The sequence below is a fragment of the Emys orbicularis genome, chromosome 6 (genome assembly GCF_028017835.1).
Source record: "Emys orbicularis isolate rEmyOrb1 chromosome 6, rEmyOrb1.hap1, whole genome shotgun sequence".
Taxonomy (NCBI): Eukaryota; Metazoa; Chordata; order Testudines; family Emydidae; genus Emys; species Emys orbicularis.
Window position 1 is genome coordinate 110,293,664 of NC_088688.1, and position 72,089 is coordinate 110,365,752.

A 72,089-nucleotide genomic window follows, 5' to 3' on the forward strand; every position below is an offset into this window, starting at 1 on the left:
GGAAAAAGATCTTGGCGTCATCGTGGATAGTTCTCTAAAGATGTCCACGCAGTGTGCAGAGGCGGTCAAAAAAGCAAACAGGATGTTAGGAATCATTAAAAAGGGGATAGAGAATAAGACTGAGAATATATTATTGCCCTTATATAAATCCATGGTTCGCCCACATCTCGAATACTGTGTACAGATGTGGTCTCCTCACCTCAAAAAAGATATTCTAGCACTAGAAAAGGTTCAGAAAAGAGCAACTAAAATGATTAAGGGTTTAGAGAGGGTCCCATATGAGGAAAGATTAAAGAGGCTAGGACTCTTCAGTTTGGAAAAGAGAAGACTAAGGGGGGACATGATAGAGGTATATAAAATCATGAGTGATGTTGAGAAAGTGGATAAGGAAAAGTTATTTACTTATTCCCATAATACAAGAACTAGGGGTCACCAAAAGAAATTAATAGGCAGCAGGTTTAAAACAAATAAAAGGAAGTTCTTCTTCACGCAGCGCACAGTCAACCTGTGGAACTCCTTACCTGAGGAGGTTGTGAAGGCTAGGACTATAACAATGTTTAAAAGGGGACTGGATAAATTCATGGTGGCTAAGTCCATAAATGGCTATTAGCCAGGATGGGTAAGAATGGTGTCCCTAGCCTCTGTTCGTCAGAGGATGGAGATGGATGGCAGGAGAGAGATCACTTGATCATTGCCTGTTAGGTTCACTCCCTCTGGGGCACCTGGCATTGGCCACTGTCGGTAGACAGATACTGGGCTAGATGGACCTTTGGTCTGACCCAGTACGGCCTTTCTTATGTTCTTATGTTCTTATGTTCAAATTGCACTACATTGTGTTTGAGTCTTGCCATGAGAGCTCTATCAGCTTCCACTGCATAGTTGCCCTAAAGCTTGAAGAGACCTTTTCTATTTTGGCCCCTGTTGCTTAGCTGTTTATTCTTTTAATACATCCATTGGCTTGTCTTATGCACAACGAATGCCCCCAACCCAGTGCCCAAATGTGCACAATGATCCATACTCCTCATAGCCAAACTAATCAGAACACACAGTGATAAGAATAGTTACACCCATGCACTGTTGAGGTAATTCAAAGGCTACGAGACTACACTACTGAGTCCTTCAGACTGACTTACTTTACATATAAATTAGTCTACAAATTCAGGCAATTTTTCAGTGTGTGAGGATAGTTACTCCATATCCTCTTGTGTTGTCTGGCTATGGATGTGTTCTATATTCATACCCTCAGCTAAGTTCCACCAGTTTGTGGGGCCCAGGTTAACTGTGAGTAAAATTATCTTTGGGAAGTCTCCTGTCGCTGGATGTTTGCCCATTTCTCAGGATTTTAAGTTATGTTTGTTTTGACCAGTTTGGACTTAATCTAACCCTTGGCTGGTGTAATTGTCTGCAAAGCCACAGATACTTGTCATTCCCTTGAATGAAAAGAAAAAGGCAAAAAAAAGCACCCTCTAGTAGTTCCTGTGCAGTAGCTAAATTGGTGTTAAATGTCATCCAGCATCCATCCACTGGCATTCCTGTCATCCTCTCTACAGGTATTCTGTTTTGGTGCTTATGTTCAAAGAGGCATGATTGTCCAATCAAGAGGCATGTAGCAGAAGTATGGCATTCTTGTTACTGAGGAGATAGTTCATTCGGAACTGACGACAGCCACATATAAACCATTGCTAGGTTGGCACCACTGTCTTATGCAAAATGGCACTTTACAAGCATCAGTTGTGCCATACTAGCAGATGGAATGAGTTTATAGGCTACATAACAATCAAATATTTGCCATTCTAGATGTTAACTGCTGAATTTCAGGCCAGGATCATTGAGATGACATATGTCCACCACTAATTTGAGGTTAGCTATTAAACATTACTGTCAGTAAGAGTTTATTTCACTTACAAATGCCTTCCCTTGCTAATGTATAGTAGTCTGGGTTTGGTGTGTTTGTGTCTTTGTTTGAGGCACTGTCATCTACTAGACAGAGCTGGGGTCTGGAGACCTGGAGTCTAGTCCCAGCTCTGGATATGACTTGCCGTGTAACTGTGGGCAATTTGCAACTTTTCTGTGCTTCAGTTCCCCATGTGTAAAATGGGGATACTTATAAAAAGGCTTGAGATTCCCTAGATGAAATGCATTGTAAGGGAGAATGCAAGGAAGGTGTGTGTGCGGGGGAGAGAGAGAATTAAAAACAAATAGCTAAATATTGGGAAAGGACCTAGATTTTGTTTAAAATCTTTAATAGTTTTCCTAGACATTCAAGTTAGACTAGTGCTTTCGTTCCTTTTTCCCCCGTTTTAACCTGACCAACATCTGAGGTGTTGTAGTATCCCCAAAGATTCTTCTGACTTTTTCCACATCTAATACCCCATTTCTTGAATAACCATTAAATAAGTTGACTCATCTCTACTTGGGGAAGGCTGGACATGCTGCTCCTGGATCTCATCTGTATGCCTCTTGTATATCCCATAAAGATTCTAGAGAGCATACAGAGAATGGCCCGCCTCTTACCCTCCACGTCTGAATATGAGTGAGCTGCTTCAATTGCCCTGGCATGCCTGCTGGTCCAGGAATGATTGACCAAGATATAGCTTTGAAATGTTTGTTTTATTTTAAAAGTTATTTGGGAGTTCATAGAGCTGACAGATTATATTTGCAACAGTAGGCAAGTATCACTAAAACCTATGAGCAACCCAAATGAGGGTTATCCCATCCTTTAGGTAAACCTCCATATATGTTGTGATGTTCTTTCATGAACCAAAGATAGCAAAATTGAAGTGAATGTGAAAACCTGAACTTTGAATTTCCTGCCTCTTGTGTAATGCAGTTTTCAACCTGAACATTTTATTAGTTTTTCCCCCCACCTACAGGTATCTGGAAATGATAAATAAATAACACTGAATGGTTTATTTCCAATTTTAAAGCCCAGAATTGGCTTACAACATTTTAAAAGTAGCCATCAAATCCCGGACTTGAACTCTGCATACCAGTGTCTAGCCTAGATAAAATATTTATGGTCAAGTTATAGGGAAGGGCAGTTTATCAGTTTTCAATCTGAATCTCCCCCAGTTTCTCTGAAGCTTATTAACACCAGAAGATCAGATCTAGGCACAACATAATTCTGGTGTTGTGGGTGCATACTGTATTTAAAAAAAAAAAAAAACCTTCAAGAACAGTTGTTCTTGTGGCATTTTCACTATAGCATATTTCCTTGATACATCATTGTAGGAGAAAGATAAACTAGCAGAGTATAGGAATAAGCAGAAGAGAATGGGGCAAGCAGAGACAGGATAGAAAAGACAGCAAAGGGTAAACAGACAGAAGGTAGCTGAGAGGTAAAAGGTGGGGGGGGGGAGAGATGAAAGCAGTGAAGGTTCTTAAACACAGACATACTGAAGAGCAAAACTTGAAAACTAAATTAAATCTGGTGAAAGAATGATAAACAATGAGTAAAAAGAGCTAAAAAAATTAATTTAGAAATAAGATGAGAGAGAAACCAAGTGGATGAAAAAAGATGATTGGGGGGGGGGGGGAAGTATAGTGATACACAATCCTAGGAAAGCCTGGAGGAAAGGGAAATGCCCAAGGAAATACTCTATAGCAATAGAAACAGAAGAGCTAGAAGCAGGCAATCAAAACAGTGAGATGATGGAGAATAAATGGGAGCCACAAGTTCAACAAAGGTTAGAAAAATAATTATTTAAAAACAAAAACATTTTTTCTTATATGCTTTATTGTCATTATCTCTAATGACTAACACAGACTCTAACTTCCTCGGTATTAGTCATAATTCTAGCCTATAGCTGGTCTAGGAAAGAAGGTTCCAAACTTAATTTATTGCAAGACAGAATCCAATAATCTCAAAAGACCTGAAGGAAAGTATGTAGGCTGGGAACTTTTCAGTGCTAATGGACACCATTCTAAAAAAGGCTGGAAATTGAGCACTGAGTCACACTGCTGCACACTGCAGAGGAAGAAGTGCGTCCATTCATGTTTGGGGAAGATCATCCATGTGATCAGGCTTATTGGGACCACAAGAAGCATATAAAACAGGTGGGCCTAATCCTCTGATGCAGGGTAGCCACTTCAGCTCTCAGATCTTAGTGTGAGCTCATCCTAACACTAGCTGAATTGGCCCAAGGAAGATCATGTCAGTGTAAGGGTGATTCAACTGTGATATAGAACCACAGTCCTGTTCCACGTAAGTTCCCTGTTGCCAGTGTAGCAAGGACAACGGGTTGTGGCTGGAGGACAATGAGCAAGGTCAGGATAAGCTTATCTTCAGCTGCATTTTGGTCCTCATACACTGATGCAGCTTGTTTATAGAATCACAGAAATATACATCTGGAAGGAACCTCTTGAGGTTATCAAGCCCCCTACGTTGAGGCAGGACCAAGTAAGCCTAAACCATCTGTGATGGATATTTGTCCAACCTCCTCCAGAGATGGGAATTCCACAACTTCCCTTGGAAGCATATTTCAGAGTTTAACTACCCCTCTAGTTAGACATGTCTTCCTTAATGTCTAACCTAAATCTCCCTTGCTGCAGATTAAGCCCCGTTACTTCTTGTCCTATTTTAAGTGGACATGGAGAACAATAGATCAGTTGTCTTTATAACAGTCCTTAACATATTTGAAGATTGTTATTGGGTCCCCCACCTCAGCCTTCTTTTCTCAAGACTAAACATGCCTTGTTTTTTACCGTTTCCTTAAAAGGTTTAGAAACCTGACCTATATCATTTTTGTGGCTCTTTGAATTATCTCCATTTTATCCACATCTTTCCTAAAGCATGGTGTCCAAAATGTGACACGGTACCCTGTTTCAGGCAGTGAAGAAAGTAATTAAGGGACAGCCACAGACAGCTGTCCCCAGTATACTCCAAGAACTTATTGGAAAATTATGGTAAATTGGAGCAGCCCTCAGACTTTTCTAATATACTGCAGAGCAACTGGCCTAGCACAGAGCAGCAACAGGTTTGGGGGAATACAAACGTTGGCTTTGTCACCTTTGCACACTACCCTCCCCATGAGGTACACACTGTACAGTTTAGGATATATCCCAGGATCTGGCCCAATATTCTTGAAATGATTGTGGAAATAATCATAGGTATACAATGTTTAAATTAAATCATTTGTTTTGATATTAAGATATTAATATCTTAAGAATATTTTATTCTTGGTATAAATACAGAATAATATAGGCTCTGGTTTCTACTGTGGGTGCTAAATAAATACACAATAGCATTCCAAGATGAACCAATAGTATACTATAATTGGCGGCGGGCCGGAGGGCGGGGGAGGAGGAGGAAACTAAGTGACAGTCACAGAGCAAAATTCCACAGGGCACATGAAGGTTTTAGAAAAATCCACAGTTGTGGCTTAATCCTGTCCAAAGAACATTATACTGTCACGTAGATATGGACAATAGCAAAGATGCATTTCCTTCTAGAGAACAGATTTTCTCTGATTTAATAAATTTGGAACAGCTTACACAGCTGAGCACAGATGAACCAGAATATGACAATTGTCTGATAAAAGTTGCCCTGAAACCAAAGGTTTATAATGAAAATGTTGAGTATGAAGGGACGGTCCCCGTTTAATTTCATAAAACAGCTATGTTTCAAAATCTGAGACCACATAATTTATTGATGAATAATATAAAACTTTAGTGTAGTTTATTACTAGTAATGAATTTATGTAAAATCATTGACAGACATTTAAGGAAAGAAGGTATACTATCAGGGGTATCATAAATCATTTGACACAAACTTAATACCAAATAATTTGTCTGTGGTTGATAATGTCAATTTCAGTTTGGTTTTTAAATTCAGTGTAATGAGGCATGTTTTAAGGGAGAAAGATGTACAGTATGTGCATTATTTAATACTCTATGAAAGACACTCAGCTCTTTTAAGAGCATTAGTTATTTTGCATGAAAAATACTTAATCAATACAGCACAAATATTAATTTTGTTACCATTTGATAGCTTTACATGTGTGTACGTTATAAAGGCTAAAGGAACTACAATGGTAGTTTATTAGAAGTAGAGATAGTACCTAATGACGCATCAGTACTAAAGCTAAAAATATTTGCATTTTTATCTGCATTGCAGTAATGCAAGTTTAATGATTTCCCCCGTTTCTTGGTGGTGGTTAATTTTAAATATTACATTTTCCCACATAGTTGTGTTGGGATATGTGCCATATGTTGTACTCTTTATTGGTCCAAGTTTTGATCGATCAAGTAGTGGCAGATTGACTCATGCCATTAGATAGAGGACAGTATTTTGATATGTAGCCAATCCACTGAAACAGCTTCTCGAAGAAAAATGTGTTTGAAGCAACCAGGGGAAACAGAAGCTACTTAGAAAAAAGAAAAAAAAAATCACTCTTTGTACTTAATGGTTGTCTGAGAGACAAATTGCCGGAAAACTTGCTGTCTGCCTAAAGGGAAAGGCTGTTTCCAAAATTTTAAACAGCATTGTCTGGATGTTACTATAAATGTTCCCTAAAACAGCAATATGAGCTTTTATCCTCTAAAGTTTAGTAGACCATTCTTTTGCAAAAACAATCTAAAAACCTAATGTTGCAGGTTAGTGATCTGAGAAACCACTGAAAGTATGCAGAAATATTTAAAAGGAGATACCGATTTCTTGCCAGCATGACATTAGAAAAATCTACTGAGATGTCTGCTTTCGCTGCCAAAAGGATTAAATTAATTTGGATTTGTCCTAAAATCCTTTCCAAGTCCTCTGTTAAAAATGGTAGAGTTGTGTACTAAATTAATAAGGAATAAGACATTTTCACAAAAGCATGTATGTTCTACATTGCATGCATTACCTCATGTTAATTTCCATTTTGATAGCAAGACTTCCAGGCACTGCTAGAAACAGCTTCAAAAAAGGTGTAAGTGCATACTGGGGTGACTCCATTTTGACAAATATACAGCTGACATTTAGCAGCCTGAAAAATATGCCTCTCTTCTTTATCCCTTCAGCTGCTTCCTGCTTTAACAGCTAACAAAAAAAGCTAGGGCACACACCAAACTTTTTCTCTTGCTACAAGAAAGTTTTAATTGAAAACAAGAGTGCCAGGCTGAATGTAGCTTCAACAGATTAGCAGTTAAATTAGAAAGGGCTTTTCGTTTAAGTTCCAGTGTTGATATGTCACTGCGCTCTGTCACTTTGAAAAGCGATAGTGCTTTGTTATCAGTGCTGAGCTCAGACAGCCTCCTGATGTAGAGTTAGACTGAAATAGAATGCCAGAGTGATGAAGGTACTGGTTTCATGCTCTTAGCTACTGGACATGGAGGAGAGATGCTGACACACTGTTCTGTTTAGACAAACAGGTTGATCATCTCCCAACGTCTGTTTTCCTGATATTAAAACGTATATAAAAAAAAAGAACTGATAGCCAAAAAAAAAAAAAAAAAAAAAAAAAAGGTTCACCCCAGTTCAGCTCAAGAAATGCAAAAGGATTCGGAGACGAGTGTAAGCATTTCTCATTAATAAATGTTTCCTTTTATGTTTGTTTATAATCCCTTTTTTTGCAGGAATATGTTTTGCAGGATTTAAATGCTTTGTGGCACTGATGTTATTGGGAGTTCTGTGTGTGCAGGATTGGATGGGCCCTACAGTGTTGTTGGGTTTTTTTAGATGCAAAGTGGGGGTCTTTGCATGTCTATCACAGCTTCAATAAGTGTGTGCTGACCCCACTTTATTATGTAAAGCCACATTCCATATACTTCAGTTTGTATTGTTCTATCAGGAAATGGTTTGGTCTCTTTTTGCCTGTGTTGTGCCTCAGGATGAGTGCCTCCTGAAATGGCCATCTTAGGTCACTTGACTTAGCAACTAGGCTGAATCAGGCAATTGTAGGGGGGCCCTGCAAAGCCATTCTATTGGAGTATGAGGTTCAGTTTGCAAATTTCTACCATACCACCCATTTGCTGTGTGCCTTCTTTAGTGTTCTCCAGCTGTGTGCTCCCCATTAGTTTTCTTACTAAGAGGAGAAATGTAATATGCTCCATTAACCACCACTGAGGGAAATCGTTTCCCTTACTCCATTCACTGTAACCCCTTATTTCCCTCCCATTTCTCTCTAGCCCCCCCTTCCTGCTCAATATACCTTACAAAGGTAAATTTAATGTTTTAAATTGACAAAACCCAATTCTATTTTTTCTTTAGATTTTTTTAGCCAACTCCCCAGTTCCCTTTAAGCCAATTTAAAGACAATATTTCTCAGATTTTATTTTATGTATTACAGTTAGGATAACTCATAAAAACCATAGCATTTGGAGAAAGAAACTCTGGTATGAAGAGGCAGAGAATATTCAGACATCCCACAGGCCAGGATCATGAGCATTTATTATTATAAAAGTTGTTATAATATGATTACCATCATACCCGCAGAACTGGTATGATAATCAGGCATCATCTGTGATATTTTGGCCTCATTTTTGGTTGGCTTCATTTTGCCATTGTTGGCTTAATAAATACCTATGTAGTAATGCAGCCTAATAATAATTTTTAGCACTCTCATTCATGGAGCTCAGTGCTTTTACAAAAGTGGGAGAGTATCATTATCCCTGTTTTACAGATAGAGAAACTGAGGCACGGGTGAAGTGACTTGTCCAAAGTCACACAACAGGCCAGTGATGATCTGGGAAATGAACCCAGGGTTTTCTGAGTCCCAGTCCCTTATCTAGTTTCCCTTATCTCATTTGATGGATTTTGTTGCCTCCTTTCCCATAAAAATGGATTCTCACTCGGTTCTCAGTTGCTTTATTAAAAAATTGATCTTGAATGAGTGGGGGTGAAGGGTTATTGATCACTTTGAATCTTTCCCTTTTTTTTTCTCTCTTGCTGTTAAAAGATTTTTAAAAAAATCATACTGAGGGCTACAGATTAAAATGCAAACTAAGCTATTAATTTTTTTTTTAAATGTTCCCAAAGTATGCACTAGTGTCATTGAAATTTGGCTCCTTATCACTGCAGCAAGTGTTATTTAGTAACCCAGCTAGGCCAGCAAACTTAGTGTGAAAAGGCATGGAAGGTGACGTTACCACAATGTCCTTTGTGGGTGGTAAGTGCAGAGTAATCATCTCTCAAGAGGAAAAGCTGCCAGAAGATACTTATGTTGGTTCTGGAAGAACTCACCCTAGGAACGTGAGTGACCTGATTGCTGGATATAGCTATATTGAAGGTCAATAGGGTTGTTATGGCCTCACATTTAAGAGACCTCTGAAGTAATATAAGTTGTTGATGTGTTTAATACTTGCATATTTTAATAGTTGGTTAATCATTGTGCCTTAATAAAACTGCAGCCTTTTCCCATAAATCTGTAGAGTTGTCATTCCATTATGACAATGTAAATGGCTTCCATCTGAGAAAATTATAAATCTTTTCCTTATAAAGAATGTTTTTCTTAATTATTAGGCATATGAACAATAAAAAGAAAAATCCAGTAGTCTGACAATTGTTTAATTATGCTCTGAAATTATAAAGCAGCTTTCCTTGGAAGATTTCAAAATGCTTCTATAACATTAATGAGTTAAGTCCCACAACAGCCCTGTGAGGTATCAGTTTTATTATTTTAAAGTGCTGTGCTCCCCTTTGTGGTACATGAAAGACTTTTTATTACACATCTTGAAAAAGGCGCTATGGCGGATTGTTTTACCCCCCTCAAATATCAGAACTGATCCATGTTATTTTGCTGCACTTAGGAAGAAAAGAAATTACAAGATTTTATGCATTACTTTGTCCCCCATAACTTGTAGAGATCGACTTCATAGTTGGGACTGTCAGAATAGTATTTACTACTAGTTAAATCTATAAAGAGAAACTAAGATGTATGGTTAAATTAACAGTTTACGTGAGCAATATTTCTATTTTCAATTTCACTGCCGGCTAAAACTATGGCTAAGGCTTACAGTAGTGTATTTCAGATTGTTTTAAATTTCCTTCATTTATTTGTACATTTCTATATTACTATAAAATAAAAATAGGATACAGGAAACGCAGGATGTAATTTTATGGACATGATTTAATTTCACTTCTTTGCCAAATTAACAGAAGTATACTTTGCATTTTTCACAGACACAACAATTTCACAGAACCCTGAGAATGAATCTTTTTTGAAACACATACACCCCCTCCAAAACAGAAATATAATTTGCCTTGCATGGATACCATCCAAACAGGTCCACAATGTATAGGTCTGGGATACAGGCGCTCACATTGTCAGTGAATGCAAGAAGACAGATAATGTCATTAATATTACAATGGGTTTACAAGTACTAGTGAACTAAAGGAAATTGAATCAGGTGTGACAAATTGTATTGAATTAAATCTAGTTTTATAAAAGTAATACTTCTATTTGGAGGTCGTTCCACACACTGTCAATCAGACAGAACATTTGTGAAGTAGCTACTGGATGAAAAATAAAAACAAAAGTGAGAGATGTTACAACACAACACAATTATAAACTGCACACAAGTTAATGATTAACATAAACACAGTATGAGGAGAAGCAAAAATATGCATCTGCAATAAAAACCATTTCATGTCATTGTTTGTTTTCATTCTGATTGAAAAAAAAAAAAACTATGAAGGATGCCAGGTGCTGTAACTGGAAAACATTTGCTTCTGTAGGAGAGAACTGCAAAAGAAAAAGAATACTTCATATTTTTGTAAAAAAATTCTTTTTAAAATGTTCCTCTCTGTGACTCCAGGCCCCTCAATACATTTTTGTGAAACTTTAAACCATTAAATTACAAAGATAAATAATATTTTCATCCACTCATCTGTACCTGTTGTACAAAATACACAAAACGTGCCTAGCTCCCAAAGTTTCTAAATGATTCATATTATTTTAATAATTCACTGTGAAAATGAGGTATGAATTTGAGAAGTAAAGAATGATTCACTGTAATGGAAACAGAGATACATAAATCTCTTGTAGTTGGACCTTGGCAAACCTTTGTGCCCATGCTGAGTCAGTGGGCCAAAGCAGAGGTGAAAAGTTCTGTACACGGGGATCTGATCAGAGCATTAGTTTGGAGAAGTCCCTCATTTAATTCCCCTATGTCTTGTTTTTGAAATAGTTTGTAGAAGTACAATAATAATGTGTGATGCAACATTTCTGATTACACTGGTCTACAATTTTTGAGAAGTCGTCTGCTTCAGAGATAAAATATGCTATTTATTATGTATTTTGATGTGCTGAATTCAAATATGACAAAACAACGGATTGGCTACTGTTTCTAAGATATTTAAGTTTTTACATTTTATGTCTATGTATATTGTGTAGATAGTAGAGTTTTAATCATAAATTGTAAACCTAGGTCTTTTCATGTGTTTATGGTTGCTTTACATGATAATATTTCACCTGTCCTGTTTATGTAACACTTTAAAAATCAGCAAAAGGGTTATCTAAATAAAATTTATTATGAAACAAAAGGCAAAAGACTATTCTGTACATAGTTTAGTCCTATTCAGTGTCTACTCGGTGCTTCTTGGCTTGTCTCTTGGATTCATTAAATGGAGCATCTCTTGTCACTGTCCAGCAATAGTCTGCAAGCATTGATGGGCCCCCTCTGCCCTGATAGCATTTCTCCATTGTTGCAATGTCCTGGTGAAATCGCTCGTCGTTCACTGCTCCGCAGTTCGGTGGAAAAAAATCTAGATGAGAGTGCAAAAAATTTATCTTTAGTGACATGTTGCAACCATGGCTTTTGTATGCCTTGAGGAGGTTTTCCACCAACAACCTGTAGTTGTCTGCCTTGTTGTTTCCGAGAATTTATTGCCACTAACTGGAAGGCTTTCCATGCCATCTTTTCCTTGCCACGCAGTGCATGGTCAAATGCATCATCTCGAAGAAGTTCACGAATCTGAGGACCAACAAAGACACCTTCCTTTATCTTAGCTTCACTTAACCTTGGAAATTTTCCACGGAGGTACTTGAAAGCTGCTTGTGTTTTGTCAATGGCCTTGACAAAGTTCTTCATCAGACCCAGCTTGATGTGTAAAGGTGGTAACAAAATCTTCCTTGATTCAACAAGTGGTGGATGCTGAACACTTTTCCTCCCAGGCTCCAATGACTGTCAGAGTGGCCAGTGTTTCTTGATGTAGTGGGAATCTCTTGCACGACTATCCCATTCGCAGAGAAAACAGCAGTACTTTGTGTATCCAGTCTGCAGACCAAGCAAGAGAGCAACAACCTTCAAATCGCCACAAAGCTGCCACTGATGTTGGTCATAGTTTATGCACCTCAAAAGTTGTTTCATGTTGTCATAGGTTTCCTTCATATGGACTTCATGACCAACTGGAATTGATGGCAAAACATTGCCATTATGCAGTAAAACAGCCTTAAGACTCGTCTTTGATGAATCAATGAACAGTCTCCACTCATCTGGATCGTGAACGATGTTGAGGGCTGCCATCATACCATCGATGTTGTTGCAGGCTACAAGATCACCTTTCATGAAGAAGAATGGGACAAGATCCTTTTGACGGTCACAGAACATGGAAACCCTAACATCACCTGCCAGGAGATTCCACTGCTGTAGTCTGGAGCCCAACAGCTCTGCCTTACTCTTGGGTAGTTCAAAATCCCTGACAAGGTCATTCAGTTCACCTTGTGTTATGAGGTGTGGTTCAGAGGAGGAGGATGGGAGAAAATGTGGGTCCTGTGACATTGATGGTTCAGGACCAGAAGTTTCATCCTCTTCCTCGTCTGACTCAAGTGAGAATGATTCTGGTGCATCAGGAACCGGCAGTCCTTCTCCGTGGGGTACTGGGCGTATAGCTGATGGAATGTTTGGATAATGCACAGTCCACTTTTTCTTCTTTGACACACCTTTCCCAACTGGAGGCACCATGCAGAAGTAACAATTGCTGGTATGATCTGTTGGCTCTCTCCAAATCATTGGCACTGCAAAAGGCATAGATTTCCTTTTCCTGTTCAACCACTGGTGAAGATTTGTTGCACAAGTGTTGCAGCATATGTGTGGGGCCCACCTCTTGTCCTGATCTCCAATTTTGCAGCCAAAATAAAGGTGATAGGCTTTCTTAACCATAGTGGTTATACTGCGCTTTTGTGATGCAAAAGTCACTTCCCCACAAACATAGCAGAAGTTATCTGCACTGTTCACACAAGTACGAGGCATCTCTGCTCACTTTGGCTAAACAGAAATGTGTCCCTTTGCAAAATCAAACACTGACAAATAAGAGAGCACGACACTGTATGATTTCTAGAGCTGATATAGGGCAATTTGTTCAGCAGAGTGATGTAAGCTTCGTTATGATTGCATCATCCATGACTTCTAGGAATAACATGATGCAATTCATATCATGTATGATGCAATACCAGCTTCAGATTCCATCATTCATTGTTTTGCCTAAAAAGCAAGTACTGTCCAAACCCAGTCATAGATTTAGTCATAGATCCAGTCAAAGATGTATTTTAGTCATTTCTGGTTTAAATTGAGATCCCTTCCCTTTATAACTCACGTATTCTCCGCCATTCCCAAGTCAAGGGTCGTATATACTGACCCAATAGCATATCTTGAAAACTAGAGCCAATCAACAATTTTAAGCATCATTTTCGTTCTCAGTGACCCAGAATTAGTAAAGTTTGACTACATTTATTTCAGAAGCATTTTGGCTGTAGAGCAGTGTTATCTTTTCAAGTGGCTCTCGAAAATAACAGATTCAAGGATGTAAATAAAAGTGCATCTCCAGAATTTTCAGACTGATCCAGAAATAGAACACAGCTTTAGGACATTGAGACCATATGTATAAGAAGCAGTGTATCTTTCAAATAGTTGTGGTTGTACACACAAACTTAACATAATACTTTTAACTCATCATTTGTGGCTGCTCTTGTTTTCTCATTTTGTTATAAAGGACCTGAGTTCAATAGGCAATGATTCTGGAATAGTGGAATCAGTACAAAGAAGTGTCTCAATTAGAATGTTACAAGGGGGAAAAGTGCACTTTCTAATAGATTTTATGTTCTTTGGGGGCAGGGACATTTTGTGTGCATGGTGCAAATCAAGCTCCAGAGACTCAAGTCATTCATCAATAAAATGAGGAACACCCAACTAGTGACCAGTCATGACAAGCTTGGGTTAAGTCATATGGCTTAAAGCCAAAAGGAACCACCCGATCATCTAGTCTAACCTCTTGTATATCACAGGCCACCGACACTACCCAGCACCTGCACACTGAACCTGACAACCAAAATTAGACGTAAGTGTTACAGCCCACAGGAGACTGACACATTATGCACCACAGGCAGAGAATAGGAGGGACTGAGGAACACCAGTGCCTGTGGCTTCCACAGTGGCAGGAAAATAATTGAGATATACCCAGCAAAAGCCCCCACACATGCACTACAGAAGAGGCTAAAACCCCCACAACATCGCTGTCAATCTGATCTGGGGGGAAATTCTTTCCTGACCCTATGTAGGGTGATCAGTTAGACCCAGATGTAAACAAGCACCAACCAGTGAAGTTCCTGAGAGAGAGAATGCTCAGTGCCATCTCAGAACCCTGGCCTCCCTGTCCAATGTCTCATCTCCAGCCATGGCTATCCCTGATGCTGATGAGGAAGGTGAACCCCCTCCCACCAAATAACATTAAGTGAATTTCCCAGCATCACAGAGGAACTCTGGAAGGGGCAGGGATAGAATCCAGTGCTGCAGGACAGCATTCAGCTATGTTGATCATGAGACCATCCTTTTGCTTCCTGCAATTCTCTGATTTATTCATTAAACACCTTCTAACTTCTGGAGCAAAAGAAGCAGGACTGCCACTGACAATTTCCTTTCCTGCACAACCCTGATTCTTCCCCAGAGCAGGTCCATCCTGTGCGCTGAATGAGGTGGGGGTCCTCTTGACAAAATAATATGTGATTGTGTAATGAAAAACTGTATCATAATGCATAAGCATGAGGGGCCAAATTATGGCTGCTCAGACAACCTTGATTCTTGCATTTCCTATCTTTTGAGTGCTTGAGTTTGCAAGTTTTGTAATATTATTTTAGTTAGGTTATTGTGTGTAACGTCTTAGGTTTTAAAAACATAAACATGGGGAAAAAAGTCAAATTCCATTATGTGGCAACATATAGACACCCACAGGATTTATCAGCAGGTTTGGAACCACTGCATAGACCACTGCCACTTGAGCTAATGGAGTCACTGAAACCAATAGTAGGTTATTATCCTGTATATGGACCAGCACTAGAAAGGGATGGGATGCTCATTTTGATAGGGGACGTGTGACGTTATTGATGTGGTCATTGTTGCAACCAGGGTCATATAGTTGCACCAGGTCTTGTACAGAGGAGGTCAAGTGGGGTGTCTATGGAAAGTTTGTAGTTTGTATTTTGCTGGTTATGATTATCCTGTCTGTATATGTATCATTTTTGTATTTGAAGTTATAAATATTGGCTGTGTACTTGTATCTCAATGTGTTTGATTCTAAGTAGCCTCAGTGAAGCATTTGGTCAGCTTCTTGAGAAAGGACTATTCTCAGTAAGTACCCAATCAAGAAACACTTAACTGACAATGGACTTTGGGAGATGCCACATCTGAGCTTTCCTGGGAATGTTCAAACTAACATGTAAACAATGGCGTCGGCCTGCAGAAAGCTGAATCATTCATAGACATGTGACTTGCCCAGGTGGCTACAAACTCCATCTTGTTGCTGTGACTTTGCACAGGAGAACAAAGGGGTTTCCTCCCACAAGAGAGAGAATATAAAAGGGCCTAGAAACCCCTCCATTTTGTCTTCAGCTGGCTTAAGAGATGACCTCTCCACCCCAAAGAGATGCCTGAAAGAAACTGGAACAAAGGAAGTAACTATGGGGATGTGAGTGATTGCTGGACCCAGACTAGAAGGAGTCTAGTCTGTGAAAGAAGCTTATTGAAACATCTCTGAGGGTGAGATTTACCTGCATTCAGTTTCCTACTGTATTAGGCTTAGACTTGCGTGTTTTTATTTTATTTTGCTTGGCAACTTACTTTGTTCTGTCTGTTATTACTTGGAACCACTTAAATCCTACTTTTTATATTTAATAAAATAACTTTTTGCTTATTAATTAACCCAGAGTAAGTAATCAAAACCTGGGGGAGCAAACAGCTGTGCATATCTCTCTATCAGTGTTATAGAGGGCAGACAGTTTGAGTTTACCCTGTATAAGCTTTATACAGAGTAAAACGGATTTATTTGGGGTTTGGATCCCATTGGGAACTGAGTATCTGGGTGTTGGAGACAGGAGCACTTCTTAAGCTGTTTTCAGTTAAGTCTGCAGCTTTTGGGGGATGTGGTTCAGACCTGGGTCTGTGTTTGCAGCAGGCTAGAATGTCTGGGTCAACAAGACAGGGAACTGAAGTACCAAGCTGTCAGGGAAAACGGGCTCAGAGGTAGTCTCAGCACATCATGTGAGAGTCCCAAGGGGGTCTCTCTGACCCAACCCCTCACAGGATGTAACTGTTTTTTGCCAATGGCAGAGAAACGGTGAGTCTTGAAAATTTTGGGTTCCATTCTGGCTCTTGAGAGAAGTATGCTTTGGTAGGTACAAGCTCTTCTTCTGCCTGCTCCCTGAAGGCTGGACTTCTCCATACCCTCCCTTTCCCAGAGCTGGATCCTTGTCCCAGTCCTGATCTCCTTAACTACTCAGCCCCAGTTCACCTCTTGCCCCCAACACATTTTGCTCTGTCTTCTTTTCCAGCCCATCCCAGTTACTTCCTCCCAGCTCCTTGTCTGAACTATGTTTCCCTTCCCTCTTGCTGGGTCCCAGTCCTAGTCCACTTTCCTGTGTTCCCAATCCTATTTCAATTCACCCCTCAACCCTTCTTTCTCTTTTTCCAGCCTGTCTGTGTTCTCCCCACATACCCCAGCTCCTTGTTTGATCTGCTTCTCCTCCCGCTACCCTCATTTGCCATCCCTACCCCCTGGTTCCTAGTCCCAGTCTCCTGGTCCAGCAAAACCCAGGCCAAATTTGCTCAAGAAAAGATACCTCCATGATTTACTGAAGGACGTGGTATGTTAGATGCTGCATCTATAAGACACTGACCACCAAACAATCGATATCGTGTTAAAACCTTAGGACAGTTGAACTTCCTTTATGTAATTTATTTTCTGAGCTGCTGTAGAATTTGTTCAATGAGCATAGGACAAAGGATGTTGCGTACGTATAGACTGTAACAGCATTGTTCACCGAGGTGAGGTTTTGGCAGAGCTGGAAACACTGGAGACACTGTCAGGTTGTGGAGGAGAGATATTGGCTGGAAGTGGCTGAGGCCAGGTGCCTCTTCATTCCTCATTACCTCCCTAACCTCTTTGACCATTGACTGGTGGCTGCCTCTTTACTCTTCTCCCTTTTCCTCATTCTGAATGGCACGAGGGGTAAAAAAAATTACATACTGCATCTATATTGCAAGCTCTTGTTCTGCCCAGCCCTACTACTATTTGGAAGCTAGGTGCTTAGCTCCCATTGGATGGTCGTGTGGAGCAGGACAGGGTGGTGCTATCAAATCAATTTCCAAAACCATAGTGTATTTCAGAGGTGCTGAGTATTCACTGCCACCACTAAAGTCAAAGGGGCTACTTTCGTGTTCAAATTTTAGCACCTGTTTAAATATTGTGCTGCACTGGGGCCAAAAGGCTCAGCACCTTGCATGAACAAGCCCAAAGTGAATGGAAATTGGAATTACTCAGCACCTACTGAAAATCAGGCCATATGGCTCAGCATGCACTATGCTACAAGGATGCTCATGGCTTACATGGACAAAGCTTTTCTAAGCTTCATAGAAACTCACAAATAGGGAATGTTGAATTCCAAAGGATTCTAAAGCACTATGGGTTACTTATTTTTAAAACTTACAGCATAATCATTAATTTAATATAATTAGTCAAGTAAGCCTGCTATACATTTAATATATAGGTACACGTAAGCCTCTTTGCAAGAATGGTATTGTAACTTAATTACAGTAAGATTTTTAAATACTGGAAATAGTCCATTAGATCTTCCTTTTTTTGGAAGTACAAAGAGAATACCATCAGATCTACATTCATTTATCATTCCCAATGTCCTGGTATATGACAAGAATTTTAAAATACATTTCTGAGGGTAATCCATCAATTCCTGAACTACTTATTAGATCATTGTAAAACTGCTACAGAAAATGTATGAAAAGATTAGCTTTTATATTTTAATATTCCTTTATCTGAGTTACAAGGTCCCTTTAGATTTCAAAGTAGATTTTTTTTGTTACAAAACCTAGTAATGTTCAGAAATAAATTGTCTACAAAATCTTCTAATTCATTTCCTTTAGGCAGGCAAAGAGTTGCAGTCATAGCTCTATTTCCTAAAATAAACATTTCAAAACATTAGAGCAATATCGTTGCAATCAAATTACTGAGCACTAAAATCACATCTTGTCCACGCCTGAAACACCTTTTTAATTTTTTTCAAAGAAATTGTTCAGATGAGGAAATAGTAGCTATTTGCTGCTGTTACTGAAAGTTGGTTGGGCTGTAATCTGAGCAAAAGTATATGGGGAGACTCTGATTCTCATCCCTTGTTTCTTTGGGCCTCTGTCTGTGTGGTTGGTATCTGATAGTATTTCTACTTTTCTCCCATTCCCACAGTTAGTTTACATTAGGAAACATGTATTTCTGTAAATGTGTCTCTTGCACTTCTGCAGTGCCAAATACCAGTATAACACACAATTAAGTTTTCCACAAACGATTATGATCCACTGAAAAACCACAGAAATTAGCTGCATTTCTGATGCTAAAATGTAGCAAAAGTTTATCCATGCAGTGACTGGAAATCAGTGCTGGAAAGCCATTCCCTCATTGAATAAAATACCTAAGAGCATATGTATCCTAGATTTGAGCTAGTGCAGTGAATTAGTAATACTCTTTGCCCATGTGAATTGCTGTGTTAGAGGATTAAAGGACTCTCAACCTCAAACCAACTAAAACTTTTTGATAAAAGTGTTAGAAAATTATTAGCAAATAAAGGATGAGGTTCACTTATTTTAATTCTCTCATTATCTGTCTTTGCAGTAAAGATGTTAGCATATAGTGCTATCTGTAGAACTTAATTTAGATACATATTTTGTAAACGCCTTAAAAAAATATTTCTTCTCCATTACATGAACAGGAAGTGCTTACATATTCAACAAATGAATCCTACAGTATATTTATATCTAATACTTCTCCAAGCAGCAACAACATACTCACCTCAGCAACAGGATGATGAAAACAAGGAGAGAGTAAAGTGGCTACACCTGCAGCAGAATTTAACGATGGTTAAAAGCAAAGAAAATGTACTCTCTTGCTTTAGAAGAAAAGATCCAACAATCCAGAGTTTTTCAAATAATTGGACAGCAGTAATTTTAAAAGTGGCTAAAGTTGAATGCCACAGTTATCACAAATATCTAAATTCTAGTTAATTTTTTTTTGTAAGCAACATCTCAGTTCTTGCAAACCATTAGTATTGGGAAATATTAGTCTTGCTAAGTTAGTCTTACCTTTGCTGCCAAGTCAGGATAGGATAAGGTCTTACCCATGTCTTGGCTATCTGATTGAAAATAATATTCATATTTTCTTTAGTCTGCAGCTATTAGCTGTAAATGAAAGCTTTTTATCTGTTATGAAATAATCAAGCCCAAGAGTAACTTCTCTTCTCACTGCGGGGGGGATGAAATGAGGCTGGAGGTGGAGATTTATACTCGCAATTCCCCACCCAGAGTGATGAGAACTCAACTTCACTGTATTATTTGTTTGAAAACTTGCCTGAGGTTCACAGGGAATGTAGTGATCCTGAAGATAAAATTCCCTTCTGCAACTCTCAGCAGCTCTTTCCAGACACCTCCAAAATCCAAACAGCTTTTGTACTCTATCCCTGCTTGTCAGTGTCTTTGATGCTGGGAATTTCCAACACATTCGGGTGCTGTAGTGATTTTAGAATCCTGAGCTGTTCTGCTGGAAAGGAGGGCAAGTATCACGGAAGATGGTTCACCAACAGTAAGGGTTCATTTTCTGTTAGCTTTTACCCTTCCTCATTCCCCAGTAACTAACATTGAACGGAGGGTTTCTTTTGTTTTCAAAATACTTATCTCTGCTGAATCTATTGTTACTTGATAGTGAGATTCAGAGCCTGACAGTGGTTGCTTAGCAACATAATCAGCAGTATTCACACTAGCACCTATGGATGCTGAACTTATCTGCATTCCCTATGTTCAGCTAACTCATGGATTTTTTTTTAATTCTTGTGGTTATGCAGTATTTGCTGAGATCTCTATTTCTTTTTATTTTCATTCATCCTTGTTAACAGATGATTTGTATCAGAGTCTAGCTTCTGATATTTCACTTTCAAAGCACTTGCGTATTTTCAACCTTTCATTTCAGGACTTTGGCAAAAGTTGGCTGTTTCAGAGCTGTTCCCACTCCCCCCCCACCCCAGAAATAAGCATACAGTTTTCCCTAGTGTGACTCAGATTACCAACATAGACATCAAAGAAAAGAAACATATGCTTTCTAGTGTGTATTTAGCAGAAGAGTAAAGGTGTGTGTATACCTTTAATATTATCCAAGACAATGGATGATCTTAGTGTGGATTGAAATCCCATATTCTTATCTGGTGGTGGTCATAACTTTAGATTAATTCCTTTTTTCATATGGGTTGATATAAGGCTAAAAAAAGAGTCCATTTTAAGCATCACTGGAGTTATTTGATTGGGCCCCCTGATATGGACGGCCAATAGTCTACTCTTCCCACCTGCCTCAATTTCTGTCATGCCCACTTGGGATGCTTGGCTCCCATGAAAGGCACAGGGTGGAGAGTAATGTGTGCTGAACTGTGTGTGTGTGTGTGTATGTATGTATGTCTGTATGGAGGGGAATTAGTGGTTCAGGGGAAAATTCTGATTCCTCAGGGATCTTGCTTATTTTCACCAGTGACCTCTGTCAGCAGAAGAGCCTGACATCACATGGCACAGAGCCCAAAGCACTAAACACCAAACTAGCATTTCAAACTGTCCTTGGAGAGTTGGGCTGTTATGACACAGGTGACCCCTGCAACTTCAGGTTTGACACTGTTGTCTGCACTGGCCCTGCCTCCCAGTGTTCAGAACTCTTTGTTGACATGATTCAGTCTACTACTTTGACCATGCACAAAGTTCACACCTAAGAAGTCAGTGCCAACCCACAGTTAACCAGAGTGGTAGGTGAGGTGCCACTTCTCCCCCTGTTTTTAGAAAAGGAAGTAATTGTGGTATCTCAGATAGCACTATGTGGTAACTATAGATCAGTGCTGAATACTCTGCAGTGACCTCCTTGTTACTTACTCCCCCAGCTCTCATTATGCTTTTGTATCCTTGGTCTTCTCTATTCCACACACTCTTTTAATGTTTGGTGTATCGTCTATCTGGTACTCCCTCTATTTTCTGCCTCCCTTCTGCAATAGAAAGTCTTTATTCCTTACCTCTCATCTGAAATCATTCTTTATCTTATGACTGACTCTATCATTTTGCACAGTGTGTATGAAGAATGCTTCTTGATATAGTCCTGAAACAAAAATTGTGGATCAAAGCCCAGATCTGGATCTGAATATTTAAAATTCCCTTATCTAAAGATCCAAAAACCTCTGATCTGAACAAGCTGAATATTTGGATGTCCAAAATCAAACTCATCTGTAGATGCTCAGATAGCATGACATCTGTGCTTCATGGCTTCCATTGGCACTGAAAGGTGTTAGTTTCACTAGAGCTAAATGAATACAGCAAAATATTTTTGTTGAATTGTAAGATAAAATACTTGGCCAATCATGTAATTTGTGCAACTTAATTTTTAGGCACAAATTTAAGTAGTAAAATTTCAAAGTTGTATGTTTGAGTACTCATGGAAATGTGAGATTTCTATATGCAAGTATTTGTGCTGGAAGTGTTTGCACTTTTGTCTGGTTCGAGAAGAATTAAAAATACCATGTGGCAGATTGTATCTGCCCACTTACAGCTAACCAACAAAGCTGGAATACTGAAAAGATCTATTCATGGTCAATTCATAGAGACTCTTTTTTTGTAAAGACCTATATTGTGGTGTTAATAATGCAAGACTTTAAGGAAATCATGATCTGTTTCCAAGACATAAAATGAAAAAGAGGCTAAATTTGTCTCAAAAATGATTTGATGCAAATAGTTTTGACCTTTAAATGTGTCATTTTATTCAATGGTCATCTTTCTCCTTTTACTCTGTCCCAGTAGTTGAAAGCACCTGAGGCTTTCAAACTGACCCCAAATATATACATCTGGTGAATCAAAACAAAGCATTTTCAGTGAAGGGTCCTTGACTGTGGAATTCACACAGACACACACACACACAGGTCAGACAAAGCCCAAGTGCACTAGCCTTCTGCACACGCTACAGCCGATCTCTTTATTCAAGATTTTATCTGAGTGAGTGCTTGGAGGGGTTGAGATTCTTTGCCTGAGAGATTTTGATTGTTGAGTCCATTTTCATTAATACATGTATGTAACCATGTCTTCATTTTATATATGAGTTTAGAGAGATTTAATGAGCACATTTTATAAAAACAGATATAGATATATACATTGTATTGTAACACATGGCAGCCAGCAGATTTTAATGATTGGAGGACCATTGGATATGGTTACAGTATAGCTGCCTTTCAAGAGAGGAAGAAAGAAGAACAGCAGCGAGGCATGAGCACTAGTGATTATGCTGTATTCAGTATATTTCCATCTCAATTGCGCGCACACAAAATGCTTCACTTTAGTCATTCTTGATAGCAGCAACATCATTTTTAGCTGTAATTAGTTTCTCTGCTGCACATGCAATATCTTCCTCAGAGTAATCTTCAGTTTCAGTAAATACAAAACAAGAGGGAGAAAACTATGTCCTAGGATGTCCAGGCGTAACTCCCACTGAAATCATGAGAAGCCCTGGATAACAAGCACCCCAGGGGAGAATTTCACGCTAATCATTTGTCACAAAATGCTATCTTTTGAAACCTAAACAGTTAAAGTGATTTATCCTGCTTATCCCAGGCACCCAAATTCCCATTGACTTTCATGGAAATGAAGGTGTGCAAGGCATGCAGGTTGAAAGGACATTTTGCCCCTTTGCGTGATTTAGAGATGAGTGGATCGATTTGAGTTAGAGGAGCCAGAGTTTAGCCTGTGAATTTCTTAGCCATGGGCCATCTATTTTTTTGTTTTGTTTTGTTTTTGAAGGGGAAGTGACAAAATAATGGCTGGGGCATTTGCAGCACAGTAGCTGCCAGCTCCTTGGGTTATTAATCCAGCCTTGTCCCCTTGGAGACCACACACACACACACACACCGTGGAAGTGGGGAAGGGAGTTGGGAGGCTTGCTTGATCTTCCTGCTTTTAGCTCAGTAAGTTATTGGTGGCTGGGTTTCCTTTCCCCAACTGGTCATACACTCCATGCCATTTTCACTCAAGCTGTGATTCTGTGTCTGATTGCAGAATGGAAGTGTGCAGGGAAAGAAAAGAAGCTGTGAGCATACAGGTTGCTGGGGAGATAGAATTCAGCCAACTACAGAGCAACAACAGTGCTTCATCTACGTCTGAAAGGGCAGGAGAGAAATTTGGGGGAACATAACTTGATGAGGGTTGGGGGAGAGAGCAACAAAGCAGAACCACAGTGTCATGGAGGCAGGTGGAAATGTGTGGGGGATCTTGAGGGAGACACAAGAAAATGTGGAGCAAGAGAGAAGCACAACAAGTGTTGAAGCACTGACCAAAGACTACTGCTGGGAGAAGGGTAGGAGAATCATGCCTACCAGTCTTTAGGCAGCTATCTGGAGGAGGACTTAGCAAGTGCTGGGGACTTCTTCCTTGGAGAAAGGAAAGTGTTGCTTCTGAGGCGTAACTTGTCTTCTCACAATATTTTTATGTAGTAATTTTGTAGTTTTTTTCAAATGTGAGGAATTGATTACATTCAGGGCAACCTCTTGGAATCCTGCTGATATTCCCCAGGATTGTAAGACCAGCACTGAGAAAGTCATCTGTGGAGGACCAAGGGAGAGACCTAGTCAAGAGAAATTCAGTGATGGCTTTTTAAATTGGAAAAGATTGAGATGAGGAATGGTGGGCCCAGAGGGACGGGGAATAGGAAGAGAAGAGTGACTGGGGACTTTTGAGTGAAAGGAGGAGAAAATGAGGGGAGTTAAGGGTGAGGAGAGGAAAGTGAGCACAGGAAAAGAGGGGGGAAATAAGGAAAGAGAGGAATTGAGGTATGTATACTGGGGAAAGAAAGGATTGCAAAGATAAAGGGGAAAAAAGACCCAGAAACTGACTATAAAGAGAGTGTTTAGGAAGGGAAAACTAGCATTGATACTAGGATAATTGTGGAATACAGTGGTACCCAGACAACTAGCCAGTTGCTTTCTTGTTTTGAACATCCCACCCACTAGGGCTGAGGGGAGTTGAGGGTCATGAGTTGCATTGCCAACTATTATATAGAAAGGATAGACAATTAAATTGAGCTGCAGAAGTGGGTTGTTTCATGCTTTCCAAAGTTAGTGGTGGTGGGTTGGTTATTTGGCTTTGGATTTTAGTTCAGGCCAATCTCTAGCCTTTTGTTTGTTAATGAAGCCTTTTGTTTGTTAATGAAGATTGTTTGTACCACTAAATTTCTGTTCTTTTATTGCTTGGTAAAATCCAATGCAATTTGTTTCCACTCTGAGCATTTTTTTCTGATTGCAATTATCTCTTTATTCTTATCTCTGACTACAGATCTCCACAGCAGTTGTGATTAGGAGATGGAGTCTGCTGCTCATTGATTCTGTTGATATGTGCATTGCTAGTTATTTGTGTACTTTATTTAAATTAAGTTAATTTTATATGTGGGGTTGAAACAGCTGTTGTAACGTTATGGTTGTTTTTGTTTTTTTCCTACAGATTTTTTTTAATGTGGTGTCACTTGTACCAAGCTTTCATCAGAGGCTTTAGCTTTCTTTTTCTTTTTTTCTAAAGTGTGGTCATTTGTGTGCTGTTTGGCTCTATGGGTTCTTGATCAGTATTGCATGAGGGATGACCTTCGTAACTAACATGAGTATACCTTATGAAAATTACGGATCATTCCCTCCCTAATGGAAATAAACCATAATGTGTTACTAAGCACATGATTAAAAATCTTTCTGGCTCTGTCTGTGTGTACAGGCGAGTCTCATATTACGCACATTTAACATGCGCAAATTCAGCTTTGCGCGGTCGGCAAAAACCAAAAAAAAGGAAAAAAATAACAATTTAAATACTATACCTGTAGTGCGGGCGATTCCGCCCGCCATTACACTCAATGTAATTTTGACTATACGCGATTTTCGCTTTACGCGCTGACAGCGGAACGTAACCCCAGCATAAGATGAGACTCGCCTGTATACGTTTTACATAGTGACTGTGTGCAGTGCTCTAGAATTACTTAAAGTAGCCACAGGGTATGTAGATATAATGTACGCACCCATACGATTAACTGTGCTGAGGTATCAATATTCTTAGAACCATTCCACAATGTGGCACAGAGATGAGTATATGCCTCTAAATAGACCCACATCTCTGCACATGCACCCTTGTGCCTTCCCCCCTCTCCAAATGAGACACCTCTTATTCCCCACTGAACGTTGGAACAATCCAGCTACCCCCTTCAATAGGCCAAGTGTCTCATGCTATTCAACCACCCGTCTCTGGCTACTGCCCCCACATCTCTTCAGTTAGTTTCTCTGTGCACTCTGTCCTCCAGCTTTATTCTTCTTGTTTCCCAGAGACCCCTTCTCATTCCTAACTTGTGAGAATATTGAGAGACTGGCAGCAGAGGGGGTTAGAGTGCTCTGGGAGCATAGGCCATAGGAAGATGCTGATAGGGAGTGGTGTTTTTTTGTTTTTGTTTTTGTTTTTCGCTTTAGAGATGCTACTCTCAGAGGCCTGGTAACTCTCCATCTTCTCTCCAAGTTGTCTTTCAAGCCTCTTCACTTGAAATTATCTAGTTTGGGAATATCAGTAACTATATTGTTCAGTGTTACATTTTCTGGATACTGCTCAGTGACTAGATTCGTTTTCTATAAAGTTGCTCAGTAGATACGAAAGAATCTGGGGGGTTTATTTTATATGTTAAACAAAGGTGCTAGAAGATTGTTTTCCCTTCTGAAGTTCTACTCAGCGATGGGCAAAAAGTTCTAGTATTTTGTGTATAATTGTAATATATTCCAGATAAAGGAATATATTTTAGAAGACGGTGTCTCTTAGCCTTGTGAAGGAACCTAAAAGTGTTAAAGGAGCATATACATTCCATTTATTATACTATGTAAGACACTTCCGCACTTATATTTTTCAGTATGTCACCCACTTTGTTTTATAGTTTGAGTGCCTTATTGAATTTTACGTTTGGCTGTATATCTTGAGACTTTAGCCATTTACTATATTGTTATGGAATGGGAAATAAATTGGACACATAGTATCTTGGTTTTCGTAGTTGGTCGGGTCATATGGTCTTCTACGAGTTAAGTGATTGCTAATTAGAGGCCATCATGAGATTTACTCTAGAGTAACAAATCTTCATCAGCAAGGATAGGTTTTTGTTTTGTTTGTTTTTTTAAATATAACTGTTTGCATCACCCTTAAAAATGAGGATATGCTAAGCCTGAATGAATGAAAACATGTTATTTCTAATCTTTACAGGCTACTTCTGATAATAACTGATACAATAACATCGTTCCTAACCCTTTGTTTAGACATTGTAGACTAATTATATTCCTAACAAAGGTTAGTAATTAGTAAACCAGAAAACAATTGTACCCTTTCCAATGTTTTGAGGTCAAAGTAAAATTCCGTTGTTAACAAAATGTGCTTATGCTAGTATTGATCTTAAGCAAAAGAGTAAAAAACAGTGAACTAGGCTGCTTTGATTAAATATGCAAAATGTGCAGGGAAAGTGCTTTATTTATTAGCGTTCATTTTTGAAGGGGATGCACATTTCACTTGTCGAAAAGAGAATGAATTTAATGTTTTTTCTTTAAACTCTGGGCACATGAACCAGAAAACAGTTTGTTCAAATGTGTTACAAACTAATAAAAAGTTGGTACAGTGTGAATGCTAAAATGCTCACTGGCCTTTAAGTTGGGTGTCAATCCACACCCTCTGAAAAAGCCTGGGTAAACAGCTGGGTTTAGCAATATGTCTTGAAAGTCAGTATCTGCTGAGACTCTCTTAAATTAAGATGTATTGCTATATTTTATGGTACTTGTTTTTTTTCCAATGTACATACACTGAAAAATAGAAATCACCAACTTTTCAATCATCTTTGATTTCTGCATTTACTCTGCATTTCTGCATTTACATATTCTTTAACATAAGAAAACTTGCAGGTTAATTCTGAAAAAGATGGTTTTTATATATTCAATAGCTAATCATGTAACCATTTTTTCCACTAGATAGTACCACACCCCGGGCTCTATTTGGTGTGGGAGTAGGTTTGGATGGGAGAGTGGCTATTTTAAGTTATCACCATGAAACTTACATTTGTCATATGGTTGAAGTGAAACCTCTACTTTTTTAAATGGGAAAAAAATTGTAAAGATGGAGAATTTAAAAAGAAAATATGTGCCTGGTAGGCTTTCACGTGATTACATGTGGGCAGGACTTGTTAGGTCTCATGTGTAACCCTGCAGGGATGGGAAATAACTGTTTTTACAGATGAAATATTTTCATGTATGGAAAGGACCTTAATGGCCTGGGACTGAGGTTTGCTCATTCTGGACTTCAGACAGAAGTAATTTTGGGGGTGCATAGGAAGGCGAAGTAAAAGGGGGCTCCAAAGTAGGGGAAGAGAGAAAATATTTGTTAGTTAAAACAAATTTCAGCTGTTGGAAGCTGCATAGGGCTTTGGAATGTTAGGATAAATTCTGGGAAGATGAATTAGTGGACAGGGTACAGGTAAGGCCATCAAAGGTTCATGACAAATAAATCTATCATTTGGCTCTGCATTTTATCATGTGGATTTAGTTTCCATAACTATGGTGTATGTGTGTGGCTCCCATCCCCCTCCCAACCGAATCCTTCCCCTGCCAATATTGGCAACCGTGGACAATACAAATAAGATAGCAAATATACAGCTATTGTGCCTGGAACAAAAAGAGTAAGTCCGAAAGCTGATCTGTTACTACTTATGTAGTGGAGCCTTGGAGAATGTCTTAAAAGGCTTAGACAAAGCTGTGCACAGCAATCATACTTATCTTTGTACTGCCAGAGGATTCTTAGGTCACATGCTGCCATGTTCCCATTTATTCTAATACTGTAATTACCATAGAAGTTGGATCATCTCTGGTAATTATGTGTGTGTGAAGCGTGCTTCAACAGCTCAGATAATGGGATTCACTACACACGGTCTACCCTGTATGGCTGCAGAAATTATGCTATTTTATGGAACGTCTAATACCAATGTCACTAGAATTACTTTGCTTAAATGGAGAATAACCTTCTGAGAACAATACATATGAAGGAAAAAGATAGTTTGTCAAAATGTCAATGCACTATATTAAAAAAAAACCTGTCATGGTACACTTTTTGAATTTTATAACTATATTTAATTTTAACTTTTATTCTTTGAATTCATTTTGAGAGAGAGGTGCTTTATCATGACAAATCAGGAATGATTTGAACATAAGAAATAACGGAAAAGTGAGTTGTTGACAGGCTTAATTGTTGTAACCTGTTAGAGAAATATTTTCCCGTTGCTTTCTAGCCAAAAGCTATACAAATAATTAATATTCAAAGAGCAGCACAACAATTGTTATTAATGTACAGTGCCCTCCTCGATATTTATTGCTGCAGTATCACTTGTGATTTGTATGAATCTGTTTTCATTGCAGTTTATTAGCAATCAACAATTAGAATTTGGCTCTAGTGTTTACAAACTATAATTCATTATCCTCTTATCTTTTATTTATGAGACAATGTCAAATGAAAGAAGCAAAATATTCATTGTTTTTGGTTGGAAGAGTTCTGCAGCAAATTAACATTGCCACCCAGCTGCAGTGCTCAGTGGTCTGTTGTGATTGCTGTGTGCGTCCGATCTCTCTCAATCCCATAGTAGATGAGAAGGTGGAGTCTTCACTACAGCAGTGGTGCCTGTCACTCTGGTAACTGCGATTTGAAAACCAGATTCTATTGAAGTCAATTGGGGTTTTGCTATTCATGTCAACGGAGCCAGGGTTTCACCCCTAGCGTTCACTGTGTTGATGTTTTTGGGAGACACCTGAGCAGTGAGTCAACAGGTGACACAGGGAACATAATTCCTATTAATAGGTCTCCTCGTGAATGAATTAATAATTTAAGTATATTAAAATATTTGTATCTGAATGTGCTGTGAAATGAGCTTGTGTAAGTCCAAGATCCTCCAATTGCAATGATTGCCATCTTAAACTAAAGCATGTTACTGAAAGGAAAATATTATATTCTACTTCTAGTGTCATTACAGATGTCACTGAAGAATGGCAATAATTACTTAGAAAATTAGCCATTTTACTCTTGGATCATGTTAAATCAGTACCTCCAAGTTCAAACTTAACCATCCAAAGCACTTAATCTGGTGCTTGTACAAAGATGTCATACATTTACCTTGAAAAGACTGGCTTTTTAGCACGGAAAAGACATTTTATGGCAATGCACTTTTAACCAATAGATGCTAAAATGAAATTGATTTTTTTCAGGTGATTCCTATTAGTTTCAGTAGGACAATTACATTATTGAAAAAAAAAAAAAAGCAATGGGTCTATGTAATACTGTTTCTATTGGTTCCTGGGGTACTGGCCCTCCAGTTCAAAGCAGAATAGAGCAGTAAGAACTCTGCTGAAGGATTCAAAAACAACTCCACTGGCAATTGCACTACAGTTAAAACATCTAAGTAGTTATCAGGAAGTCAGTGATAAATTGCAGGGTCACAATTCAAAAAACATTATTCTCTCAAAAGTCCTATGCTGTGTTAAGCCAGTTTATTGTGCTAAGCTAGTCTGTGCTATGTTGTAAATGAGACTGAGCCAGATTTTTCAGAACCAGGCAAAGAGAATTGCATTCATTTGCATTTCTCATTTGTGAATGCAGATATAGCAATTGTAGGCGCAATCTTGGTGATTGTGTATTTCTGCATCTGATGTGAATATCCTCTCCACTTATTTTTAAATACCATTTTGTAAGGTGATTTAATTAAGAAAAAATAGCTCAGCATGAATAAAGTTCTCTGGGCCATGATCATATCTATTTGAGATTTACCTAAGAGCCAAATCTTGTGATAGGCAAGAGGCAGCATAGGCAATGAATCTGGTGCAATTTCACTGCATGATGGTTCCAGCCACAGAAGTGGCAGGCAGGGTGCACCACCCCAAAGTGCAAGAGCAGATAGCTTGGGCAGGGCTCTGGCCAGTGGTTCTGTGACTACACAGACTTGGTGGCTAAAATCCTCCATAGGAGGGCAAAGCGGTTTTGCTGGTTCTCTGTGGCCTGTGGCTTAATTCTGCAGGATGCTGAACACTCCTGCCCTAATCCAGCAAAACTAGACACAAGCTTAACTTTAAGTATATGAATGTTCCTATTGTCTCTTAAGTGCTTTGCTGGATCTAGGATCAGAGTTCTCAGCACCTTGCAAGATCCATACTCTGGTAGGGATGATTTGTCTATCTTCCTCTAAATCCCCTGAAGAGAACAACCATGTAATGCTCATTTATTCGAGCTTTGCACAAAGTTCAGGCATTCAACCTAAGTGCCAGGTAGAGTTTAGATTTATAACCTGGATTGGAATTACAGGCTAGCTTTAGTTTATCTACCCAGATCTTTACAAATCATAGTCACCGATGCCTCCATTTGTTCACTTGGTCACTTATGTGAACACTAACTCTTGGCTCATTTGGGAATATACTACAATGAAAAATCTTACTTGGCCTCTTCTCTTTTGCTACCCTTATGTGGCAGCTCACTTTCCTTTTGAATGACAGTTTCTTCCAGAGCTGCTTTAAAAATTCTGTTCTTTAAATTAGTGCTAAAATGCTTTATGGAAGTACATGAGTACAGAGACTATGTGCAAAACAAACTAATTTACTTTGAATTCCTATCAATGTGCTTTTAAATATGAAAGTCTAGCCTGCTTTTGTAGAGATGCTGAGTTTTTCTTACACACATTGTGATTTGAAATGAATATTGAAAGCACCACATGAAAGTCTGTAATTGTTTTTCATTTACTGAGGCAGTGTGTGTTACACCGGCTTCATTCATTTGCAGATTCTGTCAATAGGGTGAGGCTAGGTTCATGGTTTGTGAATTATTTAGCTTTACTCATAATATTTGGTTTCAAAAGATTCATAAATATATTGATGGTGGCACAAGTGCTGTTAATAAAAAGGAATAAATGACAACTCTGTGCCATACTTTAACTTTCCTTGTACTCTTGAAAGCTGCTGTACATAAAATGTTCATCCCGAATATACTTTGGAGGGAGGGAATGTGATACTTACATATGAAAGTATTGTACATACAGACATGCATATGTATGATTCATCAGCTGAATAATATTTAAAGCTCAGTAGCCCAGTGGCTTTTATGACTCTAATATTTTTGCCTTCTGTTATCCTTGCTTTGATGGCTCTAATAATTTGTCTCCTCACATTAGAGTTGTTATTCTTTACTCAATGATGCCGCCCCTTGCAGGATATCAAAATTGTATATAACTGAGCTACAGTGTTTCAAGGTTGTTGGAATAAATATATGTTATGTTATGGACAGTTCTCAATTTTTAATAAGAGGTGCTGGGGCTCAAACAATTTTTTTACTTTCATGCCTGACATGGGAAGCCCAGAGGTGCCAGGGCTGTGAACTGCCAAGTCTAGATGTGCTGGGGCTCATCCCTGGCAAGCCCTAGCACAAATTAAGCACTGGCTATGGAACATATTCAATCAAGTTTTCTCAGGTTTTAAGAATACAGAATGTGGGAGCTGGGTAGTGTAGTGGATAAGATTATTCTTTCCAATTTCCAGATTAATCCTCTGGTACTGTGTGATTGTGATGGTTCTCAGGTTACCCAGGACTGTGAATCACCATGTACTCAAGGGTGGGGGAGACTTGCTTGTGCTTAACTGGTTGTCAGCTCACTGACACCATCAGCCTGTTAGCCATCCAAACACTCTTCTCTGGGCTGTGCCAGCCCTTTCTTTGCCATGCAGGTTAACAATTGGTGTACCCCAGTCCCTTTGAAGAGTAGTGTCCAACCCCTTCTCCTATGAATAGTCACAAAAATATCAGGTCTGCTATCCCCAAGAGAACAGAGTACATACCAGCTTGTATGATTCAACTCAGGATCAGCTTCTTGCTTAGTATCCCCACACTGAGATATTGTTGTTTTCACTATAAATATAAGTTTACTATCAAAGATTCAAGATGTGAGTAAGGATCATGGAAACAAAAGGGTCACATATAAAACAAAATCATAACATGCTTTCTAGAGACTTAACTGTTAGGTTAACCTCCTGTCTAATGAAGTTTATCTCACCAAAAGCCTTTTGCAGCATCTTCAACCAAGGCTGGTTGTGATCCCATTTTCATGAAAGTAAATGCTCTCTCCATATACTTCCTAGGTGTAGGATGATGGGTTATCTTCTTTGTTCCCCAACTATAGTCCAGCAAACCTTTTGAAGTTCATCTCAAGATAAAGTTATCTTCCCTTTGTTTCTCCTTATAACTGTTTTTCTTTTAAAATTCTTACCATATTTAATTTGTATTAAGGTGATAGGAGACCCATTCTGAATGGGGCAATACTTAATTTATGTTTCAACAAAGAGAGACAGACATCTTTTGTCTGACAGGAAACCAGTTTCTCCATCTCTTCTGAGATACAAAATCTAAGAACATATTTTCAGTATACACACATAATTCCTTAAATTCATTTCACAAGAATAACAATGGTCTATGTGACCCTGGCTTTCATTTAAGACATCACATGACATTTTGTGGTGAACCAGAATGTACATCCCAGAATTAGGATAATCTTGTAGCCCCGATGGTATTGAGAGGTTCTTGGGTAACAGTGATCTGAGTTCTTTAGATTCAAATCAGTCCCAACTGAATATACAACTACAACTCATAATGTACAAACTCAGAGAATTTGCTATCTCCCTTTTAGCAGTCTTCCTTTACAGGAGTTCCTAACTGAGCCAGAATTGAACAAGGTTTCTGTTAGAAGAAGGGAAGCAGTATTTGCTAATGGTTGCAGCAATGGTCTTGGGAACTTGACTCCTGGATTCTATGCCTGATTATGCTACTAACTTGGTCGTTGAGGTTGTGAAGGTCACTTCACTTCCCAATGCCTTATTTTACTTCTCTATAAAATGAATGTAATACTGCTTACAAACCTTATAAACCACAGTATTAAGAGGTGTAATGTTGCAATGCACTTTGTGCCTTTCAAAGGGTTCAGTCAAAGTACAAAGACAGTATCATAATCAAGTATTGTAAACTGAAGTTGTAGACATCAGGATGGTGGTTTAGATAAGTGAGTCTTTAGGTCTTGGAGAACGAATGATAGTACAGAAGCAATGTATAATGGTCCCAAACGGCTAATGTGTCTGTTGAAGTAGTCTATTAAATATTCAACCTCAGATTATTTGTAGTCATGAAATTGGATATGTTCCCACACAAGGTTGAGATAACATATGAATTCACACACAACATTGTAATCTCCTGTATTAGTATTTTATTTATGTGTATTATAATGGTGCCCAAAAATCCCAACCAAGACTAAGGCCTTGTGCTAGGTGCTGTACAAACACATGCGAGAAAGTCACTACCACAAAATGTGGGAGGGGAAACAGGCACAGAAGTGAAATGACTCAACCACAGTCAATCATCAGGTCAGTGTTAGAATCAGGATTAGAATCTATATCTCATAAATTGCAGCCCAGTGCCTGTCCACTGGTCCACTCTGCCTCTCAATTCATAGTTTTAACCCAGATGGCATTGTTCCTTTGCTAATATGCAAGTGTAACAGTCTCAAAACTCAGTTATGTCCATTACATTAGTCATGCTTTGTGTAAAACACATCACTGCTACAGTATATCACTGAGGTGAGTGATATATAATTTACCAAATCCATTGACTTTCCTGAGTTGTGCTCTTACAATAGACAGGTCTACTTGTAAGTCACCAAGCATTCTAAATAACTCTGGATTGTGTTTGTAATGTCATAAGGGCAACATGCTTGTCATATGGAATTACTAGTGACAGCTGATGGGGGACATAATGGGGTGAAATGATTAAAAGCACACCTGTGATCGTATTATCAATAAAAATTAAAATGGGCTGTCTCAACTGACTTTTTATGCTATCGTGGTCTGTGCACAATTTCTATGGTAATGAGGCATTTATGCAGCTTACTCTAGTTTTAGAGTTTTCCTTCTCCCATATATGTATATAAAATATAAAAATACCATACTTTTTTATAAAGACTGAAGTTGTGGATGATTGCATATGTGACACGTTTCTTACCAAAAAAGTGCATGTGTTGATTTTTTAAAATATCTATATTTATAGCTATATTATAAAGCCCATTACAAGTTCCACATATCAGCAATAGCAAACCATTCATTGCAAATTAGGCAGATTAACTATTTTGGGAGAGGAAAGCTAAACATCCTATCTGATGTCAACCATTTATCCCTTAACGTGATCAGAAAACCCTTCTCCACCATGAATTTTGAAAAGTTCATGTAATCTAAACATTTTCCTTCCCAGTAATTGTGGTGAATTAGCACCAGAAAAAAGTGAGTGTGAAAATCTGAAATATCAAACATTTTTTAAAAAAAGGTTTCCTTTTTCATTTTTATGTGCCACACTGGCATTTTTTTTCTCATTTTTCAAATTGGTTCCACCTGGGTTCATTTGATGTCTTCCCTCCTCCCACACCAATTCCCAAATCAGTGAGGTTTGGAATATGTACAATTAAAAAAAAAAAGGAAAACACTTTGTTCAAAGGGATGCAGTCCTGTAGCCTTAAAATGAGAATTTTTTGCCCTGCACAGTGAATTCCAGTCAATAAAATGGAGTTCCTATAAGTAGATACTCTTCCTTCAGGACAGGTGGAATATTAAGGCCTGAGGACTGTGTTGCAGAGCATTGGAGACAGTGTGGTTTAGTATTGAAGAGACAGGACTGGGAATCAGAACTTCGGGGTTCTCTCCTTGGCTCTTCCACGGATTGACTATTTGGCCTTGTGCAAGTCAGTTCAGCCTTCAGTGCCTCAGTTTACTTTGCGTACAATAATACTCATCTACTTCAAAGGGCTGTTGTGAAGATTAATTAGTACTTGTAAAGTGCTTTGGGATGCTCTTTAAAAGAATGATGCTCTGAGAGTGCAAAGTGTTGTATTACCATGGTCCCAGTCCTTTCTAGACACCACCCAATCCCTTTATTAGACTGCCCTTTTTAGATTCTTCCCGTTAACCTTTCTCTTTGCTTTTACAAATATCAAATAGTACTGTGGGGAAATGTGATGGCCTCTGAATATCTCAGTTTCATAAGAACGTAAACGCCATCTTACTATAAAAATAAATGATTTAACTTTAGATGCTTTATCTGTGCCAGCAGTCATTTGCTTGAACTGTGTATATAATCTCTAACACTGTAAAATTTCACAATATATGGTAGTTAGCAGTATACAAACTTTTAAAAGTTGAAGTGCACGTGTCATAATGGCAGTTAAAGCAATGAATGGAGCCTTATTTACCACCAACCCCCTTCCCCCATATTAAACCACTGACGGAGGACTGAAAGGAAAGTTATTGGCTAAAAAATCACAAAAAGTAATAACACTTTGCAAAATGATCCTTAAAACTGTATTAAATCACACTTCTCACAATTACTTTTTATTAAAACTCTTCAAGAACGTGGAATGATGGGTAGTATACTCTGAACTACACTGGCCTCATCAATTTTAGTAAAAAAATTATTAAACTTGCTTTACTGATGAAAATGTGCTCACTGTTGTTCATAGTCACAAATCCATCAATTTTCCCCAGCACATCTGGCTTGGCTTTAAGTGTCAAAATGTTTGACTCTTAGCCTGTATCTCTACATTTTCCACTACAAAAAAAGGGTCCTTTACCATCAATTAACACAAGTACTTCAGATACCGTTGCCTATTAATTATTGGCAAATGTTGCCTTTTTAATGGAAACCGCTGTGCTACTATAGACCTCACTATTATAAAGACCCTAAGCCAGTATTGTGAAGGCACAAGTGTGATTGGTGTGGTATATGAATCTTTTAAGATAGTCATCCTCATCCAGCCATTAATTAACATTCATTTATCTAAGGTTTATCACCATTTTAAAGTATATTTTTCAAAAATTGTAAAACCTCCTACAATTGCCCGACACTGTTCATCAGTTCCACCGCCACACTGCATTGGTTTGGCTTTGGAGAAGACAGTGCTGCTACTTTGACTGACAGAAAACTTTAACAATAGCATGATCCATTCCTTGCAGCACATTAATGACTTTAGGGTTATCGGTACAAAAATTAAAATGAATGTTTTATTTGTTTAGGCTCCTATAACTTGCAGCTTTCATGACCAAAGTTGGGTTTTTAAGGGAGGAGGTTAGGAGGAGAAGATTGAGAAATTGAAGTGGCCCATCTAATACTATAGATGAACATAACATATAGAATATATTATGAACTAGCATTTAGTGGGGAAGGGAAGACTTCTCTTTACAGGAACACATGACACACTTAGAATAATAGAATATTAGGGTTGGAAGAGTCCTCAGGAGGTCATCTAGTCCAATCCCCTGCTCAAATCAGGACCAACATCAACTAAATCATCCCAGCCAGGGCTTTGTTAAGCCAGGCCTTAAAAACCTCTAAGGAAGGAATGCCACCACCTCCCTAGGTAACCCATTCCAGTGCTTCACCCCCCTACTAGTGAAATAGTGTTTCCTAATATCCAACCTAGACCTCAAGACTGCAACTTGAGACCATTGCTTCTTGTTCTGTCATCTGCCACCACTGAGAACAGCCGAGCTCCATCCTCTATGGAACCCCCCTTCAGGTAGTTGAAGGCTGCTATCAAATCCCCCCCCCTACACTCTTCTCTTCTGCAGACTAAATAACCCCAGTTCCCTCAGCCTCTCCTCATAAGTCATGTGTCCCAGCCCCCTAATCATTTTCGATGCCCTCTGCTAGACTCTCTCCAATTTGTCCATATCCCTTCTGTAGTGGGTGGACCAAAACTGGACACAGTACTCCAGGTGTGGCCTCACCAGTGCCGAATAGCGGGGAATAATCACTTCCTTCTATCTGCTGGCAATGCTCCTACTAATACAGCCAAATATGCCGTTGGCCTTCTTGGCAACAAGGGTACACTGCTGACTCATATCCAGCTTCTCATCCACTGTAATATCCAGGTCCTTTTCTGCAGAACTGCTGCTTAGCCAGTCAGTCCCCAGCCTGTAGCGGTGCATGGGATTCTTCCTTTCTAAGTGCAGGACTCTGCACTTGTCCTTGTTGAACCTCATCAGATTTCTTTTGGCCCAATCGTCCAATGTGTCTTCAGATATCAAGAACCATGGCATCCGTTTTGCCTCCTATTCAAAGATGTAACCAATTAGTTATACGTTAAAAATATGTATTAGATTATTATACTTCTATTTAAATTTCTATACACTAGCCAGTTTGTGAGACTGTCTGTGCCCCAGAACTATGGGATGGAACAGTCAGAATGTATACAGTGTTTTCCTGTCAAACCATGTGCTATCACATACATATAAGCAGTCTTCTGTTATATGGAATGTCAGTTGCATTCAAGTCCCAATCCAGCAAAGCACTTACACAAGTTCATAGCTTCTTGTATGTGAGTAGCCCCGTTTACTTCATGGGTACTAATATACTTAAAATTATGCATGTGCTTAAGTTTTTTGAAGGATTGGGGCCAAAATTTGGGTGGATGTGGGTGAAGGAGACAATCAAGTGAAAATCATCTTTGATATTCAAAGGCTAGTTCAGCCCACTTAAACATAAAGTTATTTAACCCTTTTTTGTCTCTCAAAATATCTTAACAAAGATACGCACTATTGATTTTTTTAAACATCTATTTTCACAGCCAATAAAGGGTAGCTTTTATTTTTCTGGAGAGCTTCTATCATATTCCTCCTACTGTACTTAACTGTGGTTGAGCTCATCTAGTAGGTAAGAAGAAAGTGGTGCATTTTCTGTTTAAATGTGTTGCTATCTTTAGCAAGAGAAGTTTTTTTTTGTATGACTTAAACAGTTAAAATTCAGTGATCCCTAAAAACTCATACATACAATTTAGTATTATAGCATGCTACAAATCATCTGCTCAAATATCAGACTGCTCCATCCTCAATAGAATAATCTACTCTTCAGACAGTAAAGTGCATTTTTTTACCAGTTGGCTGAGGGGTTTGATTCATGAAACACACTTACAGACTGTATGCCAAAACTTCTTTAAGGCCTGGTCTACACTGGTGGGGAGGGATCAATCTAAGTTACGCAACTTCAGCTACATGAATAACGTAGCTGAAGTCGACATACTTAGATCAACTTACCGTGGTGCCTTCACTGCAGAAAATAGAGAGCGACCAGGCGGATTATTTTTGCTTCAGAATAGATTATAGGTGTCAGCTAATTGATTCATAGCTCACATGTGCCTAACTTGATATTGTTTGGCAGTAAGTCTAGAATTACGTTGTACTACTGATTGTAAATGTTGTTCTTCAGTAAAAGGTGGTTTATGTACTGTTGCTCAGCTTATCATTTCATTCTTTTTTGAGGGAGAAAATGTAAACACACTCTTGAGATGTTTCTTTGATGGCATTTTGTCTTAGTCTGACTACAGGTAAAAACGGACGGAGGCTGTGGTGTTGGTTTCTGCAGTTCTGTTTTTAACCCTCCACCATCTAGATTTCATCTTGTTCATTCAGTAAAAATCAGTAACCGCTTCTACCAGGCCAACTCTAACTGCTTTTCTCTGTCTTCATTCACACTGACTTGTCCCACAGTTTTCTGCACTATGGGTCACTCTTTCCACCTTAAACCCTATGCTCCCAGGCCTTCTAAAATTACTCTCCTGGTTTCCACTTTCCTATGTAAAAGAATATTCCATCAATTTATTTTTGGAGATGCCTCTTCTGCTCACATACCCTTTATTAGAGTCCCCCAGGACTTTCTCCTTGGTGCACACCTCTTCTCTCTCTGCACTGTCTCCTCACCTGTCTGAGGCTAGGTCTACACTGCAGCGGGGGTCCGACCTAAGATACGCAACTTCAGCTACGTGAATACCGTAGCTGAAGTTGTGTATTTTAGGTCGGCTTACCTAGCGGTGAGGACGCGGGAAAGTCGACCGCTGCCGCGCTGCCGCCGACTCCGCTGCCGCCTCCTGCCGAGGTGGATTTCCGGAGTCGACGGCAGAGCGATCAGGGATCGATTTTACCGCGTCTTCACTAGACGCGGTAAGTCGATCCCCGAAAAACCGATTGCTACCCGCCGGATCGGCGGGTAGTGAAGACAAAGCCTTAGTTAGTCCTATACTTTGAGTTATTATTTTTAGGCTGGTGACTCCCAAATATACCTTTGCATCCTTGACTTCTTATTAGCTGTACAGCCACACATCACCATCATTTCTGTGGTATCTCCTCCTGGAACTTACAGTAGCTTGAGGAACAATGAAAGCTAGTTATACCCCAAACTGAGCTATTTTAGTTCTCTGATCTCCCTTTCCTATTACTGTTGACAATTCCCCCAATTCTACCAGAAACATGAGATCACAACTTTGGAGTCACTTTTTACTCTCCTCTTACTTTCTATCCCCATATCCAGGTTCCTGCTAAATCCTGTACATTCTTTTCTATTCACCTCCCACTCCCAAAACACTGGGACCATGCCTTGGTTATCACTCCCTTCGCTTATTTATATAACTTCTTCATCTCTGTCCTCCCCACATTTGACCTCTTCCCCCGCAGTCTATCCCAAATGAAGAAGCTAAGGTTAACTTCCTTTCTTACCACTATGCCCATGTCTCTCTTCCTTCTTAAATTCCTGCACAAAGTTCAAAGTAGTCAAATGTAAGGCTTTGAGAAAACATTGCCCCAGGCTACATCTCTTTCCCCTATCTTCTGCTGACTGCTCCTTTTGTCTCTGTTGCCCTGGTCTTGTTTCATGCCTTTCCTTATGCTTGGAATAGCCTTCTAGTTACCTCTCTCCAACCCTTTCTTCAATAAACTTGTGGTCTGTGAAGCATTTCAGCTAAATATAGCTGATTTCACTCTGCATTTTGCTGATGTTCTGTATTGTACAGATTAATTTTTTTCCAATCATAAGCTTTGGGAGCAGGGACTCAGTTCTTCATTGGACATATTTTCAGAGCATTTTGTATATTTATGGCATTATATGATTTATAATATGCCCTTTTGTTTAAACTGTTAGAATGTACAGAGTTAAACTACTATTGTCATAATATTAAGGTTGTGACAAACGGGCAAACCTACAGTTATCCAATAGGAAATTCCAAATTTTGGCTTGAAATAAAGGGAGAATATAAGCTTATAACTAGAACATTTACCTTTCTCTTCCTAATGTTTCCTTACATGCAATATGATCTCTTATTCACTGTTTCATTTACTTACATTGTCACAGCCAGGTTCCCGAAACTGAGTTTTTCTTGTGTTTCTTTGACTTACACCTGCCCAAGTAGTTGTGGGAGAATCTATGTATCAGCTGGGGAAAATGGAGTAAAAGCAGTACCGCATGAATAGGCTCCAGGTAGCATCTACCTCAGTTTTGTCTCAGGCAGTCAGGATAATTCAGAAAGTTTTTAAATGTAAGAAGTTTTGCTTGCCTTTCAGTCTTGGTAGCAAGGTGAGAGTCAAATAGGTAGGGTGTCAAATTCTGCAAAGGATCTGTTGTGGAAAATTACCAAAAGAAGCAATGCACTGTCCACATCTCCTGGAGCCCATCATGGTTTGCAGGACTTGCCTAAATCTATTTTAGGACTCAGGCAAACGTCTATACCATTCATTGCCTATTTTATATTACATTTTCCTACCATTGCAAGCAGCTCCCAAACAAAATACATACATCTGCAATAACTGCTAAAGATCATGCAAATCTCAGATTGGACTATTCAGTCACATGAGACGTTGCAAACCATCTACATTATAGGCTGCAATTCTCACCATATCTTGCAGATGAAAGGATACCACCAACAAGGAGAATCAATTACATATCCTTCCATCTGCTAGTTTGAAGAGGGTAAAGTTCTAATGTAACAAGCTACAACATACAGCAGCTACCAACACTGTAGGGACACTTAAACTCTGCATTTCTGCTTTATAAAGTTTTATGATATTCCATTGTAAAGAAAAAGGCAACAGTGTTCATTTCTCTCATCAGCCTCCAAAATGGGAGAAAACATAGATGGTGCCTGAGGCAGAGAAGTTTTGATGGGTTATTTTTAAGGGGATAGGTAGTCGTTGCCTCTTTATTTTTATTGTTTTGCAGTGCCAGGACCTGTAGCACTTATCAGCCACTAATGATATCACTTCAATAACTGTTTTGTTAAACATAAATATTGTTGGGCAATAGCAGTTGCTGGAAATTGTATCATACTGCATATCTCCTTCATTTCAGACAAAACACAGTCAGAAAGATGCCATCTGTGTTTCCCTATTAGTCCATCAAGGAGTCAGGGATTTACACATGGGACAAAGTAGGTGGCACGGAGTGCTCTGGAGGTGGTGATGATATGATTACAGACCCATTCAATATGGGAAGGACATTGGCCCCCAAACTGCCATCACTGCTTTTGTAAAATTTTATGAAGAACCACCACTGTCTCTTACCAATCCTTGCTCAAAAATAGGAGGGAATGGTTCACCAGGTATGAGGTTTTTAAAAAAAACAAACTGTGGGTGGCACACAAGCACTTTTGGATTTATGGACTTACTATGAACAATTTGTGAAAGTCGAGGTGCCTCTTCAGTCATTCATGTAAGTAGTCATTCTGTGTAACTGTTCAGCTGTGTCACATGTTGTGGTTTTTGCTCTCTGATTGTATGACATAAACTTTGTAAGCAGGAATTTTTCCTCTTACTTAATTGGCCTCTCAGAGCTGGTAAGACAACTCCCACCTTTGCATGCTTTCTGTATGTGTATATATATCTCCTCAATATATGTTCCATTCTATGCATCCGAAGAAGTGGGCTGTAGCCCATGAAAACTTATGCTCAAATAAATTTGTTAGTCTCTAAGGTGCCACAAGTACTCCTGTTCTAGTTGGGAAACTGGCTCACTTGGGGAGGGAAGGGAAGATATTAAGCAGAAACAAGAGCTGAACAGGGTCAGAGAACATCCGGGCATTTTAAATCTTTACTTGTCCTGTTCTGCACAACAAAGTTATTTTTGGCTGTGTATGTGGACCACAGTTTTAAACTTAATTGGATTCATTTCTGAATGAGTAGAACTGAAAAACGTGAGACATTTATTTGCTACAGGACTTTACGTTCAATTACATTCATCTTGTCATATTTCCATTAAGTAATTGAGTGTATCCATCCATAGGGTGGTTCTGGACGCACTTCCGGCATGAATATGCTCATTCAGATACAAATAAGTGATTATTGCATAAATATTTGCATGTACAAAATTTCCTCCACAAACTTTTGTGCAAACAAAATCAGTTTCGCAATGACCATGGCAAAGGGAATAAATATATGAAGAAACTTGGTTGGACAGGCTGGATGTAGCAAACATATTGGCAAACCTATTTTCCTTCTGTTCAGTCAGTTCTTGTAGGTGTGTATATATGTATGATTATGCATACACAGTGTGTATGAAAAATATTTAATTTCCAATCAAAACAATGCCTTAAATGTATAAAATAATACAGAATAGTCACCTTGCTACCCCCTGCCTCCAGCATGAGGGAATCTTGGTTGTGGTAACTGGGTGTTAGCACTGTAACACCATCAGCCTTTCAGCCACTCAAGCCCTCTCCTCAGAGCTATGCCAGCCCTGTTTATGATTTGAAGGTTAACAGGAGGCACACCCCATTCTCCTTGAAGCATTTCCCTGTGATATTCAGCCCCTGACACTGGCTCCTCTCAGAAATCCCAGATCCTCTTTCTCCACAAGAGCTGTGTGCTCCAGTTTAACTTTGAACTATCATTCCTGTATAATGCACAACACTTGTAGTGAAAGAAAAGAAGGTTTATTTAGGAAAGAATAGTGATTCTACTAGAACCGAGAGTGTGATGGAAACAAATAGTTACAGTACAGAACAAAATCATAAAACCTGATGGAGGGCCAATAACAGTTACCTTTCCTATCTAATAACGTAGGTCTTCACCCCAAAGTTCACTCTATTGCAGAGCTGGCTGACTTCACAAGAATCAGGATCCAGTAATCCATGGAAAAATGCCTCCACTCAATAAGAGGCCTCCTCAGTGAATGGATCCAAAGTGCCTCTCCCCCTCTGTTATACTGAAGCATTTTTTTGTCTTTATTCATGGATAGGGCAATCCCCCATCTATTATAATGTTCCTTTATCTCCATGTGGTTGAATTGTTTGCAGTTGTCTCTATTGGTTTTCCATTGACTGTTTTGTGGTGGGACAACTGAGCCTTGCGTTACCTCGCTGGTTGACTAGGGACAGGTGGCAACTCCCTCCTGAATAATAATACTCCCTGGTGACTCCTTTTTAACCTTAATACCAGAAGGGTATAAACTTCACTATTGTTATATTATTCCTTAGATATTACCCCTATGCACATCAAGCCATGATTATGCATATTGATAAGTTGCACTCTTTCAATAGAGACCTTACATGTTACCCTTTATGGACAAATACCCTGTAAGCAATGTATTTGATGTAGTTAGTTTGTCGGATCTGAGTTTTTTGCACACAAAAAAACAACAACAACAACAACAAAAACCATAAGAGACCCTTTTCTAAGGGTCCGTTGTGTCACATGTACCCAAACTTTATTGCAGCTAGGTAGGAAACTTATGAGATTGGCATGCTATTGAAGCAGAATATGGTGCTCCTCATACCTTTTAAAAATACTCACAAGTAGCATGTAAATTCCAAATCTCAGGAGTTATATACTTTGCTTGTTGTCCATTACTTTATTTAAACTCTGTGTATAATTTTATGCACACTGTAACTCTGCTTATATAAAATGGACCCGTTTCTTTATTAATTGTGTATATGGAACCTGCAGTCTTATTGTGCAGAAAAAAATAGTGGGGGAGGGAGAGTGACTCAATTACACTGGTCTGTTAAGGATAAATAGTTCCCAATGGTACTTTTTTATATTTGCCCCCTAACTAAATTACAGTATCTTAAATTCATGACATTAAAAAAAAAATCTGCCTAAAGTCAGAGAAATTGGATATATGAGGATAGGGAATAGTAAAGAGAGGAAATAATAGGTATGCAATTTTTGGCTTGCAGTTTCTTTTTCTATTTTAATGCAATAGTTTTCTCATGGAAAGGATATGCATCCTTAAATAGGCAGTGCCCCCAAACTTACTGGTAACTGGCACAGATTTGTTTAAAATTAAAATATAGGACTGCACATAGCTCACCCAATAGCCTAATTGCCCTGTGGAACAATCACATGTTAAGGTGATCCTTAGTGTTATGGAATTGGATTACTATACTATCCATTTATATGGGTAGGGGGAATGGGGTTAAAAATGTTGCTTAGATCATAACTCAATGAGTCAGTTGTTTTTAACCTTATTCCTGTTTATCCACCTGATAATTTGACCGTAGAAAAAGGCCAACGCTGGAAAAGCAGAAATGCTACAGATAAAGGGATATCATTGTTGCCTACTGTTTGCCTTTAGTAAGTCTTTGTCTTGCCTTTATTGGGCTGAACTGTGATTCTCTTACTAAAGTTGAATAATACCTTACACTATGAGTGATCTCGCTGAAGTCAATGTGGTTACGAGTAGAGTAAAGCATTCCTTGGTGTAAATCAGAGTTCCACATTCTAGTCCCCCATAATTTCCTCTTTTTACAGGTATTATTTTCAAAGAATTAAAAGGAAAAAAATAGGGTAAGATTTTTAGTGCCTGTACATTAAAGACTCTAGCGGTTATTTTAAATAATATGCAATCTCATGTTAGAAATTAAAAAGAGGAAGGTAAATTGCAAAAAAAAAATTTATCCGCTTTCCATCCAAATTTTCTAAATTAATACTGGTCAAATTATCGGAATCAAATTCTATGAAAAATTCGCTAATTGTTTCCATCCATCTTAGAACCATAGAATCATATAAGAACAGGGTTGGAAGAGACCTCAGGAGGTCATCTAGTCCAACCCCCTGCTCAAAGCAGGATGCACTCCAACTAAATCATCCCAGCCAGGGCTTTGTCCAGCCAGGCCTTAAAAACCTCTAAGGATGGAGATTTTGTGTTTCCATACATCATAAAAATGTATGGCTGGAAGAGACCTTGAGAGCCCCCTGCACTAAGGTAGAACCAAATATAGCTAAACCATCCCTGACAGGTATTTGTCTAACCAGTTCTTAAAATCATCCAATGGCAGGGATTCCATGACCATTAGTTTTTCCAAATGTCTAATCTAAATTTTCCTTGCTGCAGAAGCTGATCCTTTGATAGACATAGTGAAACAATTCATCAACAGATATTAACATATTTGAAGACTGTCATCAGGGTCCCCCTTGGTGGTCTTTTCTCAAGACTAAACATGCCCAGCTTTTTTACCTTTCCTCATAGGTCAGGTTTGCAAAGCCTTTTATCCTTTTTATTGCTCTTATCTGGACATGCTCCAGTTTGTTCACATCTTTCTGAATGTTTGGTGCCCAGAACTGGACACAGCTGAGGCCTCTCTCAGTGCCAAGGAGAGCAGGACAATTACCTATTGTGTCTTGCATATGTCAGTTCCATTAATATACCCTAGAATGATGTTTGCCTTTTTCACAGCTGTTAACTAATACTCAATTTGTGATCCACTATAACTCCCAGATCTGTTTAAGCAGTACCATAGGTGCCAACTTACTCAGATCCGAGGGGTGCTTGACCACCACTCTGTCCAGACCCTGCCCTCACTCTACCCCAGGCCCTGCTTCTGCCCCACCTCTTCCTGTCCCACTCCATCCCTTCCCCCAAGCTCCCACCCCAGCCCTGCCTCTTCCTGCTCCCACTCTTCCTGCATGCCCCACTGAACAGCTGATCGTGGTGGGCGAAGGGGCTGGAAGGGAGGAGGAGGCGCTGATCTGTGAGGCTGCCAATGCATGCTGAACACCCACTATTTTTTTTCCACGGGTGCTCTAGCCCCCGGAGCATCCACGGAGTCAGCGCCTATGAGCAGTACTACAGCCAAGCCAGTTTTTCACAATTGGTAGTTTTGCATTCGATTTTTCCTTCCTAAGTGGAGTACTCTGCACTTATCTTTATGGAATTCCATCTTGCTGAATTCAGACCAGTTCTCCAATTTTTCAGTTTTTGAATTCTAATCCTGTTCTCCAAACTGCTAGACTATATAAGGGTTCAAAAAAGAACTAGATAAATTCATGGAGGATAGGTCCATCAATGGCTATGGGTGGGCTGGGATGATGTCCCTAGCCTCTGTTTGCCAGAAACGGGGAATGGGCAACAGGGAATAGATCACTTTGTAGAACCTGGTATTGGTCACTGTCGGAAGACAGGATATTGGGCTAAATGGACCTTTGGTCTGACCCAGTATGGCCGTTCTTATGTTTATAAGCATGCTCTCTACTCCATTATCCAGGTCATTAATAAAAATATTGAATATTGAATAGTACCACACCCACAACCCCCTCAGTGTGACAGCGAACCATTGATTAACTACTCTTTGAGTACAGTCTTTCAACCAATTGTGGACCTACCTTACTGTGGAGGTCAGGTTTCAGCCAGTGGAGCTAGTGATCTGATCTCTGGTCAGATCTGGTCAGTATATCTCTCAGGATTAGGAACACCCAAGTCCCAGGAGACAGTAGGGGGTAGCAGCTGTATTGGTGAAACTTGCTGTGGTAGCCAATATTTCTCCCCAAAGTTCTTCTTTAAAGATCCACAAATGGAGTGGTGGGGAGAAAAGCCCATCCCCCTCATTATTTTTTGTAACAGTTAGGCCTAGTTTCTGGCACACCAATTTTGGTTCACTAATTTCTGCCTCCACTCTTCACTTGTTTACCAGGCATGATCTTAACACAATACTTGAGTTATATCGGTAGGCCTTTTTGGTTGGACTAATTCAGTCTTTGTCTTCCTTTAGTACCTTTTCCCATCAACGGCTGTTATAGATTATTGTGAAATCTTATGAATTTACACTCACTTTTTACAGTTGAACTCACAAATATAGTAAGTTTTTAGGCCCAATTATCACAAGAAGCCCTAGCTCATTACTGCTATGCAGAAAGAATATAATTGACACCCTCTAGTAGGGCTTGTCTTCTTGTGCACCAGCTCAGATACTCTTCGGGATGGGTTTCCATTCCTTTCCATCACTTCAGGTAGGAGTTAAATCATCTTAGTGCCAGAATATATGCAATGAAACCCATGACTCACAAGACCTTGTCCATTCACACTTCTATACTCCATCCCTGTTATCTTCCCAACATTGCATTTTGGTATAAAACTTGTGAAACATCTCATATAGGAATACCTAGTGTCATGGTTTTATTTTATATCTACTTTGGTGATCTTTTCTTTAAAGCAGATCTGCTAAAATCGTGTATCCGTCAATACTAGAGAGCTTTTAGCTGACACCATGAAGACCACCTGCTGGAAAAGCCCATGGTTCTCTTTGCTGCTCAGTTGAATCTGAAACTATGCTTTAAGCAAACCTATAGAAAGCATGAGGATCTGTCAAGGGGCAGCAAAAGTATATGATGGATAACAGCATCTTGTAAAAAATAAGTAAATAAAAAACAATCAGACACAAGGTCACTCCAGCCTTTTAGTCTGTAAATAATCATGAGATTAGGCATGTTCGATAGTATTGTGATCTCAACATTTTGCACAGAACCCCTACCTAATTCAAAGAGTATAATATACCGAGCCTGAAGTACATAAATCAGAGAGACTAAGTTAGATGTAACAGGTCAAGATTTACAATCTGACCTCTGCATGAACAAAAACAAACAAACCCCTGAATGCCACTGTTATGCTGCTATATACAACACAAGCTATAAGCAGTCCTTTTCCCAGGCATCATTCTGGGAAGTTGTAATAAGGGTACTGTAATGGGGTGTGGTCCCCACACTGATCCTGAAGGGATTAAAGTAGGCCAGAAAGCCCAATTAGTTTTAGGCTGGAAACCAGGTGAAATTTAGGCTGAGAGGAAAGCCTAATTAAGGGAAGCTCACCTGTGCAGGAACAGGCAGGGCATGTATAAAACTAGGGAGCTAGTAGCAGAAAGGAGGGCTGCAGTGAGTCTCCCTGGGACAAGGGAGAGAAAGGGGTTTGGACCGAAGAGGAAGGGTTTGTCTAGCAGACCCAGGAGATGGGGGTTTAGCTAGGAGGATGGAGAATGCAATCCTGGGATGGCAAGGAGGAAATAGTCCAGGGGAGTGGGAAGGAAGGTTCATGGTAGTACAGACCTTAGCTGCTGGAGACAGGGCCGCTGAGGTGGAACCCAGTGTAGGGGGCGGGCCTGGGTCCCCCTATCAGCCACTGAATAAGTGGCACACTCTGGGCAGTGAGACTGAAGACTGTCCCGGACTGTTGGTTCTAGTCTCTGACGGTGTGGATTGTCCAGGGCAGTGGACTTATGGACCGTCTGGGATGGAAGGGAGCACATCCACAGTGCTCCAGAAGGGGAAGACTGTTCTGACTTGGCCTCAAGGCTAAGCCATGAAGACGAGACATGTACAGAAGGAGATGCTCCAACAGTTAATAGAGGGGCCCATTATATTTACATATTGCTCTACTGTACTGCTGTTGGGTGGTGATATAAGTACAATAGCCAAAAAACCAACAAGGTCTAGAGATAAAAATTGCATAAGGAGGTCATTAAGGACGGGGGGAGGGAAAAATACTTATTTGAAGTATGTAATTTTTAAGGCAAACATTGAAATACCGTATAAATGAAGTCCATCAAAATCCCTACCCATGGAAATATAGTATCATATCGCTTATGACAGAATTTGAGAAAAACACATGCAGAAGATGATGTATATAAAATGAGAAGTTAGGGATTCATATAAACACTTCCAGAAAGGCAGTTTGCTTCCCTGAGTGGCATGTGTAAAATGAATTGTTACCTCATATGCAGTAGCTTATTGATCTGTGGGGCATTCAGTATGTTGTCTTAACCAACATGGAGGGTGGGAGGGGGAAGTAGGTATATATAGGCAAGGGAAATGACAGCTACTTGCTTTTACTGAAATTGGATGGTAGGATAAAAAAGATAAATCCAGATCAAACATCTTCCCTCTCCCACCCTCCCCGTTTAGTCTTTTAGGTATTTTAGCATAAAGACTTGCATGTACATGGATATGAATACCCAAATGTAAGACAAATCAGTGCTGTACTTTCATATTCAAAATTAATATGCTGTGCTGGACTCTGCTCTGTGCAGTATGACATTGTCGGAGTACTTACAAATGTGCTAGGGACCGAACAGTTACTGAGTTAAACCAAGACAAGAATGATCTAAGACCATACATCAATCGCGCTCTCTTCCATTGTGTCTCATACTCTCACTCTCTCACATACTTCTTTTCCTCCCTTTCTTCAGAAATATGTATTCCCTTGTTGTAATCATTCTTGTGGATTATGATCCAGGCAGAGAACTGAAGCTCACATACACCTGCATAAGGAATGAAAGACAACTGAGAAAAACAGACTTTCATGCTGTCCTGGGGCTGGGATAGGGACTGCAGGAGAAGAGAGCCAGTGCGAGAGGGACATGGGGGCTCAGCCTGAATAGTGGTAGCTTCCATGGATCTCTAGAGATGTCATCTTTTTTTTTTTTTTTTTTTAAGGATCCAATCTCCTTGCTCCTTTCTTTCAGTGAGAGCAAATGATGAACTTGACTGCTAACTCCTGAGAGAATGTTGCTAAGGAAACTCTGGGGAGGAACCTCACAGTTTCCAAACAGAGGACAACAAAATTAATTTTAATTAAATTACAAACACAAGACTAGATTAAAAGAACATGAAGGCTGCACAGTCAATCACAAAAGTTAAGAAATGCTAGGTGTAAGGTTCTGAAATAAGAAGTTATCTCCAATGTCTTGCAAGAAAATGTTGGGTCATCTGTTCCCTGCTGTATAATGTTCCCAACAGATGTCTGGGTGGTTGTAGTCCCCCATCATCACCAAGATCAGTGTTTTGGATGATTTTATTAGTTTTTAAAAAAAAGCCTCATCCACCTCTTCTTCCTGGTTAGGTGGTCTATAGTAGACACCTCCCATAACATCACCCTTGTTTTTTACCCTTTTATCCTTACTCAGAGACTTTCAGCAGGTTTGCCTCCTACTTCTATCTCAACCTAGGGTTGCCAACTCTGACTGAAGCTATTCCGGGAGATTTTTTTCCCAACATGACATAATGTTGTTTTCTTTAAATATCCTATTAAAATCTCCCAGATTGCTTTCAATAGTCACTGGGAGATGGATGCCAAATCTGGTAGACTCCTGGCCAATCCGGGAGGATTGGTAACCCTATCTCAACCTCAGTGCAAGTGTATACATCTTTGCTATCCTAGAATACACCTCCTCCCTTTTCGTTCCTACCTGTCCTTCCTGAACAAGCTGTATCCTTCTATACCGATATTCCAGTCATGTGAATTATCCCACCAAGTTTCTGTGATGCCAATTATGTTGTAAATGTAATTATTCGCTAGTATATTCATTTTTTCCTGTTTATTCATGTGCAGTCTGGTCAGCACTAGAAGCTGAGACAGGTTTAAGCAGGCTCAGTGAAGATGGACTCCTCAGAGATTTCAGCTGCTGAAATAGAAGACATCTCTACTCAGAATGTGCAAAAGGTTGTTTTTCAGAGGTGAATAATTTAGCCAAATATGGGCAGATTTTCAGTGAGACAACAACAAGGCACATCCGTGATACACAGGCCATGTTCCTGCCAAATTTCAAGTCTCTGCTCCAAAGCATGGGGGCACTTAGAGCTTTTCAAAGAAAAGGTTGCCAGAATTTGTTGGGCAAAACAACATACTTTTCCCTGTTCTCTCTTTCGGAAACAGCTAAACTGTTTTGGCTGAAACTTTCCAAAACATTTCAACTGGAGACAAAAAACCCAGCATGTAAAATTTCAGGCAGAATGATAAAGCTTGGCCAAGTTTTATAAGCACTTGAAAACAAGGCCTCATAGAGGGTAAGTGCTGCCCATTCATAATAATATGTAGACAACTAGACTCTTCTGTAATTGTTGTTATAGAGCTGAGTAAAATATAGAATTTCTGTCCCAAAGGAAATTCCAACTTTTCAGCATCAGTTTTCATCCCAAAATGAGCCAGAATCTTGAAATTTCAAAACATCTCATGGAGCAGAGAGTCTGAACAAATTTGGTTCAGAAGTATATAAGTATTTCATTTTGACTTTTTTATTAAAAAGAAACATTTTTATATTCCCAAAATCACAATGTTTTGTTCCAGCTTGTTGAAATGATCCAGAGCATTTTGATTTAAATCATTTCAGTATTAAGACGTATTTTTATGGTGATGCTTTGCTTTATGCAAGTTGTAGTGCGGAAGCCTGATGCCCCCATTCTCCTATATGGGCCAGGCTTCCTGATCGGATGTATCTCCCATAATGAACTGTCATGACTCCCTTGATGCACCACGCTGCTTGGTCAGCATGAAATCAGCACATTGCATTATGATAAATGTAGTCCTATTAAGGTTGTCCTATACTTCCCATCATAAAACCTTGTTTTCAGGTGATCATAACTTTTGCCAAACTTGAATTGTTCTGGCTGAAATTTGCCTCAGGCTCGTAGGAAACAATGGGGCCCAGAATTACAACTTGCATAAGGCAATGTGCCATGATAGGAAAACGCAGTATATTGTTCGGTTGAACTGATATGAAAATATTCTAATTTGGATCCAGCTGCCCTGAAATGTTCAGGAAAAAAAAATCAGCAACATCAAGCTTTCCCACAGCATGGAAAATTTTGATTTTACAGAAACTGTGTTTTCCATTGGAAAATCATTCTGATGGAAAATTCCTAACCAGCTCTAATTATTACTCAATTTGCTTATTGTCCCATAGCCTGTATTTGGGGTTACTTTTGTTGGATGAGCACAATCTTGATTCTCTAATCCCATGTCTGATGTTTAGTGATGACTCAGTTCTTGTCCAGTTCCAGCTGGCTATGCATAATAGTAAAAGTTGCATAATGCCCCGACCAGACTCTGTCTGGGAAGCTCAGTCCTTGAAGGCACAGTCCTTAATACCAGAGAGTCTTTCTGATAATCTTAAACCCCTTTAGGCATACTAGCCTTAGGGCTTGTCTACACTGGCAATGCTAAAGCGCTGCCGCAGCAGTGCTTTAACACGGCTTGTGTGGTCGCGGCAGAGCGCTGGGAGAGAGTTTTCCCAGTGCTCTTTAAAAAAACACCTCCACAAGGGGCATGGCTCCCAGTGGTGGTGCACGGTCTACACTGGCGCTTTACAGCGCTGACACTTGCTGCGCTCAGGGGGGTGTTTTTTCACACACCCCTGAGCAAGAAAGTTGCAGTGCTGTAAATTGCCAGTGTAGACAAGCCCTAATCTTCACTATGCCTCTGTGAGGTTGGTAAGTGATGTTAGTGCCACAGATTGTCAGAGCGATTGGCTGAACAAAAAGTAGGACTGAGTGGAGTTGTAGGTTCTAAAGTTTGACATTTTTATTTTTGAATGCAGTTATTTTTTATGCATAATTCCACCATTTGTAAGTTCAACTTTCATGATAGAGATTGCACTACAGTACTTATATTAGGTGAATTGAAAAATACTATTTTTTATGTTTACAGTGCAAATATTTATAATAATAATAATAAATATAAAGTGAGCACTGTACACTTTGTATTCTGTGTTGAAATTGAAATCAATATATTTGAAAATGTGGAAGACATCCAAAAATATTTAAATAAATGGTATTCTATTATTGTTTAACAGTGCAATTAATCATCTGATTAATCGCAATTAATTTTTAATCACGTGATTAATCACAATTAATTTTTTTAAGCGCTTGACATACCTAATATTTACTCTTATCTAAATTTATACAATCACTTGTTTTTGTCCTAGTTTTGTTCTTCAATGATTGAACATCAAATTCCACTAAAGACCTCAAAATTAGCACAGTGATTCCCCCAAATATATGTACGTAAACTCCACTGTCCTTAATGAAACATACATAAAAATAATTACATGAAAAATAATCTGAATGAAAAAGCGGGGACAAATGGGCTACTCAACACCTTTTGGAAAAAAAAAAAAAAAAAAAAAAGCAAAAGGGCTGTAGCAGTAACTAGGACAAAACTATCACATCCATGCGCATGGAACCTTCTTCAGGGTTAAAGGAACACTATTGTCACACTGGAGCTGAGTCAGATACAGGAAGGGAGAGAGAGAGAGAGTCTGTATGTACAAAAGCCTTTTTAGAGACCGTTTATACAGAAATGTTTTTGCAGTACAGCAAACACTGAAATCCTTAAAGTTTAAAAAGAGTGTTCATTTAAAAAAAAAGCCTCTCCCAGCGCTTAAGAGGTAGCATCTGAAATGTATGCAGCTAGCAAATGCCCCGAGGGTCAGAAATGTTTAATTTATTCTTTATGGGTTCAGAATGAGATGTATCTTATTCCCATACCCCAAAATTATTTGTCAATATAAGCCTTTCAGTTCAATGAATTGTAATATTCAACTAAACAGAAGTCAGCGTTGTGCCTAAAATACACTTTGACAAGACTTTCTGTTAAATTGCTGAACTGAGTTAATTGGGACTGATACATAGGTCAAAATGAACTTGTCAATTATTTAAATGTTTCAGTGAAAAAAGGCTACATGTGGTAGGGGTTTCTATAAAATAGCTCGCCAATTTGAATGCAGTCGAGGTTAAAGTCATGTTGCAATTTATTATTTATGCTATAGATTGAGCTACAGTTGTTCATTTTACTGAATAAGAGTTCCTTTGTTGTTTTTTAAAGGAATGTGAGATTTACCCAAAAAACTGACAGACACCCTCAGGAAAACCAGCCTTGTTAACAAAGAGGTCACATATTTTCTTAAATATATGAAATTCTGAAAATGAAGCATTCATAAAGAATTGTCATGGCACCTTCTGTTTCATAATTTTCCAGCATAATTGTTATTTTAGTTCCATTTCAGGGCTGTAGAAGCCTTAGATGTGAACAAAAGCTTCTTATCTTTAATTTTAAAAACATTATATATGGTGCTTTGTACATTTGTTCTATATTATTGCATATACTCATCATAAACATTCAGCAACATTTCCGATTTTGAAGAAAGGAGTGTTTTCCCTTATTTTTCAATGTTAACAATCTTCAGAAGAATCCACTTTAGGCTACTCTGTTTACTTCCTCACTGAATTAAGATGTTGCTTTAAGGAAAGTAGTGAGCTAAATATATATCAGTAAAATGTTAGTTGCAATTAAAATATTTGACAAGTCACATCTATTTGGTGAGGAATCAGTTTATTCTAATTAGCTACCTAGTACAGTATAGCAGCATTTTTGTTGTTTAGTCTGACTTTGAGCATTTGCATTCATGAAAATGCTGAGCTAGTCAATATAGTAGTGTCATAATTACAGATACTGCTATAACTGAGAAAAGCACTATTTCCTTTGGATTCACTGCCAGCCTTCAGAATGTGCTAAATATGTTTGGTTTTCTCATTTCTTTTAAATGTGTTTTGTTCTCTTTTCCTTAATACATTTTGACATGATTTTCAAAGGGTCTTGCTTATAAGTATTGGTCTCTTTACTTTTATCTTAAACCCTTAATATGGTAGATCAGCCAAGGTGATTTAATCATTTCTTCTACACAGACTGATTCGATTGTAAAAGATCAAAAAGCCATAAGATCTGAGTGTTATCAGGGTACATGCAATCACTGACCATGCACAAGTGAAAGTAGGGCCACCTTTAGGGTGACTCAGAACAATTGGCCATTTGGGGACTCCAAATAAGCCAATATGCCCGGGTTTATTTATGTCCTTCAGAAGAGGTCATACATATTTCTTACTGCTTAACCATTCCAAAGGTGAGACAGTGTTTATGCCTTGTTTACAGTACATTTGTTCTGTTTAAAGCTTTGCACCCAGCAGACCGACTTAAGCTGGTATTTAAAACGTCAAGCTGCCAAGCTCCTGTTTCTTTGCATCAGCCATGTGAAGATATGATATGACTGAATCCATAGCTCTGTTCTTTGATTAGTCCCTCTCTCCAGCCCCTTGCCAGGTCTCCATCACTGGTTTCCTAGCCCCAAATTAGGTTGTGTTATATATGTTTAGGCATGATGGTTGGAAATAAGTAGTGGATGGAGTATATTTGTCTTGAAATTTCCTTTTTAATCTTTGTGTTGCTGTAGGGAAATATTCTTGAGCAATCCTACCTTTAACTTAACCACGTTTCCATATGGGAATGCACATACATATGTGTGTGTATGTGAGACATATAGAATAAATGACAATGTGTGATTTGAAGGGTTTCAGCCTAAATTTGGGATGGCCATGTTGCATGTGTGTCAAAGTAACAAGTGAATGTATGCCCTTCATCTTAAATTAGTGTCAATAAAATAGGGTTACCATATTTAAAAATTAAAAAAAGAGGACACTCCACGGGGCCCTGGCCCCGCCCCCACCCCAACTCCGCCCCTTCCCCTACCGGCCCCGCCCCAACTCCGCCCCCTCCCCTGAGCGCCTGCATTCCCCCTCCTCCCTCCCAGCCATGAAACAGCTGCCCGAGCGCTACCGGCTTCGGGCAGCCCCCAGACCTCCCAGGCTCCGGCGGCAGCTGCTGCGTGCTGCTCCCTGACTCCTCAGCTCTGTAAGAGCCATGCTGCCTGAGCGCTACCGGCTTCGGGCAGCCCCCATGCCTCAGGACCCTGCGCCCCCGGAGCGGAAGTGCCCGGCCGGCGGTGCAGGGTCTGGAGGCATGGGGGCCTGCCCAAAGCCGGTAGCGCTCGGGCAGCTCGGCTCTTAAACAGAGCCGAGGAGTCAGGGAGCACACCAGCCGCCGCTGGAGCCCGGGAGGGGAAGTGCCCGGCCGGCAGTGCAGGGTCCGGAGGCATGGGGGGCTGCCCGAAGCCGGTAGCGCTCAGGCAGCTCGGCTCTTAAACAGAGCTGAGGCGTCAGGGAGCACAGCAGCCGCCGGAGCCCGCTCTAAGGTAAGCCAGGGATGCCGGAAGCTGGGAGTATTTTTTCCCGGACATGTTCGGCTTTTTGGAAATTCCCCCCGGACGGGGGTTTGATTACCAAAAAGCCGGACATGTCCGGGACAAACCGGACGTATGGTAACCCTACAATAAAACCTTTAAAACCAGCCAGCTCCCCGCACCCCAAACTGCATAATGTATTGTGTAATACATTACGAGGAGGGAGGGGGAGTAATGTTTTAGTCCTGATACAAAATTAAAAATTATATAGTATTTCTCCACCAGTTGTGCTTTAGTTACCATGAGATTTGGTGGTAACTGAAGTTAAGGGGAAACCTGCCATTTAATTCAGTTATGCAGATTTGGGCTCCATGGGACCAACTGCATAGGGCTCTAGGCTGATCAGGCATCCTGATATTAGGAGCTTTTTCTTATATAGGCAACTATTACCCCCATGCTGATTTTTTACACTTGCTTTCTGGTCACCTTATAGAACTCTGAATGAGCTATAAGAATTTCTAAGAGAATCTATATAGCTTTATATACATAAAAATGGCAACTTTAAATCTGATCTTGCAGAACCTTGCTGGGTCACCTGGGATAGCTTAGGAATCTCCTATCCCTAGTGTGGAAAAGCTCCCGTTTCTAGCCCTGCAGATATTAGGCTTAAAAGTCAACACACACACATATATATATATATATATATACACACACACAAAACATCTTGAAAAAATTGCTACTGAGTCAGGGCTGAATCTTAACCATTTTGGATGTTAGACAGGAGTAATATTGGAAGATGAGGAAATGTTGCTGATAGGTTGATTTTTAAAATATGGTGGCTGTTTAAAGCTGATGAAATGTTTTAGTTTCCAAAGGGCAGAGACGTGCTGAATAAAGGGGAGGTGAAGCAGGCAGAAATGTGTGAAAAATTTCATTTATCACATGGTAGTAACTTTATGATTAATTGTTGAACCTTCATACATGTGGGTGTGTGTTACATTCAAAAATGGATTAAAAAGAACATTATTAGGGTTGCAAAGTTAAGCAATCAAAAGTTAGAAAATGACTGCATTAAAATTCTCTGGGCAACTTTAATTCGACCCCGTTGTACATATGTATTATGATATGGTCTTTAATTACATGATCACATACTACTTTTCATCAGACTCCTGCTTCATTCAGTGCACAGGACCGACTCTGTTCTCAGAATAAATCAAGGTTATATAGTAAAGAAAGCCACACTTGATAATTGGATTTTATCCCTGCCTCTGTCACAGAGTTCCTGTGTAATGCTGGGCAATTTGCTTAAATCATACTTTTCACAGACGGTCACTAAATGTCTGTTCCTCCCTTGTGCGGTACCCAACGTGAGACACCTGGGGTTTGATTTGCAGAATTGCTAAGCACTCCCTACTGTGACTAAGTTCAATGGGATCTCGGCTCTGAATCTATAAAGTGCTATAAAATGCCAAGTAGTCTGAAAAATCAAACCCTATATTTCTCAAAAAATGGCACAACAATTTTGGCTTTGTTTTTGTGCCTCAGTTGTCTATGAATAAAATGGGAATAATATGTCATCACCTGAGAGGGGAGTCCTGAAGATCAATTCATTGTTCATAAAAAAGAGTCATGAGCGCATCACAGAAACTCACATGGGGAAATTAATCATAGAATCCCAGGGTTGGAAGGGACCTCAGGAGGTCATCTAGTCCAACCCCCTGCTCAAAGCAGGACCAATTCCCAGACAGATGTTTGCCCCAGATGGCCTCCTCAAGGATTGAACTCTCAACCCTGGGTTTTGCCGGCCAATGCTCAAACCACTGAGCTATCCCTCCCCCAAATTCTGTATTTGTTACAGGGTTTGGATGATGTGCAGTAAACATCTGGGGCTACACTGAATGATGCAGATAAAAAGAAATCGTGAATAGCTGCTTATTCAATGAGCAGAGTCTATCTTGTGCATTGAAGCAGGGGTCCTGTTGAAAAAATAGTATGGGGTCATGTAATTGGAGACTGTTTCATAATGCATACACAGAGGTAACCTTAACTTGGGCATTTCCTCACTGTTGAGTGTTTAATTTTGCAACCTTAACATTCTTTTAATGTAGTTTTTTGTGTGTAAAATTGGTAATGTGTATATACAATAAAAAAAGAACCAGAGATAATGGTAGCTGGAAGCACAGATCTATTTCTGTGGTTAAAAACTTTTTAAAAAGCTAGGTAGAAATCCTGGCCTAATGGGTTTACTTTAATGGGGCAGGATTTCACCCCAGGTGTCTACTTCTCTTCTTTTGATTCACAGGTGTAACTACTGTTAATGTAGGAGTACCACTGAGAAGTGGCATATACATCATCCTAAGCATTCATTCAGCTGCCAATGTGACAAATTTCAGTGTTTTAAGGATTAAATTTAAACAAGTCACCTCCCTCTAGCACTGCCTGAGATCTCTATACTCGTTTCCATGTGTGTGCATAAATTCCTTTCACGTTAATGTGAGTTTCACATTCAGGAGAGAAGACAGACTCTTTGGTGTTTATTTTTAACCCCAGAGGCTGAGATCTCAGCTACCAGGTTATACGTGAAATATCAGTGCCATTAATAATATCGTTGCCTATCAGTGAGACAAAAGATGTTTCCATTGGCATCTTTTCTTTAAAGTAAGGTAAAATCCTAAAGTATTCACTTTATTATTGATAATCTGCTGAAATCTCTCCCAAATCTGATAGCATATGAAGTATAACAATGCAGACATTGAGGACACCAACAATTCTAAAGATGGCCCTTATCCGAAACAATACAATTACACACAAAATACTATTCTGTATATTCTTCACACTGTATTAATAGTATATTGCAAAACAACAACCTATTGCTGAGGCTGCTTAAGAGTTATTTTGCTACAATAGCTTGGCAACTGGAACGGGTTCAGTAAAGACCTACAAGAATGATTCAAGATTTGGATAACCTGTTGGACAGTGAGTGACTTAAGCTCAACCTATTTAGCTTTTCAAGAGAACAGTGAAGGTAATTAACCACTGGAGCAATTAACCATGGGATGTAGTAGATTCTCCATCACTTGAATTTTTTCAATGAAGACTGGATGTTTTTCTAAAAGAAATGCTCTAGCTCAACCAGAAGTTATGGGCCTGATGCAGGAATTTCTGGGTGAAATTGTATGATATGTAGGAAGTCAGATTAGATTACAATAATGGTATATTCTGGACTTAAATTCTATCAATTCATTTTCCATTACACAGAGTGTTTGATTTGCCATGTGTGATCTAGGGAACTAAATCTCTTAAGATGTTGCATGATAGGATTTTCAAGAGTGATTAACAGTGGCCTAGGTTTGTTCCCATTGAAGTCTCTGGTAAAACTCTGACTTCAATGGGAGCAGAGATAAGCCAATACTGGGTGCTTCTCAAATCCTACCATTATGATACCTTTAATGGATGGTTTAAAACAAGAACCTAGTTGACAGTATGTTACTTGTTTGATCGCCTTACAGTTAAAAGAACTTTGTATGTTGAAAAATCCTTTTCTTATAAAACAACTTACTGATCTAATGTTACCACTAGAGATAGCTGATTAGTAATGGGGGGGGGGGGGGGCGGGAAATCAGTCATAATGTAACTATACCAAAGTTTAATTAGTGTTTTTTCTTTCAAGGCATAATAACTCAGTCTTTTTAGACCAAAGCAATCCCCTTGGAATGATCGGGAGAGGAAATTGTTCAGAATACAGAATAAATCATGATCTGGTAGCACAAACATTTATTAAAAAGATGATGAAGGAAAATAGATTGTTAAATTATGTTATATGCTTAGAAGACTCAGGCCTTGTTGTTCTTTATCTGATGTGATAATTGTCCCTGGTAGCTGTGGGTCTGTTTCCATCAACAGCAAGTCCTTCAGAAAGTTTTGACTAGCCATAGGATAAATTTAGAATAAGTATGTTGGTTTCAACTGAACTTGTAAAAAGTAAAGGGGCATGGAAGGACTACATATATCATGGACTATTGGTGGGTGTGGGTGTGGGTGTATTTTCCCCCTGCAGCAAGTCTTTCATATCTAGATAACTAAACCAGTGAGTTCTAATATACTGAGGACTAAGGCCTGATCTACACTAAAAGGTTGGGTTGCCCCAGCTATGTCACTGGGAAGTGTGAAAAATCTACACCCCGAGTGACGTAGTTAAGCTGACCAAAACGCTGGTATAGATAGTACCAGGTCAATGGAAGAATTTTTCCATTGACCTAATTATCACCTCTAGGGAAGGTGGATTACCTATGTAGACAGGTGAACCCCTCCAATTGGTGTAGATAGTGCTTCAGTGTAGACACTACAGCAGTGCAGCTGTGCTGCTGTAATGTTTCAAGTATAGACAAGGTTGCGCGTTGTATACTTCTCTTGCTAGGTTTCTTTTAAAAGTTTATTTTAGATTCCTGATACAGACTTTGTTAGGGAAGATGGCTAAAAGAGATCTATACATCTTGTTTCCTAAGGGGCAAATGTACAGGCTGCAGAGGTGCTGGGATCTTACAGCATTTTACATATTAACGTGATTGGACAACAGGGGTGCATACAACAACTGATTATTTCTCTGAAACTCTATTTGTTTAGTTCTGAATGGAAGTCATGTTTTAGCAATTGAATTATTTAGTTCTTGAGCTACCTTGTTTGGGCTAGTTAGGTGTTTTTTTTTGTTTAAGTTTTAAGCAGTGTTAGGAATGTATTTTATTGAAGATGGGATAAAAATGTAAGCTGAAAACATCTTTACTTTTTTTTCCTGCTCCTGTTAAGCCTTAATTCAAGGGAGTGTGAAGGGAAAAACATTGAGGAAGGGTCCAGCTATGTGTGGGGTACATATGGCCAGATCTGAGGTGTTTTTGTTGTTGTTGTTTTTAGTCCATTGCAGTTCATCTTTAATGTTGTTTCACTGCAGATGCTATCTATTACTATGATTGTAGAATACTGAATTGCATACTGTGAAATAATTCTAATGACATTTGTCATGGTTACAGGAACGCTATTCTTTAGACCCCTTTCAGCCCTCTCAAGTGCAGCTCTTTGGGGCCATTTCCCTACATTTACCCCTTGCTGGGTGGAAGCAGATGGTGCTATCCTTCTGAGACTGGATCCCTGAGCTACAGTCTCCCCATTTTACTTATCCTGTTGACCCGACAAACTCAACTGTGTTTGGCATCTCCTAAGCCCTTTTTCTTCAGGAGCCTGTGACAGTGCTGATTTAAAGTGACTCAAATACAGCCTCCTGAAAACAAAGCATTATTTATTCATTCACTCTACTGCAATCAGAGATGCAGATTAAAACAATAAAGGCCTACATGCATATTTTCCCCTTACCCAAACCTTAATTTTTCCTTGCAAGGTCTGGTAAATTCAATTCAGGCCAATTACTTCATCTCTGAGTTGTGGGAGAGAGCCTGCTTGCTGCAGTTTCTCTCTAGGTATGTCTACACTGCAACAAAACGCCTGCGGCTGGCCCAAGTCAGGTGACTTGCCCTTGTGGGGTTCAGGCTCCGGTGCTATAAAATTGCAGTGTAGACGTTTGGGCTCTGGCTGGAATACAATACAATACAAGTAATTGATCTATTTGGTTTTGTCTTTACGGTGACGCACATATCAGTCACTAATGTCAGTGGGAGTTGCACTTGGAGATCTAAAGTACTGTTACGTGATCTTGCAGTCTCCTTTGTGGTGGCTTTGCACAAGTAGGTGGAGTCCCTGGAATGGTGAGACAGACCTGGGCTCAGTAAACAAAAGAATGTGTATTTATTATTGGCAGCAGGCACAGAGGCAGCTTTGCTGCTGCTGTTTCTAAAAACTTTTCACTTTTCCTAGGGAGGAAGCATACCCCTATTCCTGAGATTCCTCTCAAGGTTTCTTCCTGAGTCAGGGATCCTTGTCCTCTGGGAGGAGTCATACCCATGAGGGGCTGTCAGTGATGGGAGACATGGAGACAGACAGACAGCCACTCAGTTACAGTACTGAGATGGGGTGGGTATTAGTGAGGACACCTGGTCTTCTCCGAGCTCTGGCTAGGCCATTGGACTCTGCACTGAATGTCATTTTGGTTAAAACTAAAAGCAAAGCTGAAAAGGAGGATTTACCCTTGGGATTCAACTGCCCTTCCACTTTCTTTTCCAGAGGAGCAGTTGTGTATGTATCATGAAAAACACCATTTGTTAACCTACAGCCTTATGCAAAAAGTCTTATCCATATTTGCACTCTGCTGCACATTCCTCACAGTCTCAATTCTCCTTCAGTCCTTTGAAATGATACATGCTCTGCAACTGTATTTCTGTATTAAAGTATACAAAACACCATGGTGCTGTGAGCAAAGTTTAAGAATCTTCTTTTCTCAATACTAATCTTTGTATTGTGATATGCTTGCAGTGGTTACAGAACCATATTTCTTTAAAGGGCTCATAATTTTTGAGTTTAAATACCTTTTTTTCCCTTTTTAGCAATAACAATACTGGTCACTGTGCAAAGTTATGTTCACAATAGCTAGAAAAGATTATTTTTTCACAAAAAGACTGACATTGGAAAATCACCTATTGCTTTGATTTTTTTGGGGGGGGAAGAAGGGTGGAAACCCAACTACCAGGATTAAAGAGTTTAAAAGATGGACATCCTCTAAGTACCTAGTTATCCATTTTTCCATTAGCTGTAACACACTCTGTTATTGCAGTTTTTGATTTACAGCCTCAAATAGGCTTTGAAAAATATAATAGAACATCTTTAATTAAATCCCAAAAACTCACATTCAGGGATAAATAATAATCCATCAGCTATTTCATTCTCTAACAGTACCCAAGAGAACTTGACAGTCTTAATCACTTCAGCCATTTATAACTTCATTTTAGCTTTATTTCCGTCAAGCCATTTAGCGAAGTTTATCTAAATTACAGTATCTTTTTTTTATCACACGTCTGGAGCTGTAACACAGAAACTAATTTCAGGTGCAAAATGGAATATCTCAGAAGCACAGACATCAGTGGCACAGGCGCATTAGAATGAAAAGTTACCTGTCACTAACTGATATTTGTCTCTGTAATGAGCTGAAGCAGTCAGGAACTGTGGCTATAATAAAATTAGGGGCAACCAGCAGCACAGCGGAATTCTAAATATATTAGGGAACATGCCATTGTCTGTACTTTATTTACTGTTCAAAAGAGCTCTGGTGGATAAAGAACTGTCGTATTAGTCTAAAGAATGCTCTGAACCATGTCACTACACCACTATAGAGCTTCAGAAAACTATACTACTTGCTCTTAACATTGCAAATTATACATGCAAATACCATGTCAATATCTGTTTTCTTTCTTAAAGACCTAATGGCCTTTAGTGATATTTTTAAATTTTAGGCTTGCAAATGTATCTGGTTCTCTTAGAATGTTTATTACCTATGAAATAAAGGAATGTGGTCTGGTATTGCCAACCCTCCTCCTCCCATGGTCTAGACTGACCGTGACACAGTAACAGGGAGAAAGGACAATAATGCAAGATGTATACTTCACAGTATGTTATGAACAAACACATTAAAGCAATGTCTACCACCCTGAATTATTTTTGACTTCTCTTCCATGTATAAATCTACTCTCTTCCCTCTCTCCATCCCCCAATCTTACAAGAACTGTCATAACCTCTCTAAGACTGAACGTGCCCATTGACAAAATGGTATGCTCCTAGTACTAGTAGAATCGTTGATTCTATTCATATTAATATCATGTACCCCTTATGTCAGAAAGCTACAGATCATTTTTTCACAGTCTGCCAACCAGCTGCCTCAGTTCACTTCTCTGTGCAACAATCTGTCTTCTGAATATGAGCCAAAATTTGGCCATATACAAGGATGGATTTTTTTTTAAAATTAATCTAGCTCACAAACAGATCAGCAATGGTCCATGCATGTGATCATAGGAAATACTACTTTTTGGATGTTCACGGCTTGGAATTTTGCCTTTTAGTGAGCAAGTTTAATGCATATTTATACCTTAGTACCTACCTATGCTGAAACATCCATATAGGTGGGTACGTAAATTGGTAGAGTTAGCCAGAAGTTTGTCCTTAAATATAGGTTAAACTACATGGTTTGGATGGCCATTTCTGTATCATAATTTTATAATAATGAATACTAGGAGAGATAGACATGGAGAATATGTCTACTGGTGGTTGTTGTTGTTTTTTATGTATGGTACAAATAAGTGGCTTTTGAAAATTTTACCCTAAGTGCATTGATTTTTCAATGGTACCTTTGGTGACACACTGTAGATGCATATGCTTTAGGAGATAGTGTTGTGTCAAGGAATGAGCACAGTGTTGGGTGTCAGGAAGCACTTGACAAGTTTCTTAACTTCTCTGCCTCCCTTTCTGCAAATACACCCGGTGTTGCAAGGAATAATTAGTTCCTTTGTACAATGCTTTGAACATGTGAAGCACTGTATAAATGCCAAGCAGTAGTAGTGGTGGTATCTCACCAAAATAAAGAGGCCCAATTCTCAGCTCACTTACACAGTTGTAAATCAGATGCATCTCTAGTATTGTCAATGAAATTGCACTGGTGTAAAATTACTGTGACCAAAGTCCACGTTTCCTGTTCCAGTAAATGTACAGTTTAAAGCCCTGATCTTGCACGCATCCCATTGCAAGTCTCACTGAAAGTTCTGCTGACGTGGACCCCAGTGTAGGACTGAGGCCTAAATTAGAGACAAAAAACAACAAAAATGATGATAACACTGTGTGTAATGTGTAGGCAAAGGTAATAGAAGTGCATAATAGTGTTCTTCAGAGAGGAAGACATTTTCCTGGAACATTCCATAAATGATCTGGGAGAATATTTTTCCACCTAGGGAAAAGATTATATAAGTCATCTTACTTATTTATTAATTATTTGTTTCATTGTAAACATTTTTTACATTTTTTTTTATTTTGGTGGATTATCAGTGGAGAGGATGTGTTAGTATTTAAATAATATTCCATAAGCAGGTTGGTTATCCATATATTGTCATCATTGTTTGCCTTCTTCCTTATTGCCCTGATCCAAAGCCCACTGAAGTCAATGAAAGTCTTGTTCTTCTGATGAGGCTCTGTATGAGAATGTTTGAAGACTTGTAATTCTGTGTGATTCAAAGCAAGTACTGCCAAAGCCACTGTTATGCAATGTGTGAGAATGGTGCAGGACATGTTTGTTGTCTTGAATTAGCAATAAATTCTACAGCAGTTGAGTTGGGTGGAAGTCCCAGAATCACTAGACAGTCAAAAACTGAACTTTAGTCCATTTGTCTTAAAATGGACTTGTGGCACAAAAACAAGACCTAAAATAATTGTTGGTTGTAATTCACACCTTTAGATATTTTGGTGCAGGGGTGTGTGTGTGTGTTGACACTTTGGAGTAAGCATTCCATAATTCAATATGCTGTCACTTTTTAAAATACATTTGCTGTGTTCCATATTTTAATATTGTTAATTCTTTTTTTAAAAAAATAGATGTTTGCTGGGTCTGAAAATCATAACTTTTAAACATAATGTGTCTGATTCTGCTTTCACAACAGTGTAAATCAGGGGTAATTACCCTGAAGTCAGTGGAATTACTCCTGTGTAATACTGATGTATGTGATAGCAGAACCATGGTTTCAGATGCTCAAATGATGAGTATTCAATTTTATTTTCTGCTTAATAGAAGAGTTAAAATCTTCTTTAGGAAACACAAGAATTGCAAAATGCAGGGCTTGAAACACTTTACAGATGGAGGCAGGTGTTGTAGTATTTTGCTAACATTTAAATATTTAGCACAGTCATTAAATTTTACATTGCACATATGTGTACAGTTCCAGTGAAGCAAATCCAAGCAATAGAAATTTCAGCACTTATCCTACTTATTCTGTTTTGGTGAATCTGCCCCTCGTCGGCTGTATACCAAGTGAATGAGCAAAAAGCAGCATAAGCATGGCTGCTGCATCTAAATCAAGTCAGCTCCAGGAGAAAATAAACAGAGATGTAAGCGTTGCCATCCCCCGATGACTTTTTAAATTTTCTCAACTTTTTGGAACACACAAGATTTCATAATGTTAACAGATTATCAGATAGTTTCTCTTCTCACAAAATAGTCTTTTAAACTTCGAGTTTTTTAAAAAATTGATGGAAAACTAGTGCAAAATTATGTATAAGAACTCAGCAATCTAATATTTGAGTTGTCAATGTATTAATATTGGATTCTAAAAAAAGGATGATTTAAAGCTATGGTAATTAAAACCATGTCTTTATTAAAGTGACTTAGCGGCAAATTCAGCTTCTTATCTTCTCAGTTTGCTAGGAATCTTCAGCCACCCAACTCCCAATAGTCGGCATTGGGCGGTAGTCTGGATTTACAGGGCTCAGGGGCAGATACCAAAGCAGCCTCCCTGTCACCAGTACCTAATGCATCATCCTCTGCACGCTAAACCAGGCCTCTTCCCATCAGAGGGTTAATATTTCCCTTTTTACTGCCTCTCTCCCCACCTTACTACCTGCATACGCAGCTGGTTTTATTTTCCCCCTGCACCCAGGCAGGCATCCTCATTTCACTCTAAGCCATCCAATCAGGCAAACTCCCAGACATATTTGCCTGCCTTCCCACTCACCCTGAGGTTGGGTTGAGGGCTGTCAGAGCCTGGCTGCGCTGATGTGCTGTGGCCTTGAGTCTGGAAAGAAGCTGCCTCTCCGGACTTAGGAATAGAGCTGATCAGAAAATATTACACATTTTTTCACAAAAGCATTGAAAAATTATATCCTAGTTTTTGTTGACAAATTTAAAAACTCAGAAGTGCTTGACCAGCTCTATAGCACGCTGAAAAAAAAAAAAAAAAGACAATTTTTCCTCAATGTTTTTTTTTTCTTCTTTTGGTCAACAAATTTGTACACTTGCATTTTTAAGTCAGCTCTAGAATGGAACCCTATAGGCTCAAAAAGTAGATGTCTTTCTGGTGAGCAATGAGGAGCCAGGAGGACGGGTTGAATAGTAATTCCTGTGAATACTTGAGAATGACATTCAAGGGTTCCACTGACCGTTCTAGGGGAGACCCCCGAGTCACCCTAAGATGGAGGTGTGGGTTCTAGCTCAGCTGACGAAGCATGTGTTATCCAGGAAGAACTATACAACAGGCATCCTTGACCCTAAGACATTGACCCTCTGTTCCAGATGTTAGCCATTTAATACCACCTCCTTTAGTATTAAGGGAATGGAAAAGGACAGTGGCATAAACAGCTCTTCTATTACTGACTGCAGGAACACAGCTTTCAGCCAGAGAAGAGCAAGAAAGAGGCCAGGCCTGGCCCAAATATTTCTGAGGAAGATAAATGTGCTCCAAGAGTTACTGGCTACATTTTAAGGATGTTTTCAAATGAAATCTGAGGACTAGCAAATGAAGCAATCCTCTCCCCCCAATGGTTGCTTAGAAGCATTTGTAGAACTGACCCTCACAGGCAGTGTTTTCAAAGGGAATGATGGCTGTGTTCCTGTGACTTACCACTGCAAAGCAATGAGTTGCTTGTCTTGAGGGGGGATTTGTTCAGATTTTGGGTTTTTTTGAGGGGAGGGAGGAGGTCCACACCAGGCTTAGATGCTTCTGAATAACTCAGTCCTTCTCCTTGCTAGGATCCAAAATATTCTAGGGATTTCAAATCCTGAAATACTTTGAACAGGATATTTTCTGGGTATGACTATTGTAGCATGTGGTCTCAGTCTTCTACTCTCACTTCCAGCAGGTCAAGTCTTTATGTGAGATTTAAACTGATACTGTGTTTGAAATCTCAGTTGCCTTGACTGTAGGATGTTACTTATGAGACTAGTTTATCTTCTGTCAGAGACAAACGGAATTTGGTGTCTTTTTGACACTGGTGACTTTGCGCTTGACTTTAGCATAGGAGTGAACACCAGGTAGGCCAATGGCTATGATATATCCAGGTTCCCAGTAAATGACTGTTTCATTGTGAGATAACTTAGGGGCACTAAAATTCAGGTGGGGATTCTTAGAGAAATGATCAAAAGAGAAATTTGGTCATAAAGAGAAAATCAAAATGATGTTTCTGGTTTTGTAGTTTTCACCTACAGCTATCATCTCAGTATTTTTCCAACTATTTTTACACTAGTTGTTAGTTGACTTTTGGTATTCAAGGGCATTGTTAATGAAGTTATGAAAGCAAACCACCTCCACTGATTCCAAAATGAATAGTTATAATTTAGTCAATCAAAAATGAAACTTGGTCTGTGTAATTTTGGTTGTAATCCTTTCATTGTGATGCCACAGGAAATATAACAGATCAAGTTATACTGATGCTTTGAAATGTATTTGAAGACTGTTTTTCACCAAGTATTAAAGCAACTTTTTTGTTATTCATTAGGGCACACTGTAGAAATTCCACATGACACCTAGCATTGCAAACCCGTAAACACATTTAATTTTTTTACCCTTAAGCAAAACCATGGGGTTGTACTCTGGGGTTTTATTTTAGCCTCATTCAATAGAATGAAAACTCCTTAGCGAGAGCTGCAAAGGAGATTAAAAAAAAGCCCTTCAGCAAATCTTCAAATTATGCTATTCATTTCAGGATCAATAAGGCCTTCTACAAAGTGAAGTGTCAGGCTCCAAGTTGTAATATATTCAGCACAATACTAGGGAAATCTTACCACAGTATTGTAAGTGTGCATTCTCCTCAGGCTCAGTGGGTTCTTTCATACGATCAAGATGAATGAGTTAGATTTAACGCTTCTCCTATACATAATTCTACTCAACAAACACAGTTTTTCATCTTCAGGGCAATTTACAAATATTACCTAATTAATCTTCACAACAGCCCTGTGTTAGTATCCCATTTTACTGATGGGAAAACAAAGGCAGAGAGGTTCAGCTTAAGAGATTTGCCGAAATCAGTCAGAGGCAGGATTAGAACTCAAATTCCTGGTTCCCCATCCTATATATGAGCCATATTCTGCAATTGGCATTTAAGCGGAAGTTCTCATTGGACCGAATTCTCTTCTCATACACATGGCTGTAAAGCAGTAGTAACTCCATTGAAACAGGGCTGCCAAGTGTCAAGCAACTCATAATGACAGTTACGCATTTGACAACCCTATCCAGATTATTAACATTGCGCCTAGATGTTAGAGTTCACCTACAGCCAGTAGATGCTGCTGTGGAGCCCCTTGCCTTCAGGCAACTTTGCCCCATGTCTGCCTCCCCTCTGGCTGCTCCCCTGTTGGATCCAAGCAGAGCAGTAGCTGGGGTTGGCGGCGGCAGCAGCGAGAAAAGGAAAGTGATGGTTGCCGTAGCAGAGGACAGAGACTGGGGAGACTTAAGTGCTAGCCAACGTTCCCTTACTCAGCAGACCTTGTTGTGACCCCAGATAGCCTCTTGACCCCAAGAGAGAAAATAACCAAATCCTGCCTCCAAAAGAGCCCAGATTCCCAGACAGCCCTGTACCCCAGCACCCATCCAACCGGGCAGTGTTGCCAACACCACGCATTAATCACAATCATGCTGGAAGGGCATAATGAGTGGGGTCCAGCAGGAATCAGTTCTGGGTCCAGTTCTGTTCAATATCTTCATCAGTGATTTAGATAATGGCATACAGAGTACACTTATAAAGTTTGGGGACCATACCAAGCTGGGAGGGGTTGCAAGTGCTTTGGAGGATAGGATTAAAATTCAAAATGATCTGGACAAACTGGAGAAATGGTCTGAAGTAAATAGGATGAAATTCAATAAGGACAAATGCAGAGTACTCCACTTAGGAAGGAACAATCAGTTGCACGCATACAAAATGGGAAATGACTGCCTAGGAAGGAGTATTGCGGAAAGGGATCTGGAGGTCATAGTGGACCACAAGATAAATATGAGTCAACAGTGTAACGCTGTTGCAAAAAAAAAAGCAAACATCCTTCTGGGATGTATTAGCAGGAGTGTTGTAAGCAAGACATGAGAAGTAATTCTCTACTCTGCACTGATTAGGCCTCAACTAGAGTATTGTGTCCAGTATTGTGTCTGAAGTAAATAGGATGAAATTCAATAAGGACAAATGCAGAGTACTCCACTTAGGAAGGAACAATCAGTTGCACGCATACAAAATGGGAAATGACTGCCTAGGAAGGAGTATTGCGGAAAGGGATCTGGAGGTCATAGTGGACCACAAGATAAATATGAGTCAACAGTGTAACGCTGTTGCAAAAAAAAAGCAAACATCCTTCTGGGATGTATTAGCAGGAGTGTTGTAAGCAAGACATGAGAAGTAATTCTCTACTCTGCACTGATTAGGCCTCAACTAGAGTATTGTGTCCAGTTCTGGGCGCCACATTTTCAGGAAGAATGTGGACAAATTGGAGAGAGTCCAGAAAAGAGTGACAAAAATGATTAAAGGTCTAGAAAACATGATCTATGAGGGAAGATTGAAAAAGTTGGATTTGTTTAGTCTGGAAAAGAGAAGACTGAGAGGGGACATAACAGTTTTCAAGTATGTAAAAGGTTGTTACAAGGAGGAGGAAGAAAAATTGTATGTTTTAACCTCTGAGGATAGGACAAGAAGCAAATGACTTAAATTACAGCAAGGGAGGTTAGTGGATATTAGGAAAAACTTCCTAACTGTCAGGCTGGTTAAGCACTGGAATAAATTGCCTAGGGAGGTTGTGGAATCTCCATCATTGTATATCCTGCTCTTAAAAATCTCCAAACACCTGTCAGGGATCATCTAGATAATACTTAGTCCTGCCACAAGTGCAGAGGACTGGGCTAGATGACCTCTCGAGGTCCCTTCCAATTCTGATTCTATTATTTAAAAATGAGGTGTTTTTTAAAGTTTTTTTTTTTTTTTTTAATTGCCTTCTGGTTTCCAGGCCTTCACAGTGCACTCAGAACATGCTTTCAAGCTTCTGTCTGCAACCATGAAAGGTAGAAACTTTAATTTTTAAATGAAATATGAGATTATTAAGCAGTCACATGATTTTGGATGTTGGGGCTGAAAGAAAGCCACCAAATATTGTGAGACTCATGATAGAATTGTGAGAGTTGGCAATACTGCAGTAATACCCAACACTTACCCACCAACACAATATCCCCTAGACAGACACCTCTAGCACTCCTATTCAAGACACTCCAGCAATCGCAGATAGTCTCCATCCCCCGTCCCCTTCCCTACCACAATACTCAGACATCATCCATTTGTGCAGTACTTTAGCCTACCCACCGCCGCTGTATGAAGTTTCTGGTGTCATGTAAATTCAATGTGAATATGCAAATTAGGTAATTGGATAATTTATGTAAATGTATGTAAAAGTTGGCAGCCATGGATTTACACAAATGTAAGAGAGTGTAAGGTCAAGTGTATGTATCCTTGGTGTTGAGTCCCTTAGCACTCCTAGTACTAGGGTTGCCAACATTCTAGTCACACAAAACAGAACACCGCTGCCCCACCCCTTCTCTGAAGCCCTGTTCATGTCCTAACCCTTCTCCAGGGCTCCGCCCCTGCTCGCTCCCTCCCCCTTCCTCTGTCGCTCACTCGTCCCCACTCTCATTCACTTTCACCAGGCTGGCGTGTGATAGGTGGTATGGGCTTTGGGCTGGGGGTGCAGGCTCTGGGGTGGGACTGGGGATGA